The sequence below is a fragment of the Pecten maximus genome, chromosome 12, assembly GCF_902652985.1.
Source record: "Pecten maximus chromosome 12, xPecMax1.1, whole genome shotgun sequence".
Lineage (NCBI taxonomy): Eukaryota > Metazoa > Mollusca > Bivalvia > Pectinida > Pectinidae > Pecten > Pecten maximus.
Window position 1 is genome coordinate 11315239 of NC_047026.1, and position 72089 is coordinate 11387327.

General features: G+C 35.4%; 6 protein-coding genes and 1 long non-coding RNA gene across 19 annotated transcripts in view; 2 read left to right on the forward strand and 5 right to left on the reverse strand.

The window, feature by feature from the left end:
- Positions 1–1900: 1900 nt before the first annotated feature.
- Positions 1901–3389, reverse strand: LOC117338764. 2 transcript variants are annotated; one of them, XR_004535034.1, is made up of 3 exons: positions 3355–3389; positions 2876–3018; positions 1901–2693 (listed from the first exon to the last, which is right to left on the reverse strand). It is a non-coding gene; the product is annotated as an uncharacterized LOC117338764 (long non-coding RNA). The 2 variants fall into 2 exon arrangements; XR_004535033.1 differs by having other exon boundaries at positions 2780–3018.
- A 297-nt stretch (positions 3390–3686) lies between these two features.
- On the reverse strand, positions 3687–17004 carry LOC117338763 (peroxiredoxin-like). Of its 3 annotated transcripts, none has more exons than XM_033900088.1 (8): positions 16952–17004; positions 13076–13196; positions 11315–11456; positions 10628–10763; positions 9752–9855; positions 8879–9009; positions 6989–8018; positions 3687–3781 (listed from the first exon to the last, which is right to left on the reverse strand). In XM_033900088.1, exons 1-7 carry the CDS (start codon positions 16985–16987, stop codon positions 7927–7929), a joined length of 762 nt encoding a protein of 253 aa, XP_033755979.1. In that variant the 5' UTR covers positions 16988–17004; the 3' UTR covers positions 3687–3781; positions 6989–7926. The 3 variants fall into 3 exon arrangements, 2 of the variants coding, with proteins under 2 accessions (XP_033755979.1, XP_033755978.1); XM_033900087.1 differs by lacking the exon at positions 3687–3781 and adding an exon at positions 6079–6367; XR_004535032.1 differs by lacking the exons at positions 3687–3781; positions 6989–8018; positions 8879–9009; ... (3 more) ...; positions 13076–13196; positions 16952–17004 and adding exons at positions 6079–6367; positions 6416–6596.
- On the reverse strand, positions 3780–6238 carry LOC117338762. Of its 9 annotated transcripts, none has more exons than XM_033900076.1 (3): positions 6224–6238; positions 5076–6031; positions 3780–4692 (listed from the first exon to the last, which is right to left on the reverse strand). In XM_033900076.1, the coding sequence occupies exons 2-3, from the start codon at positions 5551–5553 to the stop codon at positions 3926–3928; spliced, it is 1245 nt and encodes a 414-aa protein (XP_033755967.1). In that variant the 5' UTR covers positions 5554–6031; positions 6224–6238; the 3' UTR covers positions 3780–3925. The 9 variants fall into 9 exon arrangements, with proteins under 9 accessions (XP_033755967.1, XP_033755977.1, XP_033755974.1 ...); XM_033900086.1 differs by lacking the exon at positions 6224–6238 and having other exon boundaries at positions 3780–4260; positions 4597–4692; positions 5076–6038; XM_033900083.1 differs by lacking the exon at positions 6224–6238 and having other exon boundaries at positions 3780–4452; positions 4597–4692; positions 5076–6038.
- Positions 17005–17108: 104 nt separating the features above from the next.
- LOC117338765 (U6 snRNA-associated Sm-like protein LSm1) lies at positions 17109–25982 on the forward strand. The gene is made up of 4 exons (XM_033900090.1): positions 17109–17265; positions 19133–19201; positions 20824–20939; positions 24417–25982. The coding sequence occupies exons 1-4, from the start codon at positions 17220–17222 to the stop codon at positions 24585–24587; spliced, it is 402 nt and encodes a 133-aa protein (XP_033755981.1). The 5' UTR covers positions 17109–17219; the 3' UTR covers positions 24588–25982.
- Positions 25983–28609: 2627 nt separating this feature from the next.
- On the reverse strand, positions 28610–32487 carry LOC117338766 (homeobox protein HMX3-A-like). Its single transcript, XM_033900091.1, has 2 exons — positions 31908–32487; positions 28610–29329 (listed from the first exon to the last, which is right to left on the reverse strand). The coding sequence occupies exons 1-2, from the start codon at positions 32101–32103 to the stop codon at positions 28812–28814; spliced, it is 714 nt and encodes a 237-aa protein (XP_033755982.1). The 5' UTR covers positions 32104–32487; the 3' UTR covers positions 28610–28811.
- Positions 32488–44488: 12001 nt separating this feature from the next.
- Positions 44489–60334, forward strand: LOC117340071 (F-box/WD repeat-containing protein 1A-like). 2 transcript variants are annotated; one of them, XM_033901846.1, is made up of 12 exons: positions 44489–44666; positions 47083–47311; positions 47819–48005; positions 49957–50050; positions 50630–50767; positions 51274–51392; positions 51860–51965; positions 52329–52472; positions 52827–52945; positions 53056–53166; positions 54114–54192; positions 54811–60334. In XM_033901846.1, the coding sequence occupies exons 1-12, from the start codon at positions 44601–44603 to the stop codon at positions 54973–54975; spliced, it is 1557 nt and encodes a 518-aa protein (XP_033757737.1). In that variant the 5' UTR covers positions 44489–44600; the 3' UTR covers positions 54976–60334. The 2 variants fall into 2 exon arrangements, with proteins under 2 accessions (XP_033757737.1, XP_033757738.1); XM_033901847.1 differs by having other exon boundaries at positions 54814–60334.
- Positions 60335–63348: 3014 nt separating this feature from the next.
- Positions 63349–72089, reverse strand: part of LOC117339807 (putative dimethylaniline monooxygenase [N-oxide-forming] 6) — a 9434-nt gene continuing 693 nt past the window's right edge. Inside the window, exons 2-8 of the mRNA XM_033901516.1 lie at positions 71849–71933; positions 69555–69780; positions 68919–68986; positions 68631–68769; positions 66015–66151; positions 65461–65638; positions 63349–65003 (exon numbers count right to left, since the gene is read on the reverse strand). Coding sequence (XP_033757407.1) covers positions 64371–65003; positions 65461–65638; positions 66015–66151; positions 68631–68769; positions 68919–68986; positions 69555–69780; positions 71849–71933 — 1466 coding nt within the window. The 3' untranslated portion in view covers positions 63349–64370. The remainder of the gene's footprint in view (positions 65004–65460; positions 65639–66014; positions 66152–68630; positions 68770–68918; positions 68987–69554; positions 69781–71848; positions 71934–72089) is intronic.

Below are 72089 nucleotides of genomic sequence, written 5' to 3' on the forward strand. Positions count from 1 at the left end.
GTAATATGCAGTGTATTCGGGTCGTGTGGATTTGTTGTGACCGGACAGCTGAATGGATTTGGATTCCTCGCATGTGATAATGTCATAAGCAATCCTAAACAAGGAACAGAGAGACTAGGAAGAGAAACGGAATCGTCCTGTATGAATAATTACCGTAAATGACAACGAGACATGTCATTGGGGTTTGAATTATCGGAGGTAAATGTAATGTAATTCTTTCTTGACATTTCATCACTCAACAACCAAACACTACAGCATCGCTTAATCATTATATTCGAACAGCATATGACCTTCACATACTGAGCCTATAAACATACTTAACAATCCTTTTTTAAAACATAAAAAAGCCCAATACCCTTTTTCTTAAAACTTATACTGGAGCCAAATATGGCGTTATTTCACTCATCAACAACCAAACGCTACATCAGCGATTGTCTTTAAAGATTGAAAAGCATAGGCCCCTCAAATAATGAGCTTATACGCATACTAAACAGTCCTTTTAAAAATGGTCCAATAACTTATTCGTAAAACTATATAACGGTAAATAAAATGATACTTACATTTGATATTCATTTGTGAAGTAAGTGGTGGAATGACTCTAACAGTAAAAATTATAAAGGCTTTATCAGACCGAGTTCACAATACTTATGTATCGATGAAGGATATACTTTGACATAAAATTAACTGTTTATATACGTTTTTATTTGGATCCCCCATTAATATATTTTGAAATTATAGATATCAATATAGATTTCATGGGAAAATAATAAGTCCTTATTAATAATGTAAAACACGTTTCCGTTGCAAATATCATTTCCCTGCATTGGTTTCATATAAATAATAGTTCAAGTTAAGTTAGACAGGTTCATGTGATCAAAATCTGAAATGTTTCTCATCTATTTCAGGGATTGAGCCAGACAGCACAAGCCCCTTTCTCGGAAAACTTCCGTTCACCAAATTAATACCGGACAAGAAACAATGTGCAACATTTGAACCAAAGCCAGCCAAATGTTTCACACTCTACCGGAAGTTTTGTACCGTCTGGCATCACAGGGTGATTAAATTACACGAGTTCGTACCCGTCGTCGTGTTCACACAGAACGTACAGGCACACTGAACATATTTCTTGACAAACGTCCAATAGATGTTTATTTTACAACCACAAGGTCAGTGTATTTGGTAGGTATGTGATCTACACTGGTACGTTTTATTCAGGAAGTAGAGATTGTGTTATTGTCAACTGGAATGTTAAAAACGGCAGCAGATGAGTACTTTATGAGAATCTGAAACGCGAAACCAAACTTTCAAAACCACTTATCATGCACCTGTTTTAATATCATTATGGAGATAATTAATCTTTCTTTAAATGAAATATAAAACAGGCGAGAAATATTGTTTTCATAAATAATTTTTTGAATCGGAAATATGACGAATATGTTGCTATTGCGAATTCTTATCAAATCACTAAAAAAGATAAAGTCGAGATTTGCTTGTTCGGATTTTTATATCCGACAACTGTAACAAATCCTAATGAATAGAAAATTTACCACAAGAATATAAAACTGGTTATTTCTACTACAAATAGTACAAACGACATCAGTAATTGAATGTAAATTAATACTATTTTAGCACAAAGGGAATGGAGCAACAGGCGAAGCCTAAACTAGACCTCCCCGTCTCTAGAATATTAAAAATGATTAATAAAACTGAGCTTTATGATTTTGGTCTTTAGGATCAACATGATTCTAATTTTCAAACTAGAGGGAGAAAATTAAGTATTGAAATTTAGCAGAACAATTCTTAACAAAATACGTAAGGTCCTGTCTATACCAACCCTCTCTTAATACTATAGTTCAATATATATCCAAAGCAGTCTTAAAGAACAATAAGAACGAGTCTGTTAAGTGCATGCTTTATTGAAAAAAACTCAACATACGAAAATGTTTTAGTTAATCCTAATAAGCAAAATGTTGAAATAATAAAGTGTACCTGAGAAAATAAAATGTGATGGTGTATTATGGCATCAATACATTAATCAAGACAAAAAATAACACCAGAGAAGGAAAACAACAAATTTTCTCTAGAAAAAATTATTGAACGGAGATATCGTACATCAAAGAAAAAATATTTTTTTGGTGGCGGTATGATATGAAGGTAACAAATCCCTGCTTTGTCCATGCAACGATGTAGAGGATTCAATAAATGTATTCTACACAGCGCAACATATATCTAATACGTTTTATAATGTAAAAATAAAACGATTTGAACACTCCATAACAAAAATGTTCAAATGGGACAATAAAAATATGGAGACGACGACATTGAGTATTTATCATTTCAATTAACAATTAAAATGAACATACATTCAGTAATACTTCATCTTTTACACGTCCACATTGTGTAGGAAATACAAAGAAAGAGAGGTAAAGATTATGATAACTTATCACACATAACTATGACAAAAATATTGATTTTGTTCTGTCAGAAAGAGGAAACGAGGTCCCCTCATTTAAAATTCATTGGAGACTCCTACTTAAAAAAGGGCAAAAAGAGCATGGGACTAATAATTCCATGAAATGTTAACTTACATAATGTATCTAAGACAGACCCCAGATTATCTCCTATACGAGGTAATGTTAACATACCTAAGACGTACCCCAGATTATCTCCTATACGAGGTAATGTTAACATACCTAGGACATACCCCAGATTATCTCCTATACGAGGTAATGTAAGACAGACCCCAGATTATCTCCTATACGAGGTAATGTTAACATACCTAAGACGTACCCCAGATTATCTCCTATACAAGGTAATGTTAACATACCTAAGACAGACCCCAGATTACCTCCTATACGAGGTAATGTTAACACACCTAAGACAGACCCCAGATTATCTCCTATACGAGGTAATGTTAACATACCTAAGACGGACCCAGATTATCTCCTATACGAGGTAATGTTAACATACCTAAGACGTACCCCAGATTATCTCCTATACGAGGTAATGTTAACATACCTAGGACAGACCTCAGATTATCTCCTATACGAGATAATGTTAACATACCCAAGACGTACCCCAGATTATCTCCTATACAAGGTAATGTTAACATACCTAAGACAGACCCCAGATTATCTCCTATACAAGGTAATGTTAACATACCTAAGACAGACCCCAGGTTATCTCCTATACAAGGTAATGTTAACATACCTAAGACAGACCCCAGATTATCTCCTATACAAGGTAATGGTAACATACCTAAGACAGACCCCAGATTATCTCCTATACGAGGTAATGTTAACATACCTAAGACGTACCCCAGATTATCTCCTATACAAGGTAATGTTAACATACCTAAGACGTACCCCAGATTATCTCCTATACGAGGTAATGTTAACATACATAAGACGTACCTAAGATTATCTCCTATACAAAGTAATCTTAACATATCTAAGACAGACCCCAGATTATCTCCTATACGAGGTAATGTTAACATACCTAAGACAGACCCCAGATTATCTCCTATACAAGGTAATGTTAACATACTTAAGACAGACCCAGATTATCTCCTATACGAGGTAATGTTAACATACCTAAGACAGACCCAGATTATCTCCTATACGAGGTAATGTTAACATACCTAAGACAGACCCAGATTATCTCCTATACGAGGTAATGTTAACATACCTAAGAAGGACCCAGATTATCTCCTATACGAGGTAATGTTAACATACCTAAGAAGGACCCAGATTATCTCCTATACGAGGTAATGTTAACATACCTAAGACGTACCCCAGATTATCTCCTATACGAGGTAATGTTAACATACATAAGACGTACCTCAGATTATCTCCTATACAAAGTAATGTTAACATACCTAAGACGTACCCCAGATTATCTCCTATACGAGGTAATGTTAACATACCTAAGACAGACCCAGATTATCTCCTATACGAGGTAATGTTAACATACCTAAGACAGACCACAGATTATCTCCTATACGAGGTAATGTTAACATACCTAAGACGTACCCCAGATTATCTCCTATACAAGGTAATGTTAACATACCTAAGACAGACCACAGATTATCTCCTATACAAAGTAATGTTAACATACCTAAGACGTACCCCAGATTATCTCCTATACGAGGTAATGTTAACATACCGAAGACAGACCCCAGATTATCTCCTATACGAGGTAATGTTAACATACCTAAGACGTACCCCAGATTATCTCCTATACGAGGTAATGTTAACATACCTAAGACAGACCACAGATTATCTCCTATACGAGGTAATGTTAACATACCTAAGACAGACCCCAGATTATCTCCTATACGAGGTAATGTTAACATACCTAAGACGTACCCCAGATTATCTCCTATACAAGGTAATGTTAACATACCTAGGACAGACCCCAGATTATCTCCTATACGAGGTAATGTTAACATACCTAAGACAGACCACAGATTATCTCCTATACGAGGTAATGTTAACATACCTAAGACGTACCCCAGATTATCTCCTATACGAGGTAATGTTAACATACCTAAGACGTACCCCAGATTATCTCCTATACGAGGTAATGTTAACATACCTAAGACGTACCCCAGATTATCTCCTATACAAGGTAATGTTAACATACCTAGGACAGACCCCAGATTATCTCCTATACAAGGTAATGTTAACATACCTAAGATAGACCCCAGATTATCTCCTATACAAGGTAATGTTAACATACCGAAGACAGACCACAGATTATCTCCTATACGAGGTAATGTTAACATACCTAGGACAGACCCCAGATTATCTCCTATACAAGGTAATGTTAACATACCTAAGACAGACCCCAGGTTATCTCCTATACGAGGTAATGTTAACATACCTAGGACAGACCACAGATTATCTCCTATACGAGGTAATGTTAACATACCTAAGACAGACCACAGATTATCTCCTATACGAGGTAATGTTAACATACCTAAGACAGACCCCAGATTATCTCCTATACGAGGTAATGTTAACATACCTAAGACAGACCCAGATTATCTCCTATACGAGGTAATGTTAACATACCTAAGACGTACCCCAGATTATCTCCTATACGAGGTAATGTTAACATACCTAAGACAGACCCCAGGTTATCTCCTATACAAGGTAATGTTAACATACCTAGGACAGACCCCAGATTATCTCCTATACGAGGTAATGTTAACATACCTAAGACAGACCCCAGATTATCTCCTATACAAGGTAATGTTAACATACCTAAGACAGACCCCAGATTATCTCCTATACGAGGTAATGTTAACATACCTAAGACAGACCCCAGATTATCTCCTATACAAGGTAATGTTAACATACCTAAGACGGACCCCAGATTATTTCCTATACGAGGTAATGTTAACATACCTAAGACAGACCACAGATTATCTCCTATACAAGGTAATGTTAACATACCTAAGACAGACCCCAGATTATCTCCTATACGAGGTAATGTTAACATACCTAAGACGTACCCCACATTATCTCCTATACAAGGTAATGTTAACATACCTAAGACGGACCCAGATTATCTCCTATACGAGGTAATGTTAACATACCTAAGACAGACCCAGATTATCTCCTATACAAGGTAATGTTAACATACCTAGGACAGACCCCAGATTATCTCCTATACGAGGTAATGTTAACATACCTAAGACGGACCCAGATTATCTCCTATACGAGGTAATGTTAACATACCTAAGACGGACCCAGATTATCTCCTATACGAGGTAATGTTAACATACCTAAGACAGACCCCAGATTATCTCCTATACGAGGTAATGTTAACATACCTAAGACAGACCCCAGATTATCTCCTATACAAGGTAATGTTAACATACCTAAGACAGACCCCAGATTATCTCCTATACGAGGTAATGTTAACATACCTAAGACAGACCACAGATTATCTCCTATACAAGGTAATGTTAACACACCTAAGACGTACCCCAGATTATCTCCTATACAAGGTAATGTTAACATACCTAAGACAGACCACAGATTATCTCCTATACGAGGTAATGTTAACATACCTAGGACGTACCACAGATTATCTCCTATACGAGGTAATGTTAACATACCTAAGACAGACCCCAGATTATCTCCTATACAAGGTAATGTTAACATACCTAAGACGTACCCCAGATTATCTCCTATACGAGGTAATGTTAACATACCTAAGACGTACCCCAGATTATCTCCTATACGAGGTAATGTTAACATACCTAGGACAGACCCCAGATTATCTCCTATACGAGGTAATGTTAACATACCTAAGACGTACCCCAGATTATCTCCTATACGAGGTAATGTTAACATACCTAAGACAGACCACAGATTATCTCCTATACAAGGTAATGTTAACATACCTAAGACGTACCCCAGGTTATCTCCTATACGAGGTAATGTTAACATACCTAAGACAGACCCAGATTATCTCCTATACAAGGTAATGTTAACATACCTAAGACAGACCACAGATTATCTCCTATACAAGGTAATGTTAACATACCTAAGACGTACCCCAGGTTATCTCCTATACGAGGTAATGTTAACATACCTAAGACGTACCCAGATTATCTCCTATACGAGGTAATGTTAACATACTTAAGACAGACCCCAGATTATCTCCTATACAAGGTAATGTTAACATACCTAGGACAGACCCCAGATTATCTCCTATACGAGGTAATGTTAACATACCTAAGACAGACCCCAGATTATCTCCTATACGAGGTAATGTTAACATACCTAAGACAGACCCCAGATTATCTCCTATACAAGGTAATGTTAACATACCTAGGACAGACCCCAGATTATCTCCTATACAAGGTAATGTTAACATACCTAAGACAGACCCCAGATTATCTCCTATACGAGGTAATGTTAACATACCTAAGAAGGACCCAGATTATCTACTATACGAGGTTATGTTAACATACCTAAGACGTACCCCAGAATAAGTTAATACATTACTTACATACTTGCGTTGTGGCTTTTGTTATGTACTGAAGACAAATCTTGACTTGATAATGGATACAGTACTATTCTATATACTTTGAATTAGTCACCTCAAAAAAATCTTCATACTGATTTTCTGTTAAAATTTCAAAGACAAAGTCTGTGTTCGTGTCCCTTTCTGTGGTAATGCGGACTCTGTGCCATAAAGTGACAGAGTATCTATTAATTGACCTAAAGTAGACATATTTTTTATTCTTAATTGAGGCAGTAAACGTTCTAATCTGTACTATAATTCTTACAAACATCAGTAAGATGAATCCCAGTTTTGACAGAAGAACAAATTCCATTTTCTTTTACTTTGGTCTAAAGATGATTTCTCGTTCCTCTGCTTTCACTGTGGCCTGTGTAAACTACTCTTACTAGTGACATTCCCATCAAGAAATTTTAAATTGCATTTTTACCAAATTTTACTTAATTTCTTTGTATGTACCGAGATGAAACCTGTCAATAACCTCATTTGAGTGAATCATGAGGTATGTTCCATTGACAAGACTTTACTATATAACTCAAGGGAGATAATCATGAAGCTATCAGATAGCTAACATCAAGGTTCAGGTGCAGAGTCACACAAATAATGCATTAGAATAAAAAATAAATTAGAACATTGAAAAAAAAAAGGAAAAAAAAAAAAAGAAAGTCACACAATAAAGATAGCAGTAAAATTGGTTTACATATAAATTATGACTAGATTTACCTAAAAGTGATTATGTAATTAATCTCACTAACATAAGTAAAAGTAATAATTCACCGAACAGAACTGCATCAATAACATAACATGTAAACTAAAACATACTGAGTATTTTACTGTCATTGGTCTATGTCCTGATAAATAGTATCTGAGTCCTATCCACAGCCTTCGTTAATTAACATTGACTTTCTCAAAGTATTCCTTGGATTCAGTGGGGTTTGGCTTAATGGTCGCACCATCTGGTTTCCAGTTAGCTGGACAAACTGAAAAAGAAATACACATCTCTTTCAATGGTAAAACACATGAAAAGAAAATTTCAGAACATCTACAGGGCTTAAAATGGACATTTTTACCAGGTGGCCTATTTGGCTACCAAGTCATAAAATCTAGGCGCCAAAAATTGGAAAAGTTAGTTGCCTAGCCTAGTTGTCTTAAATTAAAAAAAAAACATCTTCATTCTTTAGATCAGTATCACATCTCTATGTAACTTTTTTAACTGTGAATGTCATTTTAGCATTGACTGCAACCTTCGCAAGATACACAGTTTTGTTTCAGTGGCCATGCAGGCACCTTATAGGTCAATAATTGGTCGCCAATGGTTAATTTAAGGCGCCATGTCCACTGAAATAGGCGCCACTTTGAGCACTTGTCTATGTCAGCACAAAAATAATTTAAGCAATTGTCTCAAAATGATTTATATCTTCATTCAAGCTTTAAAAGTTTTCTCTATTTAGACACCACCTTTCAGCACCCTTGAGGATAATATTTTCCTTTACACCTGATTCCTTGGTAAACGGGGTGCGTCCTAGCAAATTTAATGGAAATATGATCAACTGTTCAGGAGGAAAGTTTTTTTTCATAAACAGGGAAGTTTGGTGATCTGAATCAATTCCTTGATATCATCTTCGGAGAAAGAGATTGGTTATGATCCCAAGGAATTTTTTTAACACACAGCTTCGATTCATTATGGTTGCTGCTCTTTCAAATTTTCTTTCTACCAGGTACTAAATATTCTGTACTAAATAAGTATAAGAAGAACATTAATATCGCTTGAAACCTCGTAATTTGAAAGAAAATTTATGTCGTGTTAAAGAAGATTCTGAAAAAGGATGTGTAACCTTACCCTCTCCATGCTTCTCTACAAACTGAAAAGCCTGAATAAGACGTATCGTCTCATCTACTGATCGTCCTACAGGTAAATCATTTATAGTCATCTGTCGCACAATGCCCTCCGGATCAATCAGAAATAATCCTCTACAAAACAAAGAACGTCAAATTCATGTACGATATAGCTTTACCGCTGTTGCAGATATTTCAGGATAGAAATAACCCAAATAAGGTTGGTGTGTGTTTCTTTTGTTTAAGAACACAAAAAAAATAATGATTTCCATATTCTGGTTTGTTTTCCTATTAAAGGTTGAAAATCTGTTTTCAGAACTGAATAGAAAATGTTCAGCCCTACCTACCTACCGATATGTAAGACCCCCTGGTTGGGTTACAGCAAACCAAGATAATTTTAAGGGTGGCCTGACATACTGTATTCAACTCCAATATAATTCTAGCTTACAGGTAAATTCAAACAAGGTGTAGTTAAGAAATCTGATATTTATATTTTGCCTACCCCGGCCCAGTTGTTAAAAAGGTAATAAGACTAATCACAGTACAACAACAATTTTAAAATCTTGATAAAATAATTTTTGGTTAAATTAAAAAAAGCTAAATTTTATGAAACCATGACACTCGTCAGTCTCTTCAGAAGTAAAGGAGAAATAAGATTTTTACTGATAAAGTGATTAAGCTAATCACATTTTAACAACAATTTTAAAATCCTGATAAAATCATTTCTGGTAAAACTAACTTGACAGAATTTTATTAAACTAACAACACTTCTCACTGTCTGCATACATGTCTATTTACAGTAAAGGAAAAATGAGATTTTTCACTAATAAAGTGATTAAGCTAATCACCTTCTGAACAACTTGGCCCTGGAACTTACCGTAGTGCCACACCATCATCTTCCAGGAGGACACCATATTCACGGGAGATCTCCTTTTTGAAATCTGCCAACAAGGGATAGTTCAGACCACCTAGACCTCCTTCCTGTAATATCAATGTATTCAACTTGTGGCTGGGCTAAGTTTGTTATTATTTTAGTCATTAATGTCGTTCTTTATTGACATATACTGAAAGATAAATTATGTGTCTCAGTTAGAGATTAGAGTTAACTCTTTTGTTCTGATCAATACGTGGCAGGGGGGTGGGTGGAGACAAAATGTCCCAGAAGGTCGTGAATCGTAGAAATCCAGAGGAACCAGCTGTGGATACAAGTGTATAACATGAGTTCTCTCCAAAAATCCAGGTAATGTGTGCATAAACAACCTTCGTGTAATTTTATGCACACATCTTTTGTACTGAGGTTAATTTTTGTTTTCAAATTTACGTAGCTGTAACAGATGTCAATAGTACTAGCAATGGTAAAATGATAATTAAACTGCCAGGCAATTAGCATGAAAAAGAGAGAAAACTAACTCAATGCCATCTATTTTCATTTTCCTTTCTACAACAGACAGATTGCATGCCAAGAAATTTGGCCCCATTAATTAGTTCCAATTTAAACAATATATAATTCAAATATACTTACATATTACATCACAATACAATCACATCTATTGGTAGGACTGGAAAACCAGCTATAAGTTTATAGTAATTTCTCTCCTAGTTCCAATTTCTTACTACTCGCATTTTACATTGAGACTTGAAAAACCTAGTAATCAAAAAACACACTATGCTGTGTTGATTTTTCTTCAGAAATTTATATATTCCAGGCACAAAGTTCCCTAAAAATCTATGTTAACAAATTAAGGTAGCTTACCTTCCTCGGGGTGTTGATCCAGGCGAGGTGACTGAAGTGCGAGTCTGTGGACACGCCTATCACCTCTGTGTCAAGGTCACGGAATCTCTGTATGTTGTCACTAAATGCTATGATTTCTGTCGGACATACAAATGTACTGAAAACCAGGAAAAATAGTTCTTGACTTAGGGTTTGTAAATAACGATTTTAAGTGGTGGGCTGATGATAAAAAATAATTGAAAAAATTGTCAAAACAAAAAACTGATCATCAATGAAAATTTTGAAAAGGCAATTAATTGGAAATTTCTGAAAGTGTTTGTAAATCTGGTTTTACATATTTTTGTAATGTTACTGAACCAATAAGTAGTTTATCTTAAATTTTATCAATGTATTTATTAGTTGTTCACAAGCAATTAAGGAGATTCAAAAATATTAACAACTGTTAAATGCTTTGTTTGTGTTCATTATCAAAAATATTGATAACAAAGGCTTAAGACATGTAATAAATGTACTGTTACATTGATTTTCTACAAAAGCCTTAAAGGGCAATTCTGTGCTACATTTAGAAAACTTATTATAATCGATAATCGATCGATTTTTAGTTTCCAATTATCCATTCTGAATGTGAGATTGATTCCCAATGATATTAAAGTGATAAAACAATCAGTAAAAACATGCAGTAAGAAACTGTTACATGCAGGTACTTACAAGTCCAATGGATAGAAAAACAGCACAAGGTATTTCCCCTTGAAATCTGCTAAGGAAATATTTTTGAACTGGCCATCAACAACAGCTACACCCTGAAAGTCTGGTGCTGGGTTCTGGACAGAAGCAGAAAGGAGCTTAGGACCTGAAAGTATTTGTTTTACAAAAGTACACCTTTAATGAAGTATGGCAAGGGTAATAATTCGTGTCCTAACATCAATTATGGTAAATAAAAAATAATATGGAATATATGGTGGTAATTTACCATGTAATAATTATGGATTTATTAATAAATGGACAAAAGTACATTGTAGCAAGAGTCCGATAATTAAAATAATACAGGTCAACAGAAAAATCAATTTTTCAAGGAAACATGATTTAATTGATTTAAACATATTTAATGCCTCAAAGTTGAGCAGAGGCTTAGGCACAAGTTTTTTCAACTTATTAATGCCTTTTCCTTTAATACAGTTCATATATTGATATTTACACAATAGCATTTTACAAGTCATACAAATCATAATATATAACAAGAGCTGTTGGAGAACAGCATAGCTCATCTCACAAATGTTTGTCAATAAATAATTGAAATATATTAATTGGAATGGTTTCGCAAATTGCATTAATAATATTTATATTGTTTACTTGATCAGATTATGTTTTGTGAATTCATGCAATTCTCAAAACCATACCAATTTATATATATATAAATTATTTATTGACAAAAATTTGGGAGACAAGCTATGCTGTTGTAGATTAAATGAAGATATTAAACACAAATGTAATTGCTTTTGGACATATTTCTTCAATTTTTTGACAACATATCCTAATGAGAGTTGTCTCCCTTGAAAAATGTGGACCAGTATAAATTGTCTATTGTGATGTTTTCATATTGTTTTATATTCAGTTTCACCCCAAGAAAGGATAGTGTAACTCCATAGGGACTCTTTTACCAAATATCAGCACTCTAGTACAATCATAAAGTGATGTATTAAAAAGATTTCAACATTTGCATGAAAATTTTTAAAAAATGTGTTTTTTCCTCAAAAAAATATTTCAGTTTAACTCAGGAAAGGGAAAGTTTAACCCCCACAGGGAACCTAATACCATGTATTACTATGCCTTTCAACACTCACAATATAAACTTAACACAAAGTCCAAAGATTTAAAAAAAAAAAAAAAAAACAACAACACAGATTTAAAAAGAAAAAATCTAATTTTTTTTAAAAGTTTTACTCCAGGAAGGGATTGTCTTACTCCATAGGGACTCTATTGCCAATTCAACACCTTCTATACTTCACACTTAAAACCGCGAAATATTCTAAGCCCAAAATTTGAAAATCTGGTTTTCAAAAATCTTTAGTTTACTTTTCTCACCCCAACCCCAATATCACACCCTTTTAAGTTGATTAATCCTCACCCCACCGCTCCACACGGGCGATAGTACTCCGCGGGGATGTTTGACCCCACAGGGACCATATTACCATAAATTACTATGCCTTTCAATGCTTGCAACAAAAATTTAACATTTGGAAAACCAACGTCGACGCCGGAGTGACAACATAAACTCTCACTCTTCTTCGAAGAGACGAGCTAATTAATACATTTTACTTAAAACCTGTTGCTGGATTTGATGAAAATTTGCATGGGTGTCTGAAAACTTCTGTATCAATGTTTACGGACAGATTTTCTTTTCCAAATATAAAAGTCTAGCCTATGAAAAAAATGATCAGATGAATTTCACTGTTCATTTGCCTATTTTACCTGTACTAAACTGTCTTGTAGTTAGGTTCATCAAGCTAGGTCTGTACTGTTTTAAGCATGATTTTGCAATATGAACACTTCTACCTCTGCCAAACTGCAAAATGTTGGCAAACTTCTTTACCTGAAACCAAGAGAGAAAAAACCTCAAATACATCAATCATAATATTCACAGAAAGAGCGTTTAATACCTGTATATATATTGTACCTGATTTATCCAGATATACAGATTTCCATCATCTGATTTTAAAGTGTACCCTGAACAATAAACGATAATCAAATATGTTATTCTTTGTAACCACCAAAGAAGAATGTCGCAAACTGCATCAAAATCGGTTGGCCGAGTGCCGAGATATCGCACATCGAAGTACGCGATTTGCACCTGTCGGACGACTGCTAATCAGCGTATCGGTCAGTCACACTGATTTGGAACTCTTCAGTCCATGACGTTACAGGTTGAACGGAGTGACTGTTATGGTGGCCAGTAGCATAGAGGACAGTGTGAACATTATCAGCACAAACATGTCTGAATACGATCTGGACATGAGATTTGAGTTTGTTGAATTTGGCGAATATTGCCGACACGAAGTCGAAATCCAACAATATAAGTTTGAGTTTGAAAAAAAAAAAATTAGTGAAATTGACTCTGAAAATGGCCGCTTGGTTAACAGTACACAAACTGGTGTAATAATCGGTCAATAAATGTATATTAGTTATGTGTTTACCATTTCTTACTCATTACCAAAGAAATGAACACAGCATCAACATTTTTAACTAAAATAATGTGTCATTTCATTCGCAAATTAATATTCAAATAAACATACCAACAATACAACAGTTCTGGATACTCTAATTTGTGAGAAAAGACGAACACACGTACAGTAAATTCATGCGTTATATTCTATACAAAACCTGCTTCTAGTCATGAACTTAATTTAGAAAGTAATACATTATAATCATCATGATCTACAATAGACTAATTCTCTTTCCCGTATGAATATCAGTGTTGAAGTCTACAACAAACTTCTACATATACAGATTTTATCCCTTATTTTACATGCCATGGTTTCAGGGATTAACGACGATTAAATGCTTGAGAAAGATATAATTTACATACGATCGTTGTCAGTGAAATTATATAAAAGTGATTCGCAACAATTATAAAATAATTGATACTTTCTGTATAGGTATAGGCTAAAGCATAGGTACTTATTAAAACCATCATTTTAACTTCGTTTTTTATGATAAAACACATACAATTTATTTCATCATGACTAATCATAATTAATACTAAAACTTATAAACTCGAAATGATTTTCGTGCATGATTTTTTTCTTCGAATTTTATGTATTTTTTGCTATTATTTTTGTAATTGTGTCATTATTATGAAGTGATCGAGATCCTTGTGGTTTTGCTTTCCATTCGTGTCGCAAAGTCATATCTTCACTTAAAAAGGGACTTTTAAAAGATGTATAAACATGTTCGGAGAATTGTGAATTCTCAAGTTTGAATGGGTTAGTATAACGCTAAACAATTACCAGGTGTGAAATTACTGTCCATAAGCTCGTGACACCTGTCACTGCACCACAGGTGTCTGTGATTTCTGGTGTTCTAATCAGCACACGCCGATAATTGCTTGTGAGTTCACGCGTTTGGTTTCTGTGCACTTCAAAAAAGTTCCGAAGACATGCTTTTACAGGTTGTACATCAATTGAGCTTGAATTTGATTAAGAATTGCGTTTATACTATAGGGAAAACATTTTCAAGTTGATGAAATCAAACACATTATTTTTGGAATTCAGTGAGTTTCGTTTTCCTTACAAACGAAAAAAATCGTATCTCAAAGGTTTGTCTATAGAATAATTAACCTAAGTTACCTCATTCATATATATACCCATGATGTTGAAAATTTACTCTATGAATCTTGTCTGGGAGTTACTGATCTTTCATGGACACGTTTTATCAATTGCAGACAATTACCCAAAAATCACAAATAACGGTATCATTGCTATTTTGGCTAATAAAAAATTCAAAATGATTAGCATTTATTCACATCTTCTATGAATTGTATTTTAAACTTGTATTACTAGAAGTATTATAACCGAAATCAATACTGGTAATTTGTATGTAACAAACCGGTCATGCCCTCATAATAAGGGCTATATGATGTAAGTCGTTATAAATGGCCCGTTATTCAAATGTCATACATGTTACAACGACCCGTTAAAATAAAAAAAAAATTAATATAAAATAAATAAGATGATACACGTACGTTGTATTTGGCCCGTTATAATAGAAAATTAGTAAGATGTTACAAGTTCAAGTTCATTTATTACTTTGAGTCTTACATGTTGTATATGGCTCGTTATGAGAGAAAATTAGTGAGATGCTACATGTTATATATGGCACCGTTTAAAAAGAAAATTATATGTCCCTGGTTTCGGTAGCACTTGTTATTAACTAATTCACAAATATAACTAAGAGAGTTTATTCAGCACTCTCCTTTTTGTTGTCTTATTCGCATCAATTGCAGGCACGTGTTCACGTTTGTTTCTATATATTTCCTATATGCCGGCTCCGATCGTGTTCAACCTGTGACGTCACAGGTCAGAGGTCACCAAAAACGAGGTATTCGGCTTTGGTCTTCAGGTGTGTTTTCGAGAAAAATCGCAATTACTCGGTAATGGGTCGGCCGATTTTGATGCGGTTTTCTGCATTCTTGTTTATTAATCAATACGAATAACATATATTCAAATATAATTTTTCGTTCAGGGTACACTTTAATGAACAGTTCCCAATCTAAGGATGCATATCACTATCATCATTTGATTCTATACAACAACAACTTGCAGTTAGTGTCCAGGGCATCCAGTAGAACCTTGAGAGTATGTTTTTGACTCCCCAAAATCAGATTTGACTCTTGAGTTTGAAGGAGCATGTCTATTTGACATAATGTTTTGACCCTTCATATTTCTGAGAAAAGGTGATTTGACTTCTGAAATTGCTAAAAGTCAAGGGTCAACTGGATGCCCTGGTGTCAATTTTTAAGAATTGTTTATTTCGTAACATCATGAATAATATCATCTTCAATATTCTGCGATTTAGAACACAAAGTTTTATATTTGTAATCACATAATTACTGGGGTGTAACATTTTAACAAAAAAATACTCCTACATGCATGAGAGGATGCAATGGAATTATATAACTCGCTCTCAATTCCTCCCAATCACAGGGGCATGTTACAATAAAAATGTATACATGAAATGATTAAAAATGTATGTGGGTCAGTTTAAACAATAATGTATATATGAAATGATTAAAAACGTATGTGGGTCAGTGTATGTAAGATAACAATAAGCTAGTTTTTAATTATCATGTTCATGTGAGTGTCCTGATCATGATTAGTGATAAATTTATATCAATTACTGATAATCATGTATTCATATTGATATATAAAATAATAATAGCAATAGATCTAGATTAATTAACCGATATAGTGTCCAATTGTTGTTATTTTCTTTTTTACATATAATAAATTAAACTTGCCAAAGTTGCACAGAATACCACGTTGTTAGTGAGATAAATGGTTAATGTTGCATAACTAATTATATGGATGTTTATCGTTGAGGTTCATTTATCACAGATAATCAGTACAATGGGTATAGATATCATATTATCAAATTATCTACAATAGGGGTGTAACCTATTTCGGTTACATAATTTCGTCTATGAGAGGAAACCCAGTTTGTCGGCAGTTCATGAACTAATTATTTACAGCATTTAAGGAAGCCTATAATGAATATCATTAAATTTCTCGATAAAACAAGAGCTAACTTCTTATTTTTACAGAAATTAAAATCAAATTACATTATTCTTACCCCAAACCTAAGAAACGTGCTACCGGTGGAAGCCATGATGCAATAATCATCGTTGTGAGAACGCTTGTTTAACTAGGTCCCTTCGAATCAAACGCATTCGTGACTCGCAATATCTTTTATTCAGCTGGTTCTCAAGAACGTTTTACATCTACAGGCTAGGGCATAGTGCTGAGAGATACATTTCTACTCTGAACAACACGATTTTTACGGAGAAGAGGAACGCACCACCGTAGACCACGACAGTAAATGTTATCAAACGATATCGAAAATGAGTTATCTTCCAGGAACGGCGAGCTTAGTTGAAGAAATAGATAGTATGGAAGATTTTCTTAGTCTTGAAATACTCAATAACCGTTATAACCTTGTTGCCGATATCCCTACTCCAACAATGTTAGAGGTTTTACACGGCGAGATACTTTTGACAGGCGCCGTGTAATATCCGATAGAAAAAGAGCCGACCAGCGGCCTCTTATGTTATAGGAGTACCGATATCCCATGTGCAATTTATACAAAACAGTTAATTTTTCTAACTTTCATGCTATATTCCAATATCATAATTGATTCCAAACGTGTATAATTATTTAGATTTACACATGCATAAACATTTGGTAAATTATTTATGTAATCCAGGTGTGATCTGTATTTTATACAATGCTTTACCAGAAAAAATAATTAATAAAGAAAATCATTCAGACCAGAGACATATATAGAGAGATAAGTAACATCGCTATTTTCCTGTACAAGTGGTGGCTCCCTTTATTCGTGACCACTCAAGCATATCCCTTATCGAGAGCGCCCTGTCCCCTATCAAACACAGGTAAATATGGCTTTGCGCATGTGTGTATCGATGTACTGGAACTTATTTGACATGTTCTGGTTAATCCGCCATTACGTCGGACCAAAACATCGTCATTTTAAATACACACAAAAAGCACATCGTTTTATTTTGGCCACTACAAAAGTTACCACATTAACCAAAAACTATCATACTTATGGGATATAGTCTTATTGATCATGCACATTGTTGTCATTTATCCGTATTTTCGAAGATCCATTGGGTCCTATTCGACATGTCCAAGTTTTGTAATTAAGCAGCCATTATGTCAGACCAAAACATCGTCAATTTTAAATGCACACAAAAAGCACATTGTTTTATTCAGGCCACTACAAAAGTTACCACATTAACCAAAAACTATCATACTTAATAAGCCGATCTTTCCTGCGGTGTGCTTGACTTTCATACTCAAAATACAAACACTTGGACAGCAAATTGTGATATATTTCATATTGATGACACTTCTGCACTTTGATATTAATAAAATTAAAGCACATAATTGGATCTTGGTGATGATTTCAAATAGAAATTATCGATAATTATGTGTCTGGTTTTCAAGTTTTCTCCAATATGGCGTCTAATGAAGACTGAACCGAGCGACCGCAAAGGATTGTGGGAAGGTCAGGGGCCACTATGTAAACACAAGGGCAAATAGAGAGCTGCCAATCTCTCTGTATATATGTCTCTGGTATGGAAGATTTTCTTAGTTTTGAAATACTCAATATAGCTTTGTTGCCGGTAATGAATCCAGAAAAAATGGATATCCCATGTGCAAAACATTTATTTTTTTAAATTTCATGCAATATTGCGATTTCATAATTGATCCCAAACGTGTATAATTATTTAAATTTACCTTAACATTTTGGTAAATTATGTAATCCATGTGTGATCTGTATTTTTTTACAATGCTTTACCAGAATAAATAATTAATAAAAAAAATCATTCAGACTAGCTAAAACAATGATATAATTAAATTAGTCCGAATTTTCTGACGATCGGATCATGTTATGTAGATACAAGTCACAAGGCAGCTTTAAAGGCGATATTAACATTAGAACCCTTCGGATTAGGATAGAATATGGTAAAATTTGCCCTTACTATAACCTGTCTAAACCGGATGTCACTGGGAACAGACAGTTTGGCTGGTTTACACAGGTATCTGGTTTATAGAGACTGGTAATGAGAAATGGGTTTTTACTTAAAATGTTGTTTTAGACTAAAGTGTTATAATGAAACACAGGTATATATTTATATGTACTTTTATATGTTATTATTTTATAAAACGAGTCGGGCACCTGTGAATGAATTTTTGCACATTTTAATGGAATCATTTTATATTTTGCCAGAAAAACTTTTGGTTGTTTTACGTGACGGAAGGACACTGATTGGATTTCTAAGAAGTATTGACCAGTTTGGTAAGTTGTTTCTTTTTTGTAATTTTTTGTTTTTTGAAAATTATTGATACATTGAAAATACCTGCATATTTTTTTCTCTATGCATCATGTCTGTATGTGAAAATAAAATAAAAAATCAATTTGAATTCGAAGATTAGACACACTTTCACTCCCACACATTTCAGTTCATAAAGATTTTTAGGTCACCTGAGACGAAGTCTCAAGTAACCTATTCTAATCGCCTTTTGTCCGTCGTCGTCCGTCGTGCATCCGTAAACTATTTACATTTTCGACTTCTTCTCCAAAACCACTTAACCAAATTCAATGAAATTTGGCAGAAAGTTACTATGGCTGAAGGTCAACCAAAATTGTGAATTATCAGAGGTTAATCTAGACCATTTTTACTACCGAAATTGGGTAGTTTTCCCCATTGATGGTGTTTTCCCCTTTGAATAAAAACAAATTCCCCACCTAGAAAAAGTGCCATAAAACGGGAAAATTCTCCAAAACAGGGGATATCCCCAAATTTTGATGAAATATGTAAGAATTATAGCAAATAATAGCTGTCAAATGTTAAAATTTAAAGAATAATCCAAGACACTGTCGCCCCTTTATTTCCCCTAAATTTCATAATGGGTAGTATTCCCCAATTCCTAGATTAGCCCCTGATTATATGGTCCCCACCCCTCAGGGGCCTGAGGGGTGGGGCCAAAATGGGTCAAATTGACTAAAACTTCAAAAATCTTCTTCTCTACTCTCAGATATGGTGGAGTCAAACACTCTTCATAGATGGAAGGGTCTTGTGGTGCTTTACCAAAATTGTGAATTTCATGACCCTGGGGTCTCACATTTGCCCCGGGGGAGGGGGTAAACTTTAGTATAGTTTATATAGGGAAATCACATTTTTGACTATTATTTGTTGGATTTGTATTGGAATTAATTCTAACCTGGATAATATTATCAGCATGGGATAACAGTTTGATGGTATGAATATGTTGGACCTGACTGATCCCCAGGGGCTGATGGGCGGGGCTAAAAAGGGTCAAATTGACTGAAATTTCAAAAATCTTCTTCTTTACTCTCATATTTGGTAGAATCAAAATCTCTCGATTGATGGAAGGGTCTTATGGTGCTTTACCAAAATTGTGAATTTCATGACCCTGGGGTCTCATGTTTGCCCCTGGGGAGGGGGTACACTTTAGTATAGTTTATATAGGGAAATCACATTTTTGACTATTATTTGTTGAATTTGTATTGGAAATCATTCTTATCTGGTCAACATTATCAGCATGGGAGAACAGTTTGATGGTTTGCATATATTGGCCCTGACTGACCCCCAGGGGCTGATGGGCGGGGCTAAAAAGGGTCAAATTGACTGAAATTTCAAAAATCTTCTTCTCAATAACTATATATGATAGAATCAAATACTTTTCATAGAAGGAAGGGTTTCATGGTGTTTTACTTAAATTGTGAATTTCATGACCCTTTCATAGACTACAGCAATGTTTTGGTTAAAAGAAATTTTTGCATGTATACATACGTAAATGTTTGGAAAGTTCTATATCATACAAACTTTAACCTTAAATCATTGTAAACATTTATAATTTGTCTAATGTTTAATATCATTATATATATTTTATCAGCCAATTTAGTCCTCCAAAGAACTATAGAGAGAATCCATGTTGGCAAGAAGTATGGCGATATTCCGAGGGGAATTTTTGTTGTACGTGGAGAAAATGTGGTGCTTCTAGGAGAAATAGTAAGCATTAAGATTTTATTGGCATATTTTAGCCCACCATCATCAGATGGTGATCTGTTTAAATTGTAATCATTTATAGTCTGTAGTCTGCAATATATATATATATATAGCATCCATGATTTTAATTGTTTAATAAGTTCATTTACTTGAAGAATCAGACCCAATCTTTAATTTATTTTAAAACTATGTTCCCCTTGGTTACAAGTTGTGTGTACTCAAATTTCAGCCTGATGCAAAAAAGCAAAATGGCTGACAGATGGCCTTCTTGGGTTTTTACAGTCGATGATTTTTAGCTCACCTGGACCGAAGGTCCGGTGAGCTTATGTCATGGCGCGGCGTCCGTCGTCTGTCGTCCGTTGTCCGTCTTCCGTCAACACTTGCTTCAAATCGCTACTAGTCAAAAAGTTCTTATTGGATTTTGACCAAATTTAGTCAGAAACATCCTTGGCAAAAGGGGATCAGATTTTGCATAAATGGTGACTCTGACCCCCAAGGGGCCTGAGGGACGGGGCCCAATAGGGGAAATTGAGGCAATTTCTTTAAATCGCTACTAGTCATTAAGTTATGAATGGATTTGAACCCAATTTGGTCAGAAACATCCTTCAGGGAAGGGGAACAGATTTTGCATAAATGGTTACTCTGACCCCCAAGGGGCCTGAGGGGCAGGGCCCAATAGGGGAAATTGAGGCAATTTCTTTAAATCGCTACTAGTCATAAAGTTATGAATGGATTTGAACCCAATTTGGTCAGAAACATCCTTTGGGGAAGGGGAACAGATTTTGCATAAATGGTGACTCTGACCCCGAAGGGGCCAAAGGAGCGGGGCCTAATGGGGAAATAGAGGTTATTTCTTCAAATCGCTACTAGTCATAAAGTTATGAATGGATTTGAACCCAATTTGGTCAGAAACATTCTTGGGGGAAGGGGAACAGATTTTGCATAAATGGTGACTCTGACCCCCAAGGGGCCTGAGGGGCGGGGCCCAATAGGGGAAATTGAGGTAATTCCTTAAAATCGCTACTTGTCATAAAGTTATGAATGGATTTGAACCCAATTTGGTCAGAAACATCCTTCAGGGAAGGGGAACAGATTTTGCATAAATGGTTACTCTGACCCCCAAGGGGCCAAAGGGGCGGGGCCTAATGGGGAAATAGAGGTAATATCTTCAAATCGCTACTAGTCATAAAGTTATGAATGGATTTCAACCCAATTTGGTCAGAAACATTCTTGGGGGAAGGGGAACAGATTTTGCATAAATGGTGACTCTGACCCCCAATGGGGCCTGAGGGGCTGGGCCAAATAGGGGAAATTGAGGCAATTCCTTTAAATCGCTACTAGTCATAAAGTTATGAATGGATTTCAACCCAATTTGGTCAGAAACATTCTTATGTGAAGGGGAACAGATTTTGCTTAAATGGTGACTCTGACCCCCAAGGGGCCAAAGGGGCGGGGCCTAATGGGGAAATAGAGGTAATATCTTCAAATCGCTACTAGTCATAAAGTTATGAATGGATTTCAACCCAATTTGGTCAGAAACATTCTTGTGGGAAGGGGAACAGATTTTGCATAAATTGTGACTCTGACCCCCAAGGGGCCTGAGGGGCTGGGCCAAATAGGAGAAATTGAGGCAATTCCTTTAAATCGCTACTAGTCATAAAGTTATGAATGGATTTCAACCCAATTTGGTCAGAAACATTCTTATGTGAAGGGGAACAGATTTTGCTGAAATGGTGACTCTGACCCCCGAGGAGCCAATAGGGCGGGGCCCCATATGGGAAATAGAGGCAATTCCTTCAAATCGCTACTTGTCATAAAGTTATGAATGGATTTAAACACAATTTAGTAAGAAACATCCTTTGGGGAAGGGGAACAGATTTTGCATAAATGGTGACTCTGACCCCGAAGGGGCCAAAGGGGCGGGGCCCAATAGGGGAAATTGAGGCAATTCCTTAAAATTGCTACTTGTCATAAAGTTATGAATGGATTTGAACCCAATTTGGTCAGAAACATCCTTTAGGGAAGGGGAACAGATTTTGCATAAATGGTGACTCTGACCTCCAAGGGGCCAAAGGGGTGGGGCCTAATGGGGAAATAAGAGGTAATTCCTTCAAATCGCTACTAGTCATAAAGTTATGAATGGATTTGAACCCAATTTGGTCAGAAACATTCTTGGGGGAAGGGAAACAGATTTTGCATAAATAGTGACTCTGACCCCCAAGGGGCCTGAGGGGCGGGGCTGAATGGGGAAACAGAGGTAATATCTTTAAATCGCTACTAGTCATTAAGTTATGAAAGGATTTGAACCCAATTTGGTCAAAAACATCATTGGGGGAAGGGGAACAGATTTTGCATAAATGGTTACTCTGACCCCCAAGAGGCCAAAGGGGCAGGGCCTAATGGGGAAACAGAGGTAATATCTTTAAATCACTACTAGTCATAAAGTTATGAAAGGATTTGAACCCAATTTGGTCAAAAACATCATTGGGGGAAGGGGAACAGATTTTGCATAAATGGTTACTCTGACCCCCAAGGGGCCAAAGGGGCGGGGCCTAATGGGGAAATAGAGGTAATTCCTTCAAATCGCTACTAGTCATAAAGTTATCAATGGATTTGAACCCAATTTGGTCAGAAACATTCTTATGTGAAGGGGAACAGATTTTTGCGTAAATGATGACTCTGACTCCCAAAGGACCAAAGGGGCGGGGCCTAATGGGGAAACAGAGGTCATATCTTTAAATCACTACTAGTCATAAAGTTATGAATGGATTTAAACCCAAATTGGTCAGAAACATTCTTATGTGAAGGGGAACAGATTTTGCATAAATAGTGACTCAGAAACATTCTTATGTGAAGGGGAACAGATTTTGCATAAATAGTGACTCTGACCCCCGAGGGGCCAAAGAGGCGGGGCCCCATATGGAAAATAGAGGTAATTCCTTTAAATCGCTACTAGTCATAAAGTTATGAATGGATTTCAACCCAATTTAATAAGAAACATCCTTTGGGGAAGGGGAACAGATTTTGCATAAATGGTGACTCTGCCCCCCGAGGGGCAAAAGGGGTGGGGCCCCATATGGGAAATAGAGGTAATTCCTTTAAATCACTACTAGTCATAAAGTTATAAATGCATGTTGTAAACTCAGAGAGTCTGGACTTCATTATTTCTTTAAAGCAGTTGGGATCCCCACGCTATGACCATATATAGCATTGTTTGAGGTTAACATACAAAAGGAATTGAACATGAACATTATTTTGACATTTGGTCAAATCCAACCAGGTGAGCGATACAGGCCCCATGGGCCTCTTGTTTATTATTGCTATTTTCTCTGAATATTTCGAGCATGATGTGATCAGAACAAACAAAACACTTGTCTAAGTTTACTGTGCTATTTGTATTCTAACTGATCAACTGGGATGTAGTCACTATAGATATTGGTTCCTACTGTAGTAAGTAAAGCTGTTTTGATGTTGCTTCAGGATCTTGAAAATGAAAACAATGACCAACTAGAGGAAGTTCCCATTGATGATATCCTGGAAATGCAGAGAGAGGAACAGCTACAGAAACAACAGGCAGAGGAGAGAAAGAAAAAGTCCATGTTGGAACAAGGCCTTCAGCCACATTCAGAAATGCATGAAGAATACCTCTGATAAGGAGAAACAGAACTTATGAGTGGTTTACTATGGAACTGTGCCTCAGAGTGGTAGAAGCTAGTGACATAATGTGATTAGCTGATAGTGGTTTGTAATACCAACTAGAATAGTTCACTCCAACCGCTAGTGGTTTACATCAAATACTGAAATTTTCAGTACATTGAATCGAGGGGTTGGAGGTGAGGGCGTGACATATACTTCAGCTCAAAATAGGGGAAAGGATTATTGCATGACAATAAAATTGCAATTGATTAGAATTTTTATAGTGCTGTAATTGCCATGGATGGCCTTTTTAGTGGACATGAGCTTTCGGATAAATATTGTAATGGCTTGTGGCTTATATTGGAGCTGCTAAAGACTTGCAATAGAAAAGTGTAGGGGCTTGTCTTGAATTACATACTTTTGGTGGTTTTACATTTTGCATAAATCACCAATTCTTGTTTACATTAGAAACAATAATGATTTGCAATAGAAATTCAAATCAGACTTAGTTTGATATATAATTTGGTTACATTTTCACAGAAAATGTTATTATCAGTCCAAGGGACATAACTTAGACACATAAGGTGTAAAAATTAGTTGTATATAGCCAGAATTTATATGAGATATACTTGTCTTTGAGTATACCAGTGTGATTTTTTTTTTGTTATAACATTGTAAATTTTGCTTTGGTATACATTACACAGTAATGACCAGAATGTATTCATGTCTAAGAGAATTAGTTTATAGATACATTACAGATTATTACTTAGAATTAAGAATTGTGATATTCTAGTGTTGGTTTTTCATATTAAAACTGACAGTAGATATTTTATTTTAGAAATTACTTAACAGCAATTTCAAAATACCATCATAATTTCATCATTTGAATCTGTCAGAAACAGCAAACAGCAATTTCAAAATACCATTATGATTTCATCATTTGCATCTGTCGGAAACCTCTCATTTTTTATGACTGAGAATTAATATTTTTCTTGTTATGTTTTCTTTCATCTTTAAAAGGATGTACTTTACTTTTGTATTTGTTGTGTATATAATATTTGGCTCTGTGTTAACTCTGAGTCCATGGGAAAGTCTCCTACCCGTTAGATAGGGTGATGTAGTGATCCTGGGAGAGTTATCTACCTGTTAGATAGGGTGATGGGAGTGATCCTAGGAGAGTTATCTACCCCGTTAGATAGGGTGATGTAGTGATCCTGGGAGAGTTATCTCCCCCTTAGATAGGATGATGTAGTGATCCTGGGAGAGTTATCTATCCGTTAGATAGGGTGATGTAGTGATCCTGGGAGAGTTATCTCCCTGTTAGATAGGGTGATGTAGTGATCCTTGGAGAGTTATCTACCCGTTAGATAGGGTGATGTAGTGATCCTGGAGAGTTAGCTACCCGTATAGATAGATGATGTAGTGATCCTGGGAGAGTTATCTCCCCGTTAGATAGGATGATGTAGTGATCCTGGGAGAGTTATCTACCCGTTAGATAGGGTGATGTAGTGATCCTGGGAGAGTTATCTACCCCTTAGATAGGGTGATGTAGTGATCCTGGGAGAGTTATCTACTCGTTAGATAGGGTGATGTAGTGATCCTGGGAGACTTATCTCCCCTTAGATAGGGTGATGTAGTGATCCTGGGAGAGTTATCTACCCATTAGATAGGGTGATGTAGTGATCCTGGGAGAGTTATCTCCCCCTTTAGATAGGGTGATGTAGTGATCCTGGGAGAGTTATCTACCCGTTAGATAGGGTGATGTAGTGATCCTGGGAGAGTTATCTCCCCGTTAGATAGGGTGATGTAGTGATCCTGGGAGAGTTATCTACCCGTTAGATAGGGTGATGTAGTGATCCTGGGAGAGTTATCTCCCCCTTAGATAGGATGATGTAGTGATCCTGGGAGAGTTATCTACCCCTTAGATAGGGTGATGTAGTGATCCTGGGAGAGTTATCTACCCGTTAAATAGGGTGATGTAGTGATCCTGGGAGAGTTATCTACCCCTTAGATAGGGTGATATAGTGATCATGGGAGAGTTATCAACCCGTTAGATAGGGTGATGTAGTGATCCTGGGAGAGTTATCTACCCGTTAGATAGGGTGATATAGTGATCCTGGGAGAGTTATCTCCCCCTTTAGATAGGATGATGTAGTGATCATGGGAGAGTTATCTACCCCTTAGATAGGGTGATGTAGTGATCCTGGGAGAGTTATCTACCCGTTAGATAGGGTGATGTAGTGATCCTGGGAGAGTTATCTCCCCCTTAGATAGGGTGATGTAGTGATCCTGGGAGAGTTATCTACCCATTAGATAGGGTGATGAAGTGATCCTGGGAGAGTTATCTACCCGTTAGATATGATGATGTAGTGATCCTGGGAGAGTTATCTACCCCTTAGATAGGGTGATGTAGTGATCCTGGGAGAGTTATCTACCCGTTAGATAGGGTGATGTAGTGATCCTGGGAGAGTTATCTACCCGTTAGATAGGGTGATGTAGTGATCATGGGAGAGTTATCTCCCCCTTAGATAGGGTGATGTAGTGATCCTGGGAGAGTTATCTACCCGTTAGATAGGGTGATGAAGTGATCCTGGGAGAGTTATCTACCCGTTAGATAGGGTGATGTAGTGATCCTGGGAGAGTTATCTCCCCCCTTAGATAGGGTGATGTAGTGATCCTGGGAGAGTTATCTACCCGTTAGATAGGGTGATATAGTGATCCTGGGAGAGTTATCTCCCCCTTTAGATAGGATGATGTAGTGATCCTGGGAGAGTTATCTACCCCTTAGATAGGGTGATGTAGTGATCCTGGGAGAGTTATCTACCCGTTAGATAGGGTGATGTAGTGATCCTGGGAGAGTTATCTACCCGTTAGATAGGGTGACGTAGTGATCCTGGGAGAGTTATCTACCCCTTAGATAGGGTGATGTTGTGATCATGGGAGAGTTATCTACCCGTTAGATATGGTGATGTAGTGATCCTGGGAGAGTTATCTACCCCTTAGATAGGGTGATATAGTGATCCTGGGAGAGTTATCTCCCCCTTTAGATAGGATGATGTAGTGATCCTGGGAGAGTTATCTACCCCTTAGATAGGGTGATGTAGTGATCCTGGGAGAGTTATCTCCCCCTTTAGATAGGGTGATGTAGTGATCCTGGGAGAGTTATCTCCCCGTTAGAGAGGGTGGTGAAGTTCCCAATCTTAGGAGGGTTGTCTAATTATTATAATTAAGAATGAGTGATCTTAGGTGTTAAAATCATCAGTTTTGTCCATCAGATTGGCTGAAAACAATAAAATAGACTTGTACGTGAAATTGGTGTTAAGTTCTTACAAGTGAATAAAACATTCATAGTAATGAGAAACTTTATAATGTGTTGAATGTTGTGTTTTGTTCTGGCACCATTTCAGTCCACAGACAATTTGTCTTCAAAGATTATCTAGAGATGAATGAATAGTATCGGCCTCATCTACTGTGTTGTTTAACATTCTTTTTCGAAGTCGGGAAAAGGTCGGTAATAATGGAGAAGACAGAAAATTGTGTCAAATTATCGAATTTAATGTTTTAGTTAACTTACGGGCAATAATGTTAACATTTTACTTAGGTTATTTTACCAAGATCTTGCATGTTGTATCTATGTCTGCATGAAGTCACAACTCTTGCTACAAAGTTAATTAATGTCGACGGCTAATGTGCGCTATGGGTGTTAATTTTAGTACAGTGAAATTTTTATTTGACCTCAAACAAACTAACCGAATGTTTTGTTCTGGGAATATCAACGATCAACATTCATACAAAACCGAGTTAAATGTTAAAATTAAGAACTTCCGTGTTGTTTTATTCCAGTAAATTGGCCAATCAGACAGCTGTGTGTTCCATGAGCATTATGCGAGTCTTTTGGTGTCATGTCCCGATTTCGTTCTAGGTTTTATCTTTTCTCAAAACGATAAAACATAGTAAGTATACTCTCCGTGTATACAAAACTCATTTTACATTATGTCAATATCTTTCACCAGTGTTACATAAGACAAAGCCCAAGGTTTTGTTTCATATACGTTTATTTTAGGTAACACATTGTTTAATTAAAAACATCAGAGATATAAAAACAAACATCAACAACAACAACCCTTTACTGGTTGAGTGTAACAAGAGAGCCACCGTCATGACAGTGTTTTATACAGCATTGTAAATAGTTTGTAATTGAAAATCAATTTTGCACTGCATTTCCAACCATTAAGCTTTTTAAAAGTACAACATAGGATGGCTCAGCAGATGTGGCGACGGAGGAATTGGTCCCAAACCCATGTGACACCTTGGAGCCAATGGATGACCAGGAAACAAATGGTTTGGTTCCTGGTGATTAGGGAATTTGTTATCTTCCGCCATTTGTGATTTCCATTTGTTACGCCTGTTTTGGAACCAAACTTTCACTTGTGTTTCTGATAGGTGGAGAGTAAGTGCTAATTCTGCCCTCTCAGCACTAGACAGATAGCGTTTAGCATCAAATGCGGCCTCCAGATAAAATATCTGAGCCCTTGAGAAAACTGTTCTTGTCTTTTTCTTCAATTTGGTACTACTGTTTGTATGTGGAGAACTATTTGGAGAACCAAGTTCATTCTGAAGTTTGGCGCTGCACGTTTCCGCGTGCTTGGAGTCCGTTATAGTCACACGTGACGTCGTTTCCCCGGTTACGTAACTGGGCGGTGGCACGTGCTCCCTTAACTCCTGACAGGACCGACAGACACAGGTTGAAGAGTTTTCTGTAAAGAATGAAGGATATTTTTAAAAAGTAATTCAATTTTGTTTCGTAAATTCGCCGACTTATTGGCACACAGTAACATATATACATATGCACAATACACAAACATATACTGTATACCATGTAATAGCACTCATTCGCATAAGATGTTGCGTGAACATCTCCGACAAAAAGTAAAAAGTCATGTGTTGGTGTCCGTTATAATATATATTGTTTATATCGTGGGTGCCATTTTAACGCTGTCAGCGATGTAGCTCATCGTTTACACTGTTACAATTTTCTCAAATCATTTTACCTTTAAAGACGGATGGCTTATTCAAATATTGTTTTGATTTGTATCATATTCTTAAGAAATACATGTACCTGATCATATCTGTCTAGAACGCATGAACAAAAGAGAGTTTCGAGCTTAACCATGCACAATGAACTCGAAGGCCTGCGTGGCCTATTGCTTGTTAAATAATTATCTTTTGTAAATTATTTTATGAATATATTTTGAAATATTTGATGAAAGTTACAATGAACGATGTGTAGAGAAATACTGAATGATTTTAACTACCAAATATAAAACGAACTTTAGCATAAATTATGAAACTTTTACAGATTAGGATATAGTATGTATTAACTAATGCACTTCGTGGGGGGGGGGGGGGGGGGGGGGGGGTTAAGGAAATGTTATTATAATAGCGGTTTGACACTTTAAATTGGTAGGTACATTCCTTTAGGTTAGAATGAAAATTCGTTCGAAAATTACCGTCCTCATATATTTCAGGTATGCAGGTATTGTTTTCATAGTGATTTCAGCGCAAATGTCTCATTGTGCCGCCCCAAAGGCAAACTTTGATAATTTAATCCATTACGCCCTCGACTATGTTATTTTCAATTATTTGGGTTCAGTTTTCAAAAATCTTTGCGTTTAAAATATGCCAAACTTACGAGATTGTAGTTTCTTTGTCAGCATTTAGATAAAAGTTACCTATAGAAAATTAAAAACGATGATAGTGTAATTTGTAGCTTAACTACGGCATTTATTTTCAATTCACAGTGGCACGAACACCGAAATTGAAACTAATTTATTTTACAACAACTTAATATGAACTAGTCTTATCAACTTATTCCAATCATGATACTTTTCAAGAGAAAATAACAATCCAAAAAAAAATATTTTTTATCCATTACAAAAATAAAAAATAAACTTCACTTTGTTTGTTAGATAATGAAAAATTGAGCGATGGTCTAAACAATGAGTTATTCATTTTAAAGGAAGATAATTAAGAGAAAGAAATAAATCAAAACAACTGTTTCTTGGAATATGGGTCCCGTAAATTCAGCACAATCCCTTGCCGCTTGAGGTACCGTGCCAGCTCCCAGAATTATGACATGTTCAGGTCTAATTTAATAAATCTGCTGAATGTAGATGTGGTAGTATATGTGAAGCCTCCTATCATTTTCTCTGTGTCTGTCCCTTTTACAGCCATATGTGTTTCCTGTCTCTATGAAAGCTACATCATTTCCGCGAGGATCCAACCTCAGACTAAGTCCTATTTGAAAATCCGAAATCCAGCAATGAGGACAATATAGTAATTGCAAAATCAGTTCAAAATTATATTAGTAAAAACAACATGTTTTACGTTTTACTGAACTGTTCCTTCTAATAAATGCCATTTGAGATAAAAATATAGATAAAGTCATTTGTGACATTATGAGAAAACGACAGCTGAATATCAGGCTATGCTGTTTCACGTGAATTCTTCAGTCATGTATAGGAGTTTAACAGTTTCATTGTGTGGATTTTGCTTATTTAGTTTAAACTGTGTTTTATTTGTCAATTTCCATTTAACAATAATTAAGTATACAACATATAAGTTATACAAAAAGGAATCAGAAACAAGTATCAAGACACTTCTCATTCTGTCCTCCTCAAAGCCAACTTTCTAATTTCAGAACTCTCTATTCCATCCTCCACACATCACTGTCACCATCCGGGACCTTACACGCCATCCTCCACACATCACTGTCACCACCCGGGACCTTACACGCCATCCTACTCACATCACTGTCACCATCCGGGACCTTACACGCCATCCTCCACACATCACTGTCACCATCCGGGACCTTACACGCCATCCTCCACACATCACTGTCACCATCCGGGACCTTACACGCCATCCTACTCACATCACTGTCACCATCCGGGACCTTACACGCCATCCTCCACACATCACTGTTACCATCCGGGACCTTACACGCCATCCTCCACACATCACTGTCACCATCCGGGACCTTACACGCCTTCCTACTCACATCACTGTCACCATCCGGGACCTTACACGCCATCCTACTCACATCACTGTCACCATCCGGGACCTTACACGCCTTCCTACTCACATCACTGTCACCATCCGGGACCTTACACGCCATCCTACTCACATGCAATTACCATATAATCTACAAACTTTATGAGAAACTGGTTTTACAAGCACAAGTATTTGTAATTTGCAAAACCTTTATACAAATCAATACAAATGACATGACAATTCAACTTAAAGGTTTTATATGAACTAGTAAACCATATTTACCATAACAGCTGTCACATGGAGATCGCTGGCCATAGGACCCAAAGTTCTTGTACGGACTGTAGCTGGATTCCGTACTCTTACGTCTGGCGTCTGATTCCGTGTCTTTGGTTAGAATGTCGTCTATAAAGAATGATTTGCTTGCTTTCCGTTCCGTTTCCATTGGTTCCCTATTAGGAGAATCCTCGTCACCACTCATAATTTATTCATATGTTGAATGTTACAATTAGCACTATGTAAGAATCAAGAATAATAATTTTCAAAAGTTTTCGAAAAGTTGCGTAATTGTCTGGTATTGTCTTGGATTGTAATACACTGTATTCTAAACTGATAGAAAACTCTTCGACAAATCAACTGCTTCCAATGTAAACGCGATATAGGTCATTGCTATAATGATTCAAGTGGTCAGTCCAGTCTCAGATTGGAAAATGATTTGTATGACTAACGAATGGTCAGTTTATTTATCCAAAGATGTGGGTCACTTATGGCAATAAAAACGGACTTGTTAGTGTAGGCTCATGTGATACAGAAGCGTGACCATTGGTCATTCCAATTGGTCATCTCAAATTTAAATAGTTACGACCATTCTTTCGTGAGAAGGAGTCAAGTGAAGTTAAGTGAGTGCTTTCGGCCTTTGACGTGTCTGTAGTAATTACCTGAGCATTTTTGGTTTGATTTTAAAACCTGATAAGTCTCGATACTCACCTTGTAATACTACCTTATTTATACAAGTACCGATTTCTTTTTCAAACTTATCTGCCATCGTTACCTGAGGCAAAAGCCGGTAAAATGGTTTGATAATAAACGCCTTTAAATGATGTATTCGGAAAAATTATCTATTTCGCCTTTCATCACGCTTGAGATATTCGACCAATGAAAAATGATACTAATTACAGAAATAACCAATCGGCGACTTTGTTATATGATTAATTGACCAATGACAATACCAGTAATGATTACCTTCGTTAAGGCGCTGCAGCCAAGCGTACGGCCAACAATGGAAGCCATAGCTGAGAACATCAACCTTATCATTAGGGCTAGGTTTCTTCGGCGGAAAATGGCCAAAGGGAAGATTGGCCGGAGCGCTGGACCTCGCAACTTGTAATTTGGCCAGCTTATAAGCCGAATGCTTTCGTTCGACATATGGCTAACACATTGCACAAATGGCGCTCCTGTTTGGCCCTCGCCAACGGACAATAAATAGTCTGAAAAGAAATATTGACCATAATTTGTCATCCGCTTGCTGTCATTGAGAAGATTTCATTTCAACAATGAAGATAGAACCAAATAACATGTTTGCTCACGTGCTCGTCTTTGATTCGTTGTCAATGGGCATGGTGTCAGTTTCTGCTTTATTAGGCCATTTTGAAACTTTTGACTGTTTGTTAGATGCTGAAAGCTTTGCTGAAAGCTTTGCTGAAAAGGTCATCGTAAACTAGCAGGAAACACAGAAGCAATGTAGCAGTAAAATCATATGTTTTCAAAGAAACAAACCATGTGTTGATAATTATTCATTAAATGATTTTTTTTACAATATTATGAGCCTATCTTTCATTGGTGACATTTAAAAATTAAGAAATATATGAATTATGATTACAAGTAATGTCCATTCACTTAAAAAAAGTACCATTAAGTTATAACTTTTGTCTTCGCCAAAAATATATTTGTTGTTGTTGTTTTTGTTTGTTTTCTGGGTTTGGTTGCTTGTTTGTTTATTTGATTCTTTCAAATAAAACACCGACTTCAGCAACATTAACATAACGACAAATTTATCATTTTTGAAAGATAATGTACATGTACTTTAACTGTCATTAGGGTCTTCACCGCCATTAAATTGCTCTTAGTCATACTCGATTACTGTTAAACCTTGGTGAAAATACCACGTTCTTCTCAATTTATCAATTTATTTTAAAATACCATCAATGTCATAGATACACACACAGTTGACGTTTTAACATTACGATCAGAATATCCCGAAATGAACATGTAACATTAAATTATGAAAAGGCGTTATAAAATTTCTGTTTCAACGGAGCTGATGTTTGGTGCGGTTTTTGTTTTTTGGGGTTTTTTTTTTGCGCAAAACTACAGAAATGTCTTAATCCGATTTTGGAGACTTGTATTTTCAAATTTATGTTCTAAAAATATCTGTAAATAAAAGGTGGTTATAGTTTTTTTTTTTTTATATCGTATTCTCGGTGTTTTTTGTGTCAACAAATTCGTATAAAAGTTATTTACTACAAAAATATTTTAACACTATTTTAGAGACTTGCATTTTCAAAGTTAAATTCTCAGAATATATGCAATTAAAAGGTGGATGTTGTTTTGAGTTTAATTTATGCCTTGCAGGTTAAGTTGTGAAGGAAATTGGCCTGTTGTTTGACCCTAACACTGGCGACGAAGAAATCACGTTTCCTTTAATAAGTTACTACATTTTTAATAACATAGTTTACTATCGATTGTCTCCTCTTCCTTTTTTCCTGTCTCTCAATATCAATAAAATATTTATGTCATTATATATGCTGCAAGTGCGTCTAATATTGTTTGCACCATATCAAACATTTTTTATCGGTAGGTTAAACCTGGTAAGTTTTAATGTGGCAATACTTTCAATTCTGAATTTTTATGATCGCGTTAACTGTCGAAGATTTGTAAAATCATCTTTTGCCGCAATAAAATTAATGTAAACCCTGTAATTTACCTGTAATTTACCTGTAATCGGTATTACTGATGGCGCTATTTTGATGTTTTATGGGACAGCTCTACACCTATATAGAGCCTACTGTTCCAAACATATCACATCACTTATCAGTTAGATTCATTTCTAAATGTTTGCCACTGAATAGTGTTAAAGCCATTTTACAGACAACAGAACACTATGGATTTTATTCTCTCACATCATTAATGACCAATAACCGGTACGTTTGATGTAAGTAAATGATGAGGAGGAATGTGAAATGGACGAATGACATAAAACCGCTCCCTGTCGAATCACAAAATTATAGGGGACATTTCTAAATTGTCGTCATTTCTTGTGTAAATGTCTTTTAAGATAGGTGACCGGTGCCCCAGTATCGGGCGACAACGGGGACAGACCGACCTCTGATTAATGGACCCGATAACGCAACACCAAAGTTTTTATGATAACATCTTCGTCTTTGTCCGCTAACCGGTCAGCTGGACCTAGCTTGACCACAGCAGTAAATTTGAATTGGTCACTTAATGACCATTTGCAGCAAACAAGTGGGTATTAAGATCTTACGGCAGACAAGTACCTTTCAGCTTAGGATAGGTAAATATCAATTTTCTCCCCGTGCGAAAAAATTACACAAGGTGTTTACGTTCGATTTCAGACGGGGCACTGTGTGTAGGGTACCGAGAGCCCCAGGGAACGGCCATTATCAACTTTCGTAAGGAGAAACTGATATTCAAAGGAAAATATTTAAAGTATTAGACTTGACGCTTTGACTGGAAACACGGAGAGCTGTTAAGAATTACAACTTTGTGTAATAGGTTTTCGTTACTGCCATTACTTTCGTCAATAAAATGCTGAAAATTAAAAATAGTCGTAATTTAGTTAACGAGGTTTATTCAAATATTGAAATAGGCTTAAAAGTTTAAATAACAAATATTTTTACTAAATCTTTATCGTGGGTGTAGTAATTTAGAGAGAATTCGTCAGCTTCCTGTGGGCGTGGCGAACCATAGGAGACTCACTAATGAACTCTCTCTCTCAATAATGTGGTCATATCCAGTCGTGGTATATATACATTCCAACAGTGTCAAATGAAAATTAATTAAAGATTCACATTGTGATCTAGGTTGTGTGGTTAAGTAAGTTTCGCTGACAAAATTGTCAAAAATCGAAAACTCGGCATTCAAGATTTTTGCGGGTCAGAAAGAAAACACTTCCTCTCGCAAAAATGCATAAACTTACACCCACAGAAAGGAAATCTTACAAACAACAAGAAATAAGGAAAAAATTGTCCTACTGACAAACGCTAGTAACACCATATCAAATCTTCAAGATGTTATTACTTGTTCATCCACTTTAAAAGAAGCTCAATTTGTTGGAGGCTGGTAATAACGTAAATAATTAATTTTTTGGCAATGTATAAAAATGTATAACATTATGGTACAGCTTAAATTTGTCTTTGTCGGAAATGTAGCCGTATCAATAATCAATGTAGGAATACTCTTGATAGTAATTAGTTAATATTTCATTACACAAATGTGTATGTGCTATTTGGGTGGTATAGTTTGAGGGAGATGCATATCCATATTACATTTTCAGGGTTTGTTTAAATTACGCAATTAAAATAGTTATTGCAATTCTGTTATCAATTAATGAATATGATAACATATCTTGATATGTATATACATTAACGTAGTTTACAAATGTAATATATCCACCAATATAATACCATGAATGATTAGTTCGCGAAATTAAGTATTCGCGAAATCTACGTGACTTATAATAGATAGTGAAATTTATTTAGTGTGATTGGTCGCTTGTCTCAAATATTTTCGAGTTATTTGTGTTTTATTGTCATTTGACGCAAACAGATCAGACACTACCAATAAGTAATGAAAAGTTATCAAAGAGCTACAAGAAACCCCAGAAGGATCCTGGCGCCCACCATCTGAGGGCGTGGTCCGATAAAGCACAGAAAAACGATTCCTTTTGTTACCCAAATACTTGTCTTTCTTTTGCCTATATTTTGGTATGTATACAGTTACCTATGACCTCGAAGAATGTGATATTTGGAGCCAATCCCTGGAGGATTGCTTCAAAATAGTGTTACACTGTGTCTAATGTAATGAAAAGGCGGTCTTAACTAACTGGACGTTTATTTGACCATGGTACAATTGCAGTTCTGACGGTACCAGTCTCTTTGATTATTTCCTAAAAGTTACCAGAAAGAATTTTAAGGATAACGAGGAAACTACAACTGTTATTTAATATGAAAAATAGTCGCACTCCTCAATTTCTTAATGGCCTATTGCCACCTATAGTTGCATTGAACAACCCCGATTCGTTAAGAAACAGAAATATTTTTACGGACCTTCTTTCTACAATTTTGGGGAACGAAAGTTAAATATTTTGCATACTAAGTTGAGGTACAAATTTAGTTCTTTAAACTATGATCTTTTCAGAGTAAATCTAACTTAAACTTCTGAGTGTTCTTGTGGAAATCCCTGTGAGTATGCCTATCATTTCTTTTTTACATGTCCTCGTTGTATACAAAGACGTACACTTTTCTCTTATCTAGAAAATTTAAATGTGGAGGTTGTCACTGAATTAGACTTATACTGCTCAAAGGAAATAAATATCTGCCAGTAGATGTTAAAACAAACACTTTTAGAAGTGAGCAAAATTATTTAAAACCCAGTCGAAGGTTTCGGTAATATGATATACATATGTTTGAATTATTTGTAAAAAAAAAAAAAAAAAAAAGGCATTCATTGTTATCACATTATGCTAGTTCTCAATTTAGATATGCTATGTCTTATGGAGAAGACCTTAGTTGTAATAACTTGTGCATAATCCTTTATGCTTTTGAAGCAAATGAGATATGTTTAAATTAAATGATTATTTCCTAATTAAGGGTAGAAAATCCACTATGTATAACTGGTCTCTGTTCTGGTATTTTTACAAACAATGTCTGGTCACCCGTCCATATCTGAATTTAAATGGCGGCTTGTTTTTAATTTGGAGGGTGACTAACCATGGAAGTCAAGGTCATGTCAGAAATGTTTTAGAAAATGTAAAATGGAGGAATGATAATGAACATTTAAAAAGACAGACTCTTTGTTAAAACATTGATTCATTTACTGAAATTGTAGATACACCTTTTGTGCAATAACTCGGACGTTGACTCATGTACTTGTAAACATGTTTATTTTTAAACGAAGTTTGTTTACCAATGTGTGATAGATTAACAGACGAACCGACCCAGAGCGACCAGACACAAAAAGAAAAAATCTCCAGAGGATAAACCCTGTTTGACTTTCCAGGCAAACAGAAATATAAAGGATATCAAGATACAAACGAACAATTTATAAATGTAGACTTAATTCATTACAAAAATTGCGAAATAAGTTGTATTAAATTATATTAATCACGCTTGTTGGCCCGGATTGAAGCGAGCGAGGGGTCTTACTTATTAACTCAAGTTAATATTGCTGAACAAGGCTGTATATACATGTATATGTATAATCTGTTGAAAATTTGTAATAATCTATCTCTAATGTAGAATCTCAACTGAATGTTTTTTTGATGTTAACATTTTCTCCGTTCTTAATTACAGTTATGAAACATGGAGGTTCCATGCAGCAGACAAAGTAGAAAAAAAATCAATTAAATCAATGTTGATTTTTTAGAAGGATTCTTAATGTTAAACAGGTAAACTATATTTTATGATTAATTCGGAATAAGGACGTTTGCCATTACATCTCATTAGAAAATGTCGAATAATTAAATATTTTGTTGAAATTGATTAAATGTGACAATAGTGTTCTAAAGTCAGTGTATAAAGACACGGAGGGTTGTAATCATAGAAATTGTAATTGGCGTTGTCAAGTTAAACAATTGTTGTTGTCCTGGTTTTGGTAGTGTCTGGTTCACTCATTAAGTTGACAATGAAAGACTTTGATAGATGTTTTTTTTATTCAAGCAAAAATGAATTTATTGAAAGGTCATCTAAATTTTATTTATATAAATTCATTGTAAACAGCTTTACATTGCAATTTTACCCAACAGTCTATCGCAAAAGCTTTGTATAAATGATGGCCGGTACTGTAATATCACAAAAGCGAATAGGAAATGTCGTTATTGTAACCAAAACCAAGTAGAGGACGGGCTCCATTTTGTTCTTATTTGTCCACTATATGTTGATATTCGTAAGAGGCTCATCAAACATATTACTGGAACCGTCTTTCTTCATTCAAACTGCTATCTGCACGCAATAAAAAAGAGCTATATAATATTGGAAAGTATTTGCAATCAAGCAGGTTAACACGGTTGAGATTCCAACCTTTGGTATAGATCAATATCATATGTAAATGTGTTTATTTACAGTTATACCGATCGTTTGGCACATCCCCTAACTATTCTTGCAAATTGTTTATTTTTCTTTAAAATAATGTTTTTTTGTGTACTTATCCCCAATTATACCTATTGTTTTGTCCACCCCCCCCCCCCCCCCCCCCCCCCCCCCGACTATTATAAATTGTATATATGTTGCTGACATGAATGTTTCTAGGTTCCTATCACCAGTTACACCTATTGTTTTGTTTATTTCCTAACTTATATATTGTATACTAGTATATGTAGTTGAAATTGATGTTTCTATATATGTACATACTTATGAGCCGTAAGGCTTCAAGTTGAATAAACTATTGAACTGTGGGAGGAAACAAGAGTACACGGGGAAGACCCACGTGGTCGGGCAGGTGACCTCATACCTTGTCAGGTCCGATCGGGGAATCGAACCCCAGTCGCTTAGTTGAAAGTCAAGTGTACGTGTTACCTCTGTGCAACCCGATCACGCAATTTGATGGTTATAAATAAGCACACAGCCATATGTTATTAGTAGGGGGAAAAGGGGGTATACTAAATTTAAATTAAGGCTTAAGAGAGATTATCGGTGCCGACAATGGAGAGATGACGGAATCCCTTAAAAACATAACACGAAGAGAGATTATCAGTGCCGACAATGGAGAGATGACGGAATCCATTAAAAACATAACACGAAGAGAGATTATCAGTGCCGACAATGGAGAGATGACGGAATCCCTTAAAAACATAACACGAAGAGAGATTATCGGTGCCGACAATGGAGAGATGACGGAATCCCTTAAAAACATAACACGAAGAGAGATTATCGGTGCCGACAATGGAGAGATGACGGAATCCCTTAAAAACATAACACGAAGAGAGATTATCGGTGCCGACAATGGAGAGATGACGGAATCCCTTAAAAACATAACACGAAGAGAGATTATCGGTGCCGACAATGGAGAGATGACGGAATCCCTTAAAAACATAACACGAAGCACTATTGCATTTCTATAGTCTGTTTTTTTGTTTTTGTTTTTTGTTGTTTAATTTTTCTTTTTAAGTATATAACAAAATTCATATTGATAATTTACGTCAATGAAACCCAGAAAATGAGATGAAAGGAGTTAGCAGCCAATACTGAGATTATGACTTATCATTTGGTTTTGACGGATTACACAGAGCCAGCAATATTATATAACATAATACATGTTTCTTACAAAGCTAACCAACTGGAAAAGAGTCGACGTCCGAAACAGCTTTATCTATACAACATAGAAATAGCGGTTGGGAAGGTACTAAATAAACGTGTTATTGACTGCAAGTGTCTACTGTATTAAAGGACATTTACAAATCTGGTATGGGCGGACCAGTTACAACAGAAACCTTCGGATTAACATTTTTTTTTTTTTTTTTTTTTTTTGCTTCAAAGAGAAGTAACGTTGACAATTCAAGCTATGCATAGGAATAACTAGTCAGCTTCATCCGAAATAATTCACATCAATATCGAAGTGACGATTATATTGAAATGTGATATTTTAAATGATAAAATAACAGAAGCTCGGTTTGTTTTTTAACCTGGTAATTGAACTATTATTAACGCCATATTTTTCTTCAAATAATAATTACAAAGGGAGATAATCAATCTATACCGTTACTTTGTAAATTATAACTAATGCTTCCGAATTCATTGACATAGCTGTTATGTAACATAAATTATTACAATAGGGTAGCTAGTGCAAATATAAAATACTACACATCATTTATATTTATTGAATATTGCAACATTTGACACGCTAAAGTATTCGAGCACAGGGACCTGAGAAGTTGTTACCGTTTACCTGTATTTGGACATTCCCTTCCCTATTGTATATAGTACAATGAACACTATCTGTACCGAATTTTAATATAACCCCTCTAAACCTCTGAAAATTTGCTAATTTCACTAGAAAAGGTCCAAATACACGAAGACTGTAACAAATCTCCAGGTCCCTGCTGTATTCAAGGTAATATGACGCGTGTTGTATAATCTTCATGCAGCTCAGTTATACGTGTGTGTGGAACACAGGCTTGTTACAAATTGTCTACAATAAAATCGGTCTCATACAGGGAGAATCGGATCAATAAGGGGATTTAACGGTCACCAGACTTCCTCTAGACGACATTAATATTCTGCTGTATGGAAATCCTGATATATCAGCGCAGTTTAATGCGAATATATTTGATTAGCTACAACAATTTATCATGAAGACAAAACTATTTTGATTTATAATGGTCTACTGACATGTGTCCAATATCGATTCGTGTTGCTCCTCGGTAAGCTGAGATTGCTCTGGATGGCATGTAACGCCGGGCCTCCCGTATGTTTTTCAGTGAGGTAGTCACCAACTACTACAACCCCCCCCCCCCCCCCCCCCCCCCCCTCCTCACCCTTCACCTTCGAGAAGACCCTGATTGTTCACGAGGCGATAAACCCAAAACACAAACCTCCACATCCCCAGTCCACTTTCATTGTTGTTTTATTATGGGATGTATATAAGTTAGCCCTCCAGTCAGTGCAAACTACCAACGTCTGTCTATAGGAATAAACATTTGTCATTGTCATTGTCAGTTATAAACTATAGGGAGACTACTTGCATGTACTTAACATTCACATGTCTAACGCCGAAATAAATGCAGTATGATTTCCTCGTATGTACGACATCGTGACCACGCGCGTGGTGGTATCATATGACTTCCGATGCATTGTGAGATAAGACCTTTAACACGTATATGAACTCAGTATAACAATTTACCCAAACTTTTTATGTGATGATGATGATGATGATGATGATGATGATGATGATGATGACGACGACGACGACGACGACGACGATGATAGTGATGATTAATTCTACCATATTTTAATTGTCAAAAATGCGTTTGAAAAATTTAACATTAAAAAAACCAACAACAACAACAACAACAACAACAACAACAACAATTTACTCAATACAGATTGAAAAAAAAAATAATAATATTGTTTACTAAGAGATGCATTGTTACAAAAGGTTATGTCATTGCTAAGTAATTATCCCCTCGCGACGGGATGGACATGTACGTGCGAACGTGCATGTGTACATGTACATAAACAATGTCCTCGCTCGCTCCTGACTTCCTAAGATCCAATTGCACTGAAACTCCATACACTTACTCACAACCATCATCTCTTGACTAACAGGAATAAAAAAATGAGGTCACTGTAACTATAAATAGATTTCCCACGTCCTCGCTCTACCAACTTCATTAATGGTCCAATTTTCCCGAAACTTCATAAAGCAATGACAAATATCATCTGTACTATAAACTTACATTTCAATCATCTAAGGTGAAAAATGAGGTCTGCCCTGACCGGGCCTCGAACCCACGATCTACGGCACCCAATCGCCTCGCCGCTTATACCACTTATAATATATCATTCTACTTTATTGTTAATCATTATAATTAATATCTTATATTGTGAGTAATTATATAAAAGAGTATATATATATTTATCATAGAGACAGATATAATTACACGCATACCCAACATTAAATGAATACAAACAGTTGATATGGCCCTTCATAACAACTTATTTCCAGTAAGATATCACGGCCTTTCAGAAGAATCTCTGTAAGACTTTAATATATATATATATATATAGTTGACCTTTATATATATATATATATATATATATATAGTTGACCTTTTTATATATATATATATATATTTGATAAAAAAATATAAATGTATTTTGTGTTCTTGAAGGCTACTCACGTACCGTCATGAGAACCAGACTTAGTAAATTCTCAATTACCAAGAAGCAATGCATAAAGTATATTAAAAAGATTTAACAATTTCTTTCAAACAATTAAAAAATGGGTATTGGGGAATGATATTTAGCTAGGATGGTGTAGAGCGTCATTGATTTTACGAATGGCATTGGCCCACATATTTTTTCGATGTCTTCTTATTCAGAAATATAAGCAGTTTGGCATGGAGTCATTTCGTATATTCGGTGTAAAATACGCTGGTTGAATCAATGACATTGGTGTCATTCAATGTCAGCGAGGTCAAATTTATTTGATTGCCTTTAGTTTAAACATATTTTATTGCCTTCTGTGCAATCGGGATTGGGCACAAGTTATACAACTTATCTAAAGCCCTCTCCCTTAAATATTACAATTATAAATTACACAAATAACAAGATGGCATAAAATATCGCAATCACACAATTACATGTACAGAGCATATGGAAAGAAAGAAATCGATATATAGGCTTACATATGTATATATATGGAGAGAGAGAGAGAGAGAGAGAGAGAGAGAGAGAGAGAGAGAGAGAGAGAGAGAGAGAGAGAGAGAGATTTGGATTTAAGTATTTATTTATTCTATGCGTGCTTGCGACGATCTTTACCAATACCGGCGGCAAAAGTTGAAGCTTTCCACTGTTCAAAACTCACTGCTTATACTAATGTCCATATAATCCAATCCATGGTGAGCGTTCTCCTGGTCATTCCTTTCTTTCTTTGAAATACGTTTCTCTTATGCCGTCGGTATTGGAAAAGATATAACCATACACTTGAAATAAGTAATTTGTACAAAAGTCGTAATTTAAAAGGGATATAATGAAGATCTAAAGGGGGGGGGGGGGTGGGGTTAGAATCTATTTGAATCCTGAATGAATTGCTGAGTGTGCATGAAAATGAGTTCGTTTTCTCGATCAGACAAGTTAGAATCTCCAAAGAGCAATAGATTTACGGTAAGGGGGATATATGTATTGAGATTACGAAATAGTGTTATTCTTTGTTCAATATAGGAATTACAAGAAAAAAAGAAATGATAGGTGTCTTCACTAGGAAATCCACAGTGACAGTGTTGGTCTACAACTAATATAAATTGGCCCTAAATAAGTGATTTCTTAATGTACTGGCACGGTTTGATTGCCTATACAAACTTTGTTGATAATTGGTCTGTATCATTCTGACCTATATTGAATTTGACAATAGTGAAATGTATTGAGATCTTTCTTTAACATTTAATTAAAGACATGAAACTGACAGTTTCGGACAGGACGGAAATGGGGTGAATGTTACAACAATGGCGCGGCCGTGGACCCATGAAAACATTACAAGGTCGTACTTTCTGTTAACTTTCTGTATAGTTGGCGAACACCATCAATAACGATGGCCATTTCATTTTATGTACATGCATTCAGCATAAAAATGTCCATCTTAGTTTTAAAAAGTTACGCAGCAGAATATTTGTTTACGTTTAACTTTATAAGTTTCGTGTTGCGTCATGTCATAAAACCCCGGGAAATATTCCGGATGTTATGCCCGTCATTCCAGTTTGGTGTTTAGTTTGACCGTTAGCGTCACATACGAAATAAAATAATTTTAATGGAAGCATGTATTCAGAATATAACGTAACCAGCAAGTTTGGTCCATAAATATTGAAGTTTCCCTATGTATATTTTTTATCAGTTTTAGCATTTGTTGGGTGTGTATTGAACACTGAACAAAACCACTTCCGGCTGTGACGTCACGAAGAGAAAAAATCTCTTGGGTGGATGATACACAATTGTTTCATTGTTTTGGTCACAGTCTCCAAAAAACATGTCTTCTCTTGAGATGAAGATGGAGACATGTACTTCCTCGGATGAGAGAGTGGATCAAAGAAGGGTATGTGTGTTATTATATCGTCATATTTTGTTAAAATTGTGTCGGGTTTCAAGGACCGATTTGCGACGCCATCTTACTTGATTGACAACTTCAGGACAGAACAAAACATTGGAATAGCCAGTACATTAAGACAGCTTCTGTTATATAAAGAATATGTTTTCACTCGAAAACATTAGCAGAGTAATATATATTTATTTGGGGTGTACATATATCAATATATTGATCGTTATCTCGCTATAACCTAAAAAGAAAATGATAAATTCCTGTCCCCTTCAATTCCCTTCCTCGAACAAAAAACATGGTATTCGGGTACACTTACTTATATTGCAGTGACATGTATATGTATTTGCCATATCCCCAGTCATATTTCGTGCGCAAAATAAATACAAGCTGCAAACAGACCCGCCCTTTTAGTCCTAGTTTTCATTTTATGCGTATATATGTGTCGCTATTATAGGAAATGAAAGGAAATTAGAATAAAGAACCAGTAATATGAACTCATTGAACTAAATTAGGATGTTATGTTTTGAACTGGTTTGTGTCCATAACATGCATAGATATTGAGATGCTTTTTCATTTGAATAAAAAAAGGTAGTACAGATTATCAATTTAATCTAAACGTGAATATCAATAGAATAGATGAACATTATTTTATGTATGAATTGTTTTACATCTAATGCTGGTAAAACATTATATATTGTGTGATGAGAGGGAGAAGTCTTATTGTATTCATTTATTTATACTGAAATATGAAAATTCATAACAATATGAATACATTTCCTTTGGCAGTATTCATACAGAAAGAGAAAGAGAAAATACGGATGAACTTTCATAGGGCTATATTTTATACAGATTCCTCAATACATGTTTGCATTGATAATAAAACCAAAAATAGGAAATATTCCTTTTCATGTAAAAATGAAAATGTCTTAGTTTTAAACAAACTTGTTTAAATAGTTGATTTGTCTTTAATTGTAAAAAAAATAAAGGTGTAACTGAATGTCACCAATATCTTATATATACTTTGGTGTTTGGACCCACAGGTACAGTACATTGTCACTTTTTCACTTAAAAAATTGGACTTTTAATGTGTGGGCTCCAGTTAGTTTACCGTTAAGGCTGTCATTTGTGTAGAAAGGTTTGTTGTTATTCATAAAAAAATAGTTCTATACGCAGTATTCTGCTAATTGTTTGTTCACAGTCCAAGATTAGATTTGAATAGCCTGACATTAAAGCCTACCACAGGTATCGGATGTTCTGTCTGTGAATTTTAATATGACTTATTTACTACATGGTTGCCATCTTTGTAATACATTAACTATTCTCCGACAAAACGTCTGATTCCTAAAGCAACATGGACAATCTGAATCAGTGGTAGGTGATGAAGTGAGTTTATTACCTGCTGTGTTTTGCTGTCGTTGTAGATCGCGCAAAGGGCGATAACTCATTCATATTCTAATAGTTTAAAGTGTATCGCTATACTAATGTAAGTTAATACATTATGTATCATGGGTATATGTACATGTGTATCAATATATATATCGTAGTATCCATATATTGTCATAAAGTACTAATCTTTTAAATGAATTTTGAAATGATTCCAAGAATATGAGCCGAAATGAACTAATAATGGTAATTCTTAATTTACCAACACATGCAATATACAAATTCAGAGGTTAATCTAGACCGATTTCACTACCAAAATTAGGTAGTATTCCCCACTGATAGTGTTTCCCCTTTGAATAAAAACAAATTCCCCATAAAATAAATCCTATAAAACCGTGGGAAATTCTCGAAAATGGGAAATCCCCGAAATTTTTATGAAATATATAACAGTTATAGCAAAGAATAGTTGTAAAGTGTTACAGAATAATTCAAGACACTTCATCCCTTCATTTCCCCTAAATGTCATAATGGGTAGTATTCCCCAAATCTTAGACTAACAAATTATATACATAAATTGTTAAGCCTTGTTTGTGATTATTTGCTACTTAAAGATCATGAATAACACAGGTAATTTCTTCGCTTAATATCCTATTGGATACCCCGGGATCCTTGCACAGATGTTTCTCTTGGCTTGATATAATTAATATATAAACAGTCTGCAAAATAATTTTATTTTATAAATTAAAAAAAAAAGATTATTTTTTTCAGAAATTAATAACTGTTTATCATGTATAACATTGTTTACACTTGATTAGAAACGCAAATAATGTTAAAGATTTTTTTTTAAATTGCTTGTAATTTTGTCCCTCTTTGGGTTCTTCTAGTTATTGAAAAGATAAAAATAACTATTTGAGATTGGGGTAAGAAATATAAGGTAATCATAGAAAGATTATGCTGAATTTAATATCATTTGACTAATATTTATTTTGATGTGCTGCATTTTTCTCACCTAAATATTGTAAAATTTCAGGTGGAGACTGCTGCAATGATTACATCAATTACACCGCGTACACCGGAACCGTCACCTCAGTATAACCAGGATCGTGATATATGTATAAAATGTTTTGATGGCTGGACTGAAAACGACCAAGTTGTATTTGTTGAACATTTGTTATCTCGGATGTGTCATTATCAACACGGACAGATTAATACATTTTTAAAACCTATGTTGCAAAGAGATTTCATTTCAGCACTGCCAGGTAATCTTTATTTTTAACCGTGCTATTTATATAGATACAAAAGGTGGTGACATCATGCTATGTATTGTTGTGACAGTGTATATTTATTTAATTGTGTTCTATATATAGATTCATATATTTCCAAAATACCCTGTCAGTATTGGATATATTGTATATAGCCCTAGCTAGGAACTATAATGTAGGGCATCCAGTTGACCCTTGGGATTTAGCAATTTCAGAAGTAAACTCACTATTTCTCAGAAATGTGAAGAGTCGAAACAAATATGTCAAATAGACACATGTCCCTTCAATTCCAAGAGTCAGATACGATATATGCCAAAACTCACTCAATGGTCTCTACTGGATGACCTGATAATGGAACAGGTCAGTTTTTGCATTGAATATCAGATTTCAAAGATACAATTTAAAAAATAATTGTTCAAAACATTTAATAATAAAATTGATGTTCTTATATATATATAATATAGAGTAACTGTTTATATTAATTATATTTCTTCAAACTTACAGCCAAGGGTCTAGATCATGTAGCAGAGTCCATCCTTTCCTTCCTGGATGCCAAATCATTATGTTCAGCAGAGTTAGTGTGCAAAGAGTGGTACCGTGTGATCTCGGAAGGAATGCTATGGAAGAAATTGATAGAAAGAATGGTGCGCACAGATCCCTTATGGCAGGGGCTTGCAGAAAGACGGGGATGGTATGTCAAAATATTCACTTACAATTTGTGTGTGTATCTTTGTTCCATATTGTTGTTAGATTTGTTGAAGAAATGCTGTATGAATACTCCAGGAAATTCCTATTTTTGACAAACCTCTCCATAAGGATCTCCCCTTTCATTAAGGTCACACAAGGCGATCTTTAATGCAGGAATCTTCCTCAGCCAAGAATGCATACAAATTATGGATCGTATGCCCATCTCCAAAGACAAAGATTTAGTTAATATGTGTAGTTGTAAATATTTCAAGCTAGTCTGAGTCTATCTGAGTAAGATGAATAGGGAAAATTTTGAAATTATCTAGGAGTTAATGACATAATATATTTAAAGGAGACTTCACTTTACTATTGTTACTATTGAATGTGTAGATAGCTTATATTCACATGTACAATGAAAGTTTTAAATGTCAATATACTACAAGAAATGGTTATTGATACATCTTTCTAGGCCAAAACACTGTCGGATAGGTGTGGTACTTTATTTTGGTGAAACCAAACTAACTGTGTTATTAAATGTTTATACAATTTGTCTGAATAAAATCATATTATTGTTTATAACCTCAGATAACTCAGATCCAGGTTTCTGTCAACAGATAGGACTGAAACTCTCCATATTATAATTACATATGTTTGAATTAAACTTCATGTCTCCAGGATGTCTGGATTCAAATTTCAAATTGGAAATAGTTTTGACAGCTCAGTTCATTTTGGTCACTCATCAAAAACAAAGACATGTGGACATTTCCTACTGGCATATCTACATGTATCATGATGATAATTATAATTAGTTGTAGTCAATTACTTAAAGTGAACAGACACATTTGCCATCAATCTGTAGTCACTGACAAGGATACACAACTTATGGAGATCTTGTGATCACTAAACAAATTAAAACAACTTTGACAGTATCATGAGACAAGACATACAATTGTATACAAATCTATATACAATTTGAAACTAAAGTGGGAGATAGAGTCAACAAACTTTCATTTTCATTAAATTTCTTTAATTAACAATAATATAAGGAAATAGATAAAATCATGCAAGTCTTTCTTTCAAATCTGCAACCTGTGAGTGAAATTTAACAAATTTACAGTTGATGCATATTTAAACTGACATGTAATAGAGATTTCATAATGTTAATATGTCAGTTTCCATGTCAGGTTAATAACACCAAGAGCCAAAAAGAATAAACGATGATTTATAACCATTGCACCTTAATTTTGTTTTTATGTTTTAAAGAATTGTTAAGTGTAAATTTTATCAATTTGATATAACACTTGCAAAAAGTTATGTAAATTTACAAATATTAGTTATGGTGAACCTATATACCTTTTCATGTCCGATCGAGGAATCAAAACCCAGACACCTATATATAGCTAGCTATATGTGCAAACTCAGTGTAATATATATATACCACTGTGCCACCAACATGACCACCCAAAGAAATTGTTGATCCTAGATTGACCACCGGTCCTACATTTAGGATTAATATTTGATTTTAAAAGCTGTCAGTGCTAAATATATCAGAATTACGTACAATAAATATATTGCAGTTATATATATATCATAACTTAAATCATATCTAATTGACAATATCATGGAAATTTAATAAAATGCCAAACGACAAATCTTCAATCGTTGAGTGACAGTGGATGTTACCATATAGTAACAGAAAACACCCAGTCATTTTGTTCATGGCGTTTATTTGATTTAATATGTATTATTTTGAGACATAAAAAACTCACTGATGACCAATTATATAGTATTATTTTCATGTAAAATTTTGGGGAAATGTGATACTTCTTGATGAGTTGATCTGTCCCTCATCTTGGAGCTGTTAGTAAAGTTGCTTCTAGTGATTATGTAAATTCATTATCAAGGTTACAAAATATATGAAGAATTTTAAAGTAATTGCCATTTTTCTTCCCAAGGATTCACTTCTTGTTCAAACCTAAGCCTGGAGAGTCCCAAAAAGACCACAAATTCTACAGAAACTTATACCCAAACATCATTCAAGACATTGACGTAAGTGTTGCAATATTTAAAAAATAACTAAAACATTTAGATAATATTAGTTTTATATTCCAAAATTGTCTGTGTGGGAGGGGTGGGAGGCACTTGTAAAATTTCATGGTGGTAGGGATAAAGCCCCTTTTTTACATTTGATTATACTTATTATATTCTAATATTTGATGTGTGTTGGGTTCTTTGAAAATATGCCTCCCACCCCTCCCTCATGGATAATTTTGGAACAGCCTTTACTTTCTCTGGTTGATTACCTAAACAAAAGCTGGAATCCTGACATAATAGATCTTTCACTGTAAGTGTTTAATGTTCGAATTTTCACATGTCCAGTCTATATTGACAAATGCATATGAAAAGTATGTGACTATGTCCTATCATCCATAAGTATTTTATGATGGAGGTATTTCTAGATTTTGAGTGATACTGACTGGACAAATATTGTTATAGGTCAACAAACCCAGTAGAACCAGAAATCGTTTTCACAACATATTTGCTTTTAACATGCTTTTGTGTCTATTTTATTTAGATTGTTGAATTCAAAACATGTTTTATAGTATGTCATCCTTTGTTTCTGTACAGAAAATTGAGAACAACTGGCGGACAGGCCGACACACCTTACAGAGGATACACTGTCGTAGTGAGACGAGCAAGGGCGTGTACTGTTTACAGTATGATGAGACTCGGATCATCAGCGGCCTTAGGGACAACACAATTAAGGTTTGTTCATTAGACATTGTGGATCTGACAAGGATAGTCAAACTACATAGAATTCTCATGCTCCAGGGCCTTGATAATGTTTTACAGGACAAGATAATGTTTTACAGGGAAATGTGTTACCCTGTTTTTAACAGAATCTTAGTTTTTGTGCAAGAACATGTACAAGTTCCTTGGGTTCGTAAAACTTTCACAAGCAGAGCTTCCTTTATACTGAGAATTACCTGTTTTGAAGAATGTAAAGGTATTAAAACAGATCACAGAAAGGTACATACAAAAAAAAGATGGGATTGCTTAGCTTTCAAGAATATTGTAGATGTTTGTGGTATCAAGAAATTTTCAAAAGCTTATGTTTAAATATATAAGTTGAAACATAATCTCAAGTTGAAACAATTAGCTCAAGGATTTGTTGAACTATGATCATGATAACACATTTATATTAAATTCTAGCAGATTTACTTAGGAGTCATAATTTTGTATGAAAATCAAGTGTTTTTCTGTTTTAACAGATCTGGAACAGAACATCACTGGAATGCATCCAAGTTTTGACTGGCCACACAGGCTCTGTACTTTGTCTACAGTACGATGACAACATCATAATCTCGGGGTCCAGTGACTCCACTGTCAGGTAGGTACAACATAACATCTCAGACTACAGCGAGTAGTTTTTATCCAGTGGATTCGGTTATATAACAAGATTTTAAATCAAGATCTCATTACGTATTTGAAACATGATTATAATAATTATGATGCATTTATATAACACTACATATTCATGAAAAACTTTTAACTTTTTGTGAAAAAATAATGCAAACTACTCCACCTCTTAAAGATTCTCAGAAAACTGAAAACTTCCAGATGTCAGTAGATGATATAATGCAATGATAATGCATTGTCAGTATACCTTGAGGGATTTTGATATAAAAATTCACACAATGATCAAGGATCATAATATCTTGGGATAAGTTTGAATTTCAGGGTTTTCAGGTCAAGGTCACTACCGATACTATTGCTTTAGCAATACCCAGTAGACTTGTTTCGCTGAAATCAATTTTTAAATTAGCTCATAAAATGAATGAAACTGTTTGATTACAGGGTGTGGGATGTGCGTACAGGGGAAATGTTGAACACTTTGATTCACCACTGCGAAGCTGTTCTTCATCTTCGCTTCTGTGATGGAATTATGGTCACCTGTTCAAAGGTAGGACTGGTTATCTTCAATAGATTTATAGATATTAAAATCTTGAGGAAGATAAAATTTGATTAAAAAGCAAATCTACATTCCAGGTTGTTATCTTAATTAGTATACATTGATAAAATGGGAATGAATAGCAAATTTTATATATGTAAATTAAGGCATTGATACAGTGAATACTGTATAATCAGTATAAAACTGCATCATAGAGTTATACTAACACCAAAACTTTTGTCTTGTCATAATTGATGTCAATGAATAACATTACATTTCCAAACTTAAGGAAATCTCATTTCATCCAAATTACTGTTGCCTAAATATCTGTATGTGAACAGGTTGTTTTAAGATAATAGTACTATTTGTTTATAGGATCGATCAATTGCTGTATGGGACATGCAGTCACCCACAGAAATTAACCTGCGAAGGGTTCTGGTCGGCCATCGTGCTGCTGTAAATGTTGTTGACTTTGACGAAAAATACATTGTATCTGCTTCTGGAGACCGAACCATAAAGGTGAAAAATATACACAAGTAACTCATTTTCTTGTAGAGATTCAGAAAGATTTTTTTAACAGATAAAGGTTTTACATGGGGGTACAGATGGGCACTTGTAAATAGTGGGTGATGGGGTATCAACAGTTCGTCCTATATCCAGGAGAAACATTGGGTTGATAGGGGTCTGGAAAAATGCAGATAAGAAGAGAGGTTTTAATTTTTGTCAACAATTTTGAAGTACAGGTAGTTAAAAAAATCATATTTGAAATGGCTATAGACAGGGCTACTGAGACATATCAACATTGTAGGTGTTGGGGTTATTGTTCCAATCTACTGCTTCTAGAAATAAAAATGAAGATAATTTTCATCCAAGGTTTGGAGCACACTGTCCTGTGAATTTGTTCGCACACTCAATGGTCACAAAAGAGGAATTGCCTGCCTCCAGTACAGAGACAGACTGGTAGTGAGTGGCAGCTCTGATAACACCATCAGGTAAGTGGTCAATAGTTATCTAGGGTTTTACTCAAAAAACTAATATTCATTGTAGGTTTGTAGATGATGTCTTCATTTATAATTGGTTTGATAAATAACTTTTTTCGCAGACTGTGGGACATTGAATGTGGTGCCTGTCTTCGAGTCTTGGAGGGACATGAGGAGTTGGTGCGATGTATTCGCTTCGACAACAAGCACATTGTCAGCGGTGCCTATGATGGGTAAGCTTGGAAATTCTTACTACTCTACATGAACAAGCAAATGGGTTTATTACTGTGACATCAAATTATATGTTATAATATTTAAAAAAAAAACGTTGTGAATCTTCATGTATTGTTTAATTTCTTTCATTTACCAATTTTCATATATAGGCATAATTTTGGAATGTATTAATATTGATTTATGTTAAATTTGATGTGTATTTTTAATTTCTCATATTATGTTCTCCAATTAATGCAAGCATTAAAAAGCCATCACATTTAAAGCAGAAACAGGGACCACCCATAGAAGGGATTGAATTCAAATAGTACTACATAATAGGATGTTTTTTCTCAAGAACCCACCATACATAGAAATTCTTTATTTGGTGTCCTTCGGTAGGATATATATAGTACTCGAATAGCCGTTAGGGCTTTTCAAGTAAAACATCTACCTCACCCCAGGACTCCAGATTTTGTTAAGGGGTACCATCTATAGAATTTATTTAATAAATTATATAGAAATAATAGGAAGGCAATCCAACCATGGATAGAAGTGTTTTATTGTGGAGACCAGAGGCCAACTCGATTTGCACTCTTCTCGGAAGAGAAGCCTTCTCAGAAGATCGCATTTCGTTATATGTAAATCGAGTAAACCGGAAAAACAAATAAATTTTAAAGTTTTCTCAAACTGTAACATAAACCTGTGCATGTATGTGTCATAAGTACTTCTCTAGTGAAAGTCATCACTTCGCATGTCGCACACTTAAACATGGTCGCCGCCATCTTGGAAGATTAATCTTCCATCTTTGAGACGGAAGAGGTAGAAGATCTTCCAGAAGCAGAATAACTACAAATCGAGTGACCGGAAGTTATATTCTAGAAGGAAAAGATTTCAAATCGAGTTGGCCTCTGGGATTAGGTAGATATTTTAATGGAATAGCCCTTATGATTTTGTTTTACTTTTACAGAAAAATCAAAGTGTGGGACCTAGCTGCAGCACTGGACCCTCGGGCTCCTGCAGGAACTCTCTGTCTCCGAACATTAGTGGTGAGTCCCTTATGTGTTTCTATAGTATCGGGTATTAACAGGACCCATGGGTGAGTTATGTTCTAGACAAATATCAATTTTGTATATCATAATGGAATCATTTGATTAACACAACATTAATATTTTAATTAAGTTAATGTTGAGAGTTCATCAATGGAATTTTGTCTAGATATGTACTAGGGCCATTCAAGTAGGAAATATATGGAATTTTTCATTAGTTAGAGGGTAGGACAAAGAAAATTTCACTATAGCAGCAGATTCTTGACCAACCAGAGGCTTTGCTATTAACAATGGTAGTTGGAGCATTAATAAAATGGACATGCTGCACTTAAAAATCTACAAGTATTAAGATGTTTTACAATATGTAGTTATTATACCACTTAAATTCATATGGTTTAAATTGTGTTAAATGTGAGGTCTGTTTGGTGCATATATTAAGCTCAGGTTTAGAATTGGACACATGCTGTTATGTCAGTAATCTAGCTGACACTGTATCACTTAGTTTTTACATGTTTTTACATATCATGTATCATACCATCAAGGGTCTTCCGTTAAAATATATAAGAATCCAACTTCGTTGACAATTTCAAATATCTTGCTGTTTCTTCGTGTTTTCTGCAGGAACATTCTGGTCGCGTATTCCGTCTACAATTTGATGAATTTCAAATTGTAAGTAGTTCACATGACGACACCATCCTTATTTGGGACTTCTTAAATGTGCCCGTGCCAGAAGGAGCAAGCTCATCCCACTCCCCTGCACGATCATACAACTTCAACAAGTGATTTGAAACCAGCCACGTGAGGAGTTTACATGCAACTGTGAGCACATCCTAGATCTGCTTCGAAAAGAAAAACTAATTCCACGGGAATAGAAATTTTGTCCAAAATCATCACCTTTAGTGATGTGTTTGTGACCCTAAAGTGACCTAGGGTCACATTTCAGTGCTATAATGATTTTGTTTAGGTACAGTGACCTAATTCATTTTCATTTGAAATGTATTCCCATAAATATTGTTTGTTTGCTGGCTAACATTGCCTTATTGGAATGGCTAGGTAATTTGCATTGCAGCATGACTTTATTTCCCAGCCAAGATCTCTGTTGAATGGTGTGAAGTATGGCTAGGACTACACGGTACCAAGCCAAGTCTATTGATAATTATAGGACACAGAATCTGCAGACAACATAAAGATTGTCCGAAGGGAAGAGTGCTTAAGTATCATTCAAATCATACACTGCAGGTCAAAGGGCAAGTCAATCTAGAATGGTTGCCCATGATTGTCCTATTCAGCTATATATACACAAAACGATCATTTCAGTTGCATGCAGGTATTTGTTGATTTTTTTTAGAGAGAAAGAGTATATTTTCAACATGCATCATGTCAGCTAATCGGCTTGGCTTATCAAGCTGTTGGTTGATGCATGGCATTTAAGTGGGAAATAGTATGCTAAGTCTACTTTGAATTTAATAGTGAAGTGACAGAATGTGTGTGTATTTGTAGAGATGTGTCTTGGTGTGCTTGTACATTGTTTGGTTCTCATCGACTGTAGTTGTAGTATTATGGTGATTTACAGTTTTCTTGTGTAATACATGCTACCAGCCAGAATATTGCAATGCTCAATTTGAAGAGATTATTGTAAATTGCTTTTGTTAGAGGGACAAAAAAAAAAACAATCCTAAGCCACCCAATAAACTTGGTTTTGTGACACAACTGTTCTGAAAATCTGGATCCTTATTTTTGATCTTTTTTTATAACAACAAAAATTTCTCATCAAAACCATTGTTCCTGGGATGTTTCAGATGAAACGGCTATATTCTCTGCTAACTAGTTATCAGATGTTACAGTTTTAGTATACTCCATTTATTCAAAATGATGTGATATTTTTTTCTCTATTTCTATTGAAATTAACTTTATTCTAATTTTGATTATTGATTAATTTGTACATTTGAAAAAAATATCTGTTCTTTTAATTGTGAATTTCCAAAAATATCCATGATATGTGCAATGGGGGTATCATATATTGTTTTTAGAAGAGTAAAAAATCCAGCAAGTTCGTATAATAGTTTTGATTATAGAGCAATTTATATTAGTTGAGTGCAAATTTTATTTTATTTCATTTTTTTTTTTTTGCAAAATTCCATAAAAATCTATATTCATAAAATGGTGTAACATATATACTATTTTAATAAAGCTTCATGTAGCCATGACATCAACGTCTTATTGAAAATGCAAACATTGAATCTCTTAAAATGATGATGGATCATCAAAGAAAGGAGGTTTCTCGTCACATAGTTCATATCCGCACTTTCTCGAACATGCTCCATTTTTGTTGTTAAATATTAAAAGCCTCATGCTGGACTTTTGTTAAATGTAATCAACTGTTGCTAGAGCGATTTTTCTTGTGTATCATATGTGGTCGTCTTGGAGCTGTCAGATTTAATATTGTCCTGTGTAGAGAATATAGACATCAGGTATTATAACATGTTCACATATGTGTAAGAGAAAATTTAAGCTGATCTGGGAATCTTCATACTTTTCCATTTATATTCCATTATGTGGCTTTCTGTCCGAGTGTTAAGGCAAATTGAGAGAAAAACGATTTTTTAACAACATGGAAAAGATCGACTATGCAAAGATCACCATAACAACTTGAAAAGTGGACACAACATGTATGTTTTTGAGGTTGGATTTTCAAATATTAGATATAATATGTATGCTGTTTAAAATTTTATTTCAGACTGTTAATAAGAACAGAAAACAGGGCATTTTTCAGTTGAGTAAAATCTGAATGACTGATGCCAGTGGCTGTGTTTCCCTTCAAAATTTATATTTATTCTAAATTTAAATTAACATAAGATTATTGCATAATTGGACATAGTTTGTGATTTGAGAGACTTGAGTGGTGTGAAAGTACTTTGATTTTGACTATTTCACTGAGAACCGTTAGGTTTGACCTGTCTGTCAACTTGTTCCCACCTACTCGAACCACCATTGAACCTGTACTTATGGGAGTTATCTTACAAGTGCAGTCGACTTTACACAAACTCTGGAACTGTCGAGCATGCATATATTGTGTTTTGTATGCTGCTGTTTCATAGTCTATATTTTAATGATTGAACCTGTTCATCTGTATTATTTGAGATATAATATAGATATTGTAGGTGTTTCTTTGCTATCAAAACTAATTGTAACATAATATTTTTGAGATAATTAACGTAAACATGCATCTTTGGTATATTTCAAACATATGAATGTGTTGACCAAGAAAGATTATTATATAAAGATTAGACGAACATAAAAATATGATATACATGTAAGGTAACTTATTTATTGTGCCGAAGTCCAAGGAAAGGTAATCAATTATTACTAACATCTCCATCTGGCAGGGAATATGTCGTCAGTATTAAAATATGTATAACCACTACCAAGCATAACGTGATATTTGGAATTGGACTTAAGGCAGGTTAAGTGTAACATTTGGAGAGAGTAGAAATGTGATTATTGAAGGTTCCCTGCTGCCCATTGACCCCTGTAACCTTGGAACATGTATAGGTCAAGGTCATCAGTAGTTTCTGGAGAGGTGTGTTGGGCTGATATACTCCCGGTACCAGAGAATTCAGATGTGTAGATGCTATATCTATCCCCTATTGAACAAGTCTTTTATCTGCCAGTAATGTTTCTGTTGATTCCTACTAAAGCCATCAGTGGTTCAAACATCTTGAATGTAAAGCTGACCTTGTAATATCTTCCTATTTAAATGATTATTTCATCTTGGTAAGCCTATAATTCACTGTCAGATGATGTAGAAAGTAACTTTAAAAGTGTCTGTTAATTAGCTGACCTGCTGGCCTAATCCCACACAGATCCAGTCAAAACCCTGATAACAGTATGTGTATATATATAAGACAATATTTAGTGCTACCAGTAATTACAATAAAGTGCTGAAGCTGAAAAAACCCAAGAACGGCATTAGTAGTATCTGCTTCATTTAAAATATAATCAGTTGTCTGAAAATCCAGGAACTTTAGTTTCGGTGACAGAATTTTGAATATTCAATAGCACTGTATAGCCATCACCATGCAGCACTATATTGAGTTCACTTTCAAATTCTAAGTATTGGAATGTGTACACCTTAGAACAACAATGTCATCATGTTCCTCAATTCTCTACTATCCTCATCATATAAATCATAACTTGTTTATGATAAACATTATATTGTGATAATAAAATGATATAATTTGTATATAGGTTGAGTTTAGATGTTGTAAGGGAACTCGACTGAGTAATCACTTTACACCAAGGTATGGTTGAACTGCTAGTGCGAGGAATACTTCTGTATGCTGGTCACCATGGAGCTCATTCCTTGTGGTAATTGCAGTGCATGCGTGTGATTTGTCCAGGCTTTTAGTACAGTAGAGCATACAATGCTTCTGCTATGTGTAGAGGGACAGGTTTTGTAGGTTGTAGACGCCACATATAAACTATGTATCATTACAGAGTGGAGTACATATTGTGTTTTATTGTACAGATCAGTCCTGAAAGCTTTAAACAGGATCACTTGTGTAATAGGGAAATGATGTACAATTTGTATGTTTAGTTTTCATTGGATTGGAGTGAATGCAATTTTTTTTTTCATCGATGGGGTAAAAGTGCACATTGCGTATTGGATATGGAATGGAAGAATGATGGTACTATTGTAAATGTGTAAATTTCTAATTGTTTTTTTGGGATCAATATTTTCTTTGATAACTTTCGTCGTTATATGATGTATTGTGCTGGATACAAGAAATTTGATTTACCACGGATGAAATTCGAACCCAGCAAAAATATTCATTGTCAGGATGTCATACACATTGCACATCATTTAGGTTTTATTCACATAATTAAATAACGAAAAACTGAAATACCCAAAGCATATTTTATTGTTTCTTAACATTTTTAAATTGGCTTGAAATTGTATTCCAATTGGAAGGAAGTGTATGTACAGGAATGACTCAAGATTTTGTCAGTCATCTCATTATAAATGTTATAGGGGAGACTGATCAATAGTGAGAATTTAAAATTCTTGATGTATACGTGATGAATGAAAAGCATTTGAAACGAATGTTTTGATTTCAATGTTGGCCTAATCTTTCTCTTGCTATGTAAGATTTGTATTGATTAGTATATAACGTGATGATTTGTCGTAATATTTCTGTGTTTTTAAGATTTTTTTTTTTTTTTTTGTACATTACCCCTCCCTTTCTTTTCTGAAGGGCATAACATTGTGTTCATCAGAACATGTACAGTTTGTAGTAGTGTGTGAATGACTGATTTTGTGAATATCTTTGTAATCACGGCCCAAGTTAGTTAAATAAACAACAAATATCATTTGAATTTCACACAAATTTACACATAAAAAGTATGTTAAAGCTCACTTTTGTAGTTAGTATACCAAGAAAGTTCAATTTTTAAACTATGTACTATACAAATCTTTTAAGACATAAATTTGATGGAAATCTTCAAGAGTAAGATAGCTCTGGATGGCTTGTAGTTAAAATTCTGAAAGTCTAAAAGTCTGTTGGAGTTGGATTTGAATGAACTGTACCTGTGGAAATTAATAAGTATTTGTCATAATCAACACCAAAATTGAAACCCAAATATCAATCATAATATCTAGTCCTGTATGTGGCTCATTTTGTCTCAAGTTCTTCCCTGGAAACTAGTTTTGTGCATCCTTGAGAAAATGAATGGAAATAAAATATTTTGCATGAACTTAAAATCATTAGATTTACGGTAAATTGCTGAGGTCATTAAACATTTGTGCTTCAAAGGTTATCGTGTAAAACACAGAGTTATCTCTCTTGTATAACATTAAAAAAGACTATAAAAATGATCAAAATAGAGGTTTATGAATTGTACATACAAGTGAGTCAGATGTTTCGTACAGCAATATCGGCCCTTTTTTTGTGAGGAGTAAGTGTGTTATGTCTTGTGTCTGAGTTTGAGTGTTATTCTGTCAGTTATTTATTATTTATTTCCAATTACAGTTTGACATAACTATTCATTATAATTGTATAGTGCTTTTATTCAATGTAAATGTAATTTACTATACACAATTTCCTTCAAGTATTGGAAACAATAAAACTACTTGTTACAGTGATGGTGTAGTTGTGTTTTGAATGTCTCTGGTAAAATGTTTATGTTAGTAAAATTTTAAGAATTAAATGTTTATAGGCCAGACCAGGGAATATAAAACCGATCAACGTAAATTTGTGTTTTCTTTGTTACCAAAATGAACACATTTGGTATGATTTATATGACATATATCTAAGGGCTGAGCTAGCTGTGGGTATATTTTAACCTCGGATGAAGGTTTTGGAGGTGTGGGTTTCTATATATACCAACATCAGTTTTTAGCTCATCTCTTCGAAGAAGAGTGAGAGCTTATGTCGTCACTCCGGCGTCGGCGTTGGTTTTCCAAATGTTAAATTTTTGGTGCAAGTGTTGAAAGGCATAGTAATTTATGGTAATATGGTCCCTGTGGGGGTCAAACTATCCACTGCCGGAGTTAAACTAAAAGATTTTTTTGGGAAAAAACCAGAATTTTCAAATTTTTGGACTTAGAATATTTCTGCGTTAAGTTTTTGGTGCAAGTGTTAAGAGGTTTTAATACATCACTTTATAATTGTACTAGGGTGCTGATATTTGGCAATAGAGTCCCTATGTAGTAAGACAATCCCTTCCTGGAGTAAAACTTTAAAAAAAATTGGATTTTTTCTTTTTAAATCTGTGTTTTTTTTGTTTTTGTTTTTACATCTTTGGACTTTGTGTTAAGTTGATATTGTGAGTGTTGAAAGGCATAGTAATACATGGTATTAGGTTTCCTGTGGGGGGTAAACTATCCCTTGCCGGAGTTAAACTGAAATATTTTTTTGGGGAAAAAACACATTTTTTAAAAAATTTTGTGCAAATGTTGAAAGCTATTTAACACATCACTTTATGATTGTACTAGGGTGCTGATATTTGGTAAAAGAGTCCCTATGGAGTTACACTATCCCTTCTTGGGGTGAAACTGAAAATATAACAATGTGAAAATGCTCACAATAGACAATTTATACCGGTCCACATTTTTCAAGGGAGACAACTCTCAGTAGGATAATATTTTGTCAAAAAATTGAAGAAATATGTCCAAAAGCAATTACATTTGTATTTAATATATTCATTTAATCTACAACAGCATAGCTTTGTCTCCCGAATGTTTGTCAATAAATAACTTATATATATATAAATTGGTATGGTTTTAAAAATTGCATGAATTCACAAAGCATAATCTGATCGAGTAAACAATATACATATTATTAATGCAATTTGCGAAACCATTCCAATTAATATATTTAATTTTTTAATGGCAAACATTTGCGAGACGAGCTATGCTGTTCTCCAACAGCTCTTGTTGTTTCAGGATTCACACCGTCCTGTTCAGTTGTGTTCTTGGCAAGACATCTTGCGTGTGTGGCTGCCTGTGGATATCAATATGACGGTCTCTCAATATGTTGTTCTATACATGTACCTGCGACTACCAGGGGAAAAAGGTCATGGTGTCAAAAGTGAACACACACCATATACATTTTCTATATACATGTATATGTATCGTATTAATTATAGATAATTTTTATGTCTTATGTCATGGCGCGGCGTCCGTTCTTATTGGACTTTTACCAACTTTCTAGTCATAAAGTTATGAATGGATTTGAACTTAATTTGGTCAGAAACATCCTTGGGGAAGGGGAACAGATGTTGCATAAATGGTGACTGACCTCCAAGGGGCCAGCGGGGCGGTGCCCAATAGGATAAATTGAGACAATTCATTTAAATCCTACAAGTCGTAAAGTTATGAATGGATTTGAACTTGATTTGGTCTGAAACATCCTTGGGGGAAGGGGAACAGATTTTGCATAAACGGTGACACTGACCCCTCAGGGGCCCCAAGGGGCGGAGCCTAATAGGGGAAATAGAGGTAATGCATTTAAATCACTAGTCATACAGTTATGAATGAATTTGAACCCAATTTGGAAAAGATTTTGAATAAATGGAGGCTGTACATATACTATATAGCATTGTAAAGCTACGTATTAAGGAATTTAACATGAACATTATTTTGATGTTTTGTCAAACCCAACCAGGTGCGCAATGCAGGCCCCATGGGCATCTTGTCTTAAGTACGGAACTATGAGGAGCACCAATTGGAACATGTTCTTCCAATACTTCTTAAGATCCGCTCGACCAGTCTTAGAATTGAACAGGGACAACAAGGGGCCAACGGGAACTTGCATATTAACTATTTTGAATGTGTCTGCCCTTATTTTTAAATCGTATCTTACAAATTCAACCGTTACGTTTTCGACTGACATTCACCCTTAGAATATGTGAGGACAACATCAGAGGATGCAAGGTAATCATATAAATTAGGACATGACACATGACCAACCCTTTAGGTCGATCTCATCTTTCCTGGTCGAGTCGACATTTGTTCTGACTCGCGATATCTTTAATTTAAGCAATGAACAGTGGTTTTGATGTTGTTATAGTCGATACGTCAGTAAGATGTATGGTGGGCAAATGGCATGGGAACCCGTCAGGGTTTCCATGCTATATTTTCCCACCATACATCTTGCTGCCATATCGACTATAACAACCTTAAAACCACTGTTCAATACTTATATTTACATTGTCTTACAATTTTCGTCAATTTTGAAAAAAACTAAACCAACACAAAAAAATCCCGCCTTTTTTAATGTCACGTGGGTAATTTACATTGTCTTACCATTTTCGTCAATTTTGAAAAAAACTAAACCAACACAAAAAAATCCCGCCTTTTTTAATGTCACATGACCCACTGGGTGTTATAGCCCGAGGCACTGGGTGTTATAGGCGTATGGTGGCAACTGCCTCTTAGCATTGTGTCAATGGGAGAAATGCGGAGCAAATGTTAATATATGTACATGTACATGATTCTCTATACAGTTCACAGGCAAGTCAATAATTTTATCAGGGTCGATCGTCTTGCATTAAGATGAATACAACCAAAAATGATAGCTACACGTGTACTTTACCGTTGACTCCCAGTTTATAGTAATTGCCCATATATTAAAACAGGTTCCTTGTGCGATATTGAAGACAGACGTGTTCGAACTTTATTGATAAGCCTCACAGATCCTTAGTCGCCATCCTGGTTTCCATTTCAACAAGATTTAACATACAACCAGGCGACATTTAATCTTCCGAAACACGTGGTTATAATTTTTTCAAAGGTCTCCAGGTAAATTTCGACGATTTTTCTTGTCCTTGTTTCAACAATTTTGAGTTAGATGCTTACATGTCGATTTGTATTTCCAAACTTGTGTTTATATATTTTCCCAAATCATGTTTATCGTGCGCTGATTTCGTGGTTTTAACAGGCTTTCCTATGATTTTGAGGATAATATCGAATACAAACATTATTAATGGAAGTCGCGTGTGTCCAAACCATTCTGGACGTTACGAAATCGTTGATGAAATATATGCGGCACGAAACTTGATTCAACTTCGCATACATATTAGCAAGAAATATTAAATCTTGTGAGATATGGCGTGAAATAGAGCTATGGAAACATCATAAATTCAGAGTGCAACACAGCAGCAACGTGTTAAAAGATTAACCAATAGCGCTTGAATAAGTCATTTAAAAAAAAAACAACAAAAAAAAAGTACTGAAAGTCTCAGATTTTCTTGTACAAATGTACAAGTATTCCAAAACGATGTACAATTTGTATATCTAATTTATAGTATTACAGATTGCCTTAGGTCCCCGCTTCATAACCAAGAGACTATGTCTTAATTTGACAGCCGCGGTGGCATGCTTTAGCTTTTGTGGAAAAACTAAACTAAATGCAGTTCATTCCTTTTACGGAAAGCAACTAAAGTTATTAGTAAATGCCCAACATTTGAACCCTTCGTTTAATAGTATGCTCTTGCTAGTGTTAAACATCGTCTGCTAACACAAGAAGTCCTCTATTCTCCCTGAAACAGTCAAATGCCCGAGATCAATCTATGAAAGCAACAAGTATACTTCTATATTCACCTTAAATAGAAGACATTAAAAACGATCAAATTATCGGTCTATGAAAATAGACACAATCCAATACAATGAAATATCTTTAATTGTCAACTATCTCGAATGAGCTTGAATTTATTCGATAATTCCGTTTCCGAAAGTTCAAAAAGTTCGTTGTTCTTTGCTGTGCAACATCTATTGCGAGTCCATGGAACACTGTTGGAAGTTTCTGGAAACCACACAGGGATGCCAGCTCCTCATTGTATCGCCATTGGAGATCACCGATTCCAAGAAAATGAGCTTGTTTTTCTGTCAGGTTGTATTTTTCTCTTTTCTGACGGAAGTCTTCATCGGAATCTTTAATCATGTCTTCAACAGACGGTAACACTGAAGGATTTTCCAAAATGGCGACTGCTGCACGTGCCTGTTCGTGTATCTGCGGAAAGTATGACATCCGATATGGAATACCTATAAACATCAGGTTTGTATAATTTATATTTATCATGTGTTTGAACAAAGGTGTCACGCGCTGGTTATTGACTTGCACGATATCAGTAGACAGAAAAGGAAAATCGTAGACATATCCGGTACAGAACACGATGCTATCAACTTCCGCTTCTGTCCCATCAACAAATACAACGTTTCCATTTTCGGTAATGTTTTTGACAACTGGTCGCTCCATTGCGTTCGGGGGTATTGCGGTCTTCAGTGCACTGTCTCTGTGGCTCAGAAAAATCTGCAATTCATAATTAATATTTACTAAGGAATCAGCGGATATCTTCCCGTCAAACCATGACACATCTGTGTTTCCTATAAAAATGTGTTTCAATTTGAATGAAAGAACAATTGCCCGTTCTCGATATCAAACCTCCATCTTTTTACATGTCGAGTTTGATCAACTGTTGGTTTATTGACGATTCTTATATCTATTTTAGAAGATACCCTATTTACGATAAGATATGTAATTCAATAAAGAAATAATTAGTTTTCTGGAGTAGTCTTAGATATCGGTTTACGAGGTATTCTGCATCTTTAATAATTAAGACATCATTAAAGATGTAAGATATCTCATAAACCGAAACTAAGATATATTCTAAACAAACACGAATACTACGATATCTTATAATCATAAAACATATTTTATTCAATAGTTTAAACATCAATCCATGAATACATGAGTTCTTTTGTCATACCTGTTTGGCGTGGTTGGTCATGTCTGCGGCTATGTCGAGTCCCGAGAAGGACGCCCCAATAATTAGCACGGTCTTCCCTAAGTACGGACCAGGAAGTCGATAGTCTCTACTATGTGTCACTGTCCCAGTGAAATGCTCCATCCCGGGTATGTCAGGGATGCTGTGTTTGTAATAATGCCTGTTTAATGGAAAACAAACTACAACAGGGAAATGTCTTGGGTAAATTGTATTAGGAAGCCGACATGGTGATGGCCATTAAAATCATTCATAAAAAAATGTTATAAGATGACAATTCTAAAACAATTACGTTGAACTACAATGTACTTTAATATTTCAAAATTGTCATAGTTTTCAGGCTTTTGGGTTCCAGTAACACTATGAGTCCAAGAAAGAGGAAACAGCTGTATGATGCAATTTTATAGTGATTTATTTGGCATTCAATGGTCCTATTTAAATACGCCATTCATCAAGCGTCTTTTGTACAACGCTTTTACTTAATTCAAATAGACATATGACATTTTCTATACGTCCCCTTTAACTACTGTTTTACATACCCGTTACAAACAAGAACGGCATCAAACTCCTGCGTGTTGATTTTGTCTGGATTCTGTAGAGAACAGTATTTTACGTTCCATGTGACCTCTCCGTCCTTGTGATTCACAGGTAAAACGTATTTCACAAGTGTGTTAAACTGTAAATGTATACATATATATGTGCATATAATACTAAGCAATGTTTTCATAAATACATGTATTTAAACAAACTTTGTATGGTATTCTATGAAACGCTGGTAATATCTCCGGAAACCTTTTGGTTAGTTTTGCATTATTAAACATCCTATAACAGATGTGGTCATTTAAGGATGGTCTTCCCTGTGTGCAATTAGTGTATTTGTGTGTGTTTTTGAGATTGTAGTATGTTTTTTTTTCTCCTTGCGATAGCTCAGAAATGATGCCGACCTTATAGAGCAACCTCATTAAAGCACATCACCAAGACATCGACCCACATTATGCTGACAGCGGACGAACCAGTCGTCCCAGACAGCTGAGCGTTAAGCAAGAGTAGCAACAACCATCTTTATAGACTCAGGTATGTCTCCGCCAGGGGATATAACCCGAATGAGATCATGCATTATTCAATGTACATGTCTTTCCCTATATTCGGTGTACATGTCGTTTCTTTACATTCGGTGTAAATTGTCTTTTCATTATAATTACGTATATTCAATGTACATGTCGTTTCCTTACATTCAGTGTACATGTCTTTTTAACGCGCTAAATATAATATGTATGTAACCCACTGCATTCATACCATCGTAAACGCAATAAAAACAAGGTTCAATCCCTATATATATATATATATATATATATCTCACAGTTAACTACAATAAATATGCAGTGGGATACAACGGGCCTTATTCTAGGGTTGTCCAATGTCCTCTGAACAGAAAATATTGGAGAAACCATCCCTGACCAAGCAGGGGCCCCACAATTAGTCGCCTTTTATAACATGCAACGGGATACAGCACACATATGAGGTGGTCAATATCGTTATGTTCTCTTTACAGGTACTAGATCTATGTATACTTATTAGAGACCCAAATACGAGTGCCCTATAGTAATCACTGTTTGTCCACAAATTTTGCCCTGACTGATAACTTATGTATCCATTGGTATTTATTGACTCATTTGTATATCTGGTCAAGATGCTCAGTTCACAAAATTACAAATGAGGCTAACGATCAAGATCAAACGTCAAGGTCATTTTATCCAAAGGTCAAGGTCAATATTTGAAGGTAAATATTTTAATTCATGAGCATTTTGCTATGACACGATGAAACAAAAGTTGGTCCGAATTAAACAAGGGGTCAACTGACCAAGGGTCAAATGTCACCGGATCAGTGTCAAATTTTGTAATTGTTCACTGATCAGCTTTTTATTACGATATTTTGAAGTAAAATTTGCCGGAATTTTACAAGTCTGCTAACTAAAGGTCAAGGTCAATGTCAATTTTTTGTATATTTGTATCGATTAACATTTGTTACATGTATGACACCATGAAGCATTGTTGGTCGGAATTATTAAAATGATTAAATGACAAAACAAAATGTTCATCATAGAAAAGATATTATATAGGACTTTAACCTTTGACCCAGTGACATTGACTGCTGACCCGGTAACCTTGATCTTTCGTCATTTGACGCCTTGTTTATGTAACCATGGTAAATCACTGCCTCCTCTAGGGATCGAACCCGGGACCTCTGGCTTACTAGTCTTACGCTCAACCGATCGAGCTAAAGAGATCTCTCTAGCCGAGCGGTATATTGCGGCTAGTATTTACCAGGGTTAAACAAACAAGTCGTCAAATAACGAAAGGTTACCAGGTCAGCAGTCAATGTCACTGGGTCAAAGGTTAAAGTCCTATATAATATCTTTTCAATGATGAACATTTTGTTTTGGCATTTAATTATGAAGCAAAGTTGGTCGAAATTAAACAAAGAGTCAGATGACTAAAGGTTATAACATCAGAGACCAAGATCACATTTTGTAGCCTTTCACATTTTCATGTCATTATGAAGCAAAAGTTGGTCATAATTCAACGAGCAGTCTGTTGACAGGTCAAGATCACTGGGTCAAACGTCAACGTCAGTTTTTGTATTTTTTCAGTGATGAACATTTTGGTATGAAATTATGCATTAAAGCTGGTGGGAAATAATTTGAGTATGACACAAACTCTTAGTGGGAGAGGTGTTTACGGTTTAAATAAAACAAACCAAAGCTAACAAATGAGTTTTATACCGGAATGTTCATATACTTAATCCCAGCGAATTTGGAGTTGGATGGAAACAAGAGTCACATCGCAGTACATTTATATTTTGCTTCCTTAAATGTCAAACTTCAACCTAAGCAATATGGGCTTCTTGATGGCTATTGAGTATATATATGACAAACTACCCGGTATACTAACCTGTCATTGTTATTGTTCACAGTGCTTTTATCTTTATTTTCGGTTGTTCTGTCATTATATATTTGGTGCTGTTTCCTTTACATTAGGCAGTTACGTTGAAACTTGATATTCTGTACAAAGTTTTTATATGTTGACGATGACGTTGATCAGATAATATCGTCGATTTGCATAACATCTGATACGATAATGTTATTTTCACTTACCTGTATAAATTCTGTAAGGCCATTATGTTTACTGAAATCTTCAAGGTACTTCAATACAGCCTTGTGATCAATATAGGATCTGCCTTTCTGGTCGTGAGGGAAGCCCTGCAGCGTCAGGAGTTGTTTTGGGTTGTTTGACCTACAAGTATATCCCAGATAGCTTACATTGGGCCACCAATATATATACATTTGTTAGTTTTAGCCTTGTAATCATTTTAACGTATAACGTAGGGCAAAAACACCGTTTCAAGAGAACTTGTAACTCTCCGACGGCTGAATACGTATTACCTTACTATTGTCAATTGACCAGTCAGATTTCCCCATATGACTTGATGAACTTGCGCACTTTTGACCGCCTGTTATCATGGAAGACAAAGACCACTGCATGATTCGGTTGTATTGATAATTTTGTGTCTCCATCGAAAGTATTTGTAAATACTTTATTTATCAGTACCTTTTGTACGAATATTTAAATGTTTGTTTGAACGTGGGATTAACGTCCTCATGAAGGCAGGTTTATATGAGGACGGGTGTCAAGGAGACATCTGTAGAGTAAAACTAAACACAAAAAGACAGAGCGGTGAGGAAAGAGAAATATTTCGGATCCCAAGCGTTGAAATGAGGACAGAAAAATACATTTGAATGGTACATACGGTTTAATTGTCATCCCGAAAATTAGTAAATAACGGTAGTTTTCCTTCTTGATATGAATTATGTACATTCTTGTAGATATTACAGAACATTGAGTACAAAAGACACGCAGCTTAACAGCAAAATTAATTAAGTATTTGCTTCAGTAAATATCGATCGGAATAATAAACATAAAACGGAATCATACAGCTGTTTGTAAGTTGAAACTTATCTTTTTTGAAACAAGCAACTATTTTAGAGTATTCTGATAGACCGAACTACTGGAAAGCTCACCATAAGGTTTTTGTAGAGACAGGAGTGTTCTGGTAAGCCAAATGCATCAACAGTGTTTTCACTGTACACCCATGTTCCACCAATGCGCGAGTTTCTTTCAAACGCCGTTGGCTTGAATTTTCCTGGTTTTGTAAGAAGGTGTTTGATTGCACTCAGTCCCGACACACCTGCGCCAATCACTGCCACCGATATCTGCTCTGTACTATCGGTCAAATGGACATCACGGCTGTGGAGGTTAAAATGATGAGTTGGTTAACATATTAATGTGTATTATTTTCTCCAGGATATGGTTATTATATGTCAGTTCAGAAACCATTTGATCGTGATTGTTAAATATACATGTAGATAGTATACACTACCGAGTTTCCCAGGTTTCCTAGTTTAGCACATGTCCATAATGTTGGATTTACATTAAGGGGTTATACTACTTGTTACATGTAGGTACTTTGTTGTGTAACACTACGTTACGTTTTCATGAGGTACACGTTGTTACTGATAATGCTTTTTCATCATGTTCCATGCTGGTATAAAAGATAGTTGTCTATATTCTTAAATCAGTATATAATATGTATTATTGTCGTACCCATATATGGAAACCAGGTTTGTATTACAGATTGTTACATTTGGTTTGGTTTGGTTTATTTTGTTTAACGTCCTATTAACAGCTAAGGTCATTTAAGGACGGCCTCCCGTGCGTGCGACATGCATGCGTGTTGTGAGTGCGTATGTGTGTTTTGGGAGGCTGCGGTATGTTCGTGTTAAGTCTCCTTGTGATAGGCCGGAACTTTTGCCGATTTATAGTGCTACCTCACTGAAGCATACTGCCGAAGACACACAGCAGGACACCCTCACCCGGTCACACTATACTGACAACGGGCGAACCAGTCGTCCCACTCCTAATATGCTGAGCGCTAAGCAGGAGTAGCAACTACCATTTTTAAAGACTCTGGTATGTCTTGGCTAGGGGACAGAACCCAAAGCCTTCCTCACGGCGGCGAACGCTCAACTAAAGGCCAAAAGTGAGGCATTGTCAAGGGAGACATTAGGAAGAAGAAAGTTGTTCAGAAAGAGAAAAGATAAGATCCTAAATTTAGTCGCCTCTTACGATCATGCAATGGGGGCAGCAGGTACCATTCTTACGCCCTACCTGCAGGGATGTGAGTGTAATCGGATACAAGGGAATAGGCAGTGTTTGATGGATTCGATTTTAATTGAAGTACATATTTGCCTCTGCGTAGTGAGAATCGGAGATGGCATGGTTTTGAAGGTTCCAAGAGCGAGTCGCAGACCCTGATGATGTACAGTATCTAATATGTTCAGATACGATTTTCTAGCGGAACCATAGACTATGGAACCGTAGTCCAATTTTGATCTAATATATGCTCTGTAAATGTCTTAGCATAACTTTCCTGTCAGCAGCCCAGTCACTGTGGGACACTACCTTAGAATATTAAAGGCTTTAGGCATTTAGCTTTCAGGTGCTTAAAAGATGAATGGGTAGGGAATGAAGAGATGCAGGTTGCATGTGGAACCAAGAGGCTGGGTGTAAAAGGGGCTACATAGAGATGAACGGGAACTTGCATGGTTGGATATCCGGCCAACAAAGCTTCTCTGCCAATCAAGCTTCGACAACGTTGCCATGGTGTACTGAACATCAGTACCCCTATGAGTCAGGACAGGGTCATGCAAGTGTTAGTTGGGAGGTAGCGGGAGGAATCACTCTAAGGGGCGTTGGCTGTAGCTATATGAACGTGGTTGATAAGTGTTACCACGTGGGGAGGTCTAGCTGTTAGAGTAGTAATTAATGATAGTTATAACTTCTTGCTTTTGTACAATCTACATCTATACACCCTATATTGTCTGTACGTGTTTATCGATTGTTTATGTTACTTAGTCATGCGTTGATAAACAATAAACATCAGTTACCTTTACACTTGTGACTTGTATACTGTTAGACAGAAGCTAACTGTAACAGTATGGAGAGTTCGTGTTAATTGTCCGCAGGCCAGGTTTTGGTAGATTGGGAAATACAAATAAAAAATGCCACACGATCACAGATTGTGTCTCGCCGAACCCTCCCTATTACATCATAAATGCCATGGATAACTTACTTTTTTTTTGTTCTGAACAAAAACAAGAATACCGACATACAGATTTTAGTTTATACGAATAACATCAAACTTGCATATAAAAATCAAAAATAAAAGCGTACCGAGAATCATGCAAACATAAATATATGAACATAAATATGTATATGTGTTAGATATACAGTATAAGTTATAATAATGCCCTACCTTTGTATCGAGTCTTTTCTAGTGGTCTCATCGACTGGATTCAGCCATTTGCTTTCGAAGTCGAGGTCGTCTGCCATTGCTGCACCTTAGTGAAATTTAAGTTTTTATCAAAAATCTTCACAAAACATTTGAGATATTTTTCTGATAATGGTATGAGCATACCTAAATACAGGGACCGTCGCACACGTCTGTGAGAAAATAGTGAACTATGTGTGTAATGGAGTTTAAGCGTAGTGGAGTT

Bases quoted from the DNA above. Each gene is read 5' to 3' on its own strand.
- LOC117338766 (XM_033900091.1), bottom strand. From the start codon at position 32,103: ATGAGTGGTGACGAGGATTCTCCTAATAGGGAACCAATGGAAACGGAA. The intron at 29,330-31,907 runs GTAAATATGGTT...CATTCTTTACAG, and splicing joins TCCATGTGACAGCTGTTATG to AAAACTCTTCAACCTGTGTC.
- LOC117338763 (XM_033900088.1), bottom strand. From the start codon at position 16,987: ATGGCTTCCACCGGTAGCACGTTTCTTAGGTTTGGG. The intron at 10,764-11,314 runs GTAAGTACCTGC...CCTGGTTTTCAG, and splicing joins TTTTTCTATCCATTGGACTT to TACATTTGTATGTCCGACAG. The intron at 9,856-10,627 runs GTAAGCTACCTT...TTGATATTACAG, and splicing joins GGATCAACACCCCGAGGAAG to GAAGGAGGTCTAGGTGGTCT.
- LOC117340071 (XM_033901846.1), top strand. From the start codon at position 44,601: ATGTCTTCTCTTGAGATGAAGATGGAGACATGTACTTCCTCGGATGAG. The intron at 50,051-50,629 runs GTAAGTGTTGCA...GTTTCTGTACAG, and splicing joins ACATCATTCAAGACATTGAC to AAAATTGAGAACAACTGGCG. The intron at 52,473-52,826 runs GTGAAAAATATA...TTTTCATCCAAG, and splicing joins CTGGAGACCGAACCATAAAG to GTTTGGAGCACACTGTCCTG.
- LOC117338765 (XM_033900090.1), top strand. From the start codon at position 17,220: ATGAGTTATCTTCCAGGAACGGCGAGCTTAGTTGAAGAAATAGATA. The intron at 19,202-20,823 runs GTAAGTTGTTTC...ATATTTTATCAG, and splicing joins AAGAAGTATTGACCAGTTTG to CCAATTTAGTCCTCCAAAGA. The intron at 20,940-24,416 runs GTAAGCATTAAG...ATGTTGCTTCAG, and splicing joins TGGTGCTTCTAGGAGAAATA to GATCTTGAAAATGAAAACAA.
- LOC117338762 (XM_033900076.1), bottom strand. From the start codon at position 5,553: ATGTTAACATTACCTTGTATAGGAGATAATGTGGGGTACGTCTTAGGT. The intron at 4,693-5,075 runs GTATGTTAACAT...GGTCTATCTTAG, and splicing joins TAATCTGGGGTACGTCTTAG to GTATGTTAACATTACCTTGT.